This window comes from Drosophila subobscura, chromosome J, assembly GCF_008121235.1.
Source record: "Drosophila subobscura isolate 14011-0131.10 chromosome J, UCBerk_Dsub_1.0, whole genome shotgun sequence".
In the NCBI taxonomy this organism is placed as follows: domain Eukaryota; kingdom Metazoa; phylum Arthropoda; class Insecta; order Diptera; family Drosophilidae; genus Drosophila; species Drosophila subobscura.
The window spans coordinates 2,177,872-2,236,208 of record NC_048532.1 but is presented as its reverse complement, the minus strand read 5'-3'; the positions used below and the strand labels follow the sequence as shown (position 1 = coordinate 2,236,208).

The window sequence follows — 58,337 nt, the reverse complement described above, 5'->3', positions numbered from 1 at the left end:
GAAGACAATTCAGAAATTTCATAACTGCCAGCAGAAACCGCTTCACTTAAAATTCAATTATTACTCGCTTGCGCAGGGGCTCCGCAGAGGATAGACATCAGTACATATACACATGTGTGTACATATTCGTACATACGAATCTGTCCTTTACTCCTTGTTATTCTATGTACCCTATCCAATCTGAGAATCTGGAGTCGAATCGAGCGGTCTTGGGAGGAAATAATTATAATTTTTGTTATTTGAATCAACCGAAATTATGGGTGGACAGATTCTACAGATTTTGATTCCGATCAGTTGCTGTATTAATTATTTGCTTCTTGATTTAACGAGGTATCGATGGCATCGATTTCATGTGGACTTTATTGAGGGTTTTCATTTTGTTTTATTGGAACAGCTAATTTTTTCTAGCTCAATTGGCTCGACATTCGGTCTCTTGGGCTTCCTGAATGGGGAAAACACAGAGCCACATTAACAATATAATGAACCCCCATGAAGTGGCTTGCTACTTGATTGTGCCTGTGGTTTGCCTCATGTCTTGCTCTGATTGGATACAGTTAATGTTTTATCTCTTGTTCCAAGTTGCAGCTTTAACGATTTCGCATTAGAACGCGCTCTGCCACTACCACTGCCACAGGTACAAGGCTGAGACTGTTGCATTATTGCATGAACAAAAGCAAACCCCATTTACATAGAATAGCTTGAGGTTATCGGAACCATCTCCTTCCTCTAGCCTCAAAAGAGCGCCTGCAGCGCTTTTAATATGCAAAGCTGGAAACATCCGGATGGAACATCGCCCACCCACTCCCCCTCACAACCGAGTATGTACTGCCAACTTTGATTTTAGGATAAACAGGGCTAGACGAGAGAAAACCCCAACGCTTTTGCTCATTCACTTGGGGCCTGCCTGCAGCTCGGCATCCATGCTGCACCTCCTCTAACTCCTCCAGTTAACTTGAATGTTGACTCGGCCAACTTTGGCCTAGGGGCGGCTTACAAAACAGATCATAAAAGGTCAGGCGACAAAGTTAAAGCTGATTATGCGAGTATATTTAAGTTACACCATCAAATGCAAGTGTTGGATAAGCAATGGGCTTGGCTGACAAAGCTGGGATGAAACTAGTGTCCAAGAGACTGCAAAACAGTTTTGCCTCTATGCACTTTAACCTGCTTAAAAATATATTTTTCCAAAGCACCACAGGTCGTGCCTCTAAGCCTTCGTAAATCGCTGAGAAATACATAAACTTACTTGTCCTATCGGACCAAAGCTGCAGGTAAGCGACATCTCCATCCGCATCGCCATTAGCAGATGCGACAAGTGCATTTGGAATGCAATTCAATTTCCTTTTTGCCCCCTTCACGTCCTTGGCTGTGGGTTGGGTGCTCTCACTTCTGTTATTTTTGGATTGTTGGCCTTAATTTACCAAAAACGTTTTTCCAGCAATTTACTGCAGGTCGCTGCGACATTTCACTTGGCATGGCTTAATTTCCAATTGACACTGGGATATTGGCGGTGGATTAGTTTCGCAAATCGATTCCCGTCGAACAGCTGGATGTGGAACAACCTAGAGCTGCCACAGCCAGGCCATTAGCAAACATATTAAAATCGGTTTGCTCTGAGCTTTAGTAAAATTACGATTACAGGGGTAGTTGTTTGAGTAGTTTGGCCACGGAAAACTGAAATGCGAACGGGAACAATAATTGCTTCTAAAAGGTATGCTAAGGTAAGAAAAGTCCCTTAAATTAATTAAAATAAGAAGCTATTTAATAGATGAGAACTGTTGATCAGAACATATATCAGAACATTCACGAGAACATATGCATACATATGTACATAGATGCATGCACTCAACTATCAACATGATTTGCCAGAGAGAGAATCATGTCCTTTCAAAAACTGAATGTTAAAAGTTTCACAGGAGAAAGGACAAACCACGTGTCAGGGGCTTTAATGAAAATTGTTTGTTTGCTTGGCCTTTTCGGGCAGGTGAAAAGTAATTGAACTTTTTGCCAAACTTTGTCCATCGGCCGACCTACAGCTGTTGTCTCAAATAATCTGCCTGCCACATTGGCTGTCTTGGCTGTCGGCACACGCTACGTTTGCGCTTTGATGGATGATATGATTTGTTTTATTGCCTCGTCTTTCCTAACGTCCACCACTCCAGCGTCGCCGCAGACCACCAGTCTAGTTTTCAACATTTTTGAGAAAACTTTTTAGGATCAAGTTTTCGTTTTTGTCGACTCTAAGTATCCTGTCTTCCTTCCTACTGGCATTATATTTTGAGTAGCTGGTGGTTTGGTCTGTTTGTCCAGTTGGCCTCAAATTATTTGAACTCGACTTCCCGCTCCACTGGAATTCCCGTCGATTAATCTCTGAGACCTGTGTGTCTGTATGCAAGTTTGTGTTTGGGAGTTATCTTTGTGTTGGGCTGCTCTGTTTGTTTGCAGTTCGAAAATAAGTGAGTGTACATACATACATGCATGTGTATGTATCTGCGAGCACCTTACAAGCTTTTATAGTTTGCTTTGATAATGTGTCGGGAAACTATTTTGTTGGTCATGCTGTTGGCTTGCTTTTCGATTTTGATTTTCGCCTCTGGCTATGTTTTATGCGTGAGGGCGTGGCAGGTCTGTGTTTTGCAGGAGCTTAGTAAACTTGGGATTGACTGACCTTTCAAAGCGGTGTGGAGTCGAGAGAAAGGGTTGGGGGGGTGGAACATTTGAATAAACTGTAGCCGCCAGAAACACTTAAGCTCGCAAATGTATGTCATTGCCCAATTCTGGCAATTTAGTGAATTCCAATGCCACACAAGCACCTCCTTCTGTGACTTTGCTTGCTTATCACGCAGAAAGTAAGGAGTAAGTGATTAGGGCTTTCATCGCCTGTGGCCAGACGTTCGCAGCTCGGACTTCACTTTAAATTGCCATTCTTTACTTGGAAACCTTTCATATCGATGTGTTTCTTTGCAGATGTGCCAAGTTTAAGGGCCCAAAGCGCGGTTGCGTTGTGGGGTTGCGTATTTTAATCAAAATTCGCCCAAATAGAGAACTTGCCTTGCCTGGCTAGCCGTCCTGGTCCTTACCAAACATGCTGCTGGCAGGCAAGCGTGTAACTGCAATTTCCGTTTGGTGCAACCGGAATTTCGTGAAGGCCGTGTGGGATCGGAACGACTAACTGAATGGTTCACTACCAGAAAGGTGGGGTGGACTCAAGGACTGACTGGCAGAGCGAGCAGAGAGCCCACAGATGCCTTAATCTAGCGAGCAAATTCTCTTTAATAAGTATATATGTATCTATGCACGTTTACTTTAAACGAGATCTAGACTTTTTCGATATTTGTGACAGCTGCAATTTGATTTGTTTCTTGTTTTTTAAACATTTCAATTGGTAGGATATGAAAGAAACCACTTTTTAATCGAAATAGAATACAATTTATTCAACATCACATAAAATATGAAGTCTGCTTTTAATCTTTGGTGTGATTTTCATAAGAAAGAGCTCAATTAAACTAGTGAGTGATTTATCTGATGTTCCCCTGACAGCTATCTATGTACATACATACATACATGCATATCTTGAACTCGTAATTACCCCTTAGCTCTTGGCAAGTGCAGCGTTATTGCAGCGCTCGGACCCCACCCATTCGATATCCATTTCACTTTATTGCTTTCAGTATATTGATGCTTCATATGGCTGCTGCCGCTGCCGTGTTCATTATATTGGAATATTTATACCCGGTACTCGAAGAGTAAATAGGGTATATTATATTTGTGCGAGTAACGGTTGTATGTAAAGCACAGAAGGAAACGTTTCCGACCCCATAAAGTATATACATATATTCTTGATCAGCATCAATAGCCGAGTCGATAGAGACATCTCTGTCTGTCCGTCTGTCCGTCCGTCCGCCCGTCTTGTTTGTCGGCTAGTTCTCAGAGACTACAACAGCTAGAGCCACCAAATTTTGCATCCAGACTGCTGTATGCTCACACTGAAACAAGTGTATTTCAAAAATTAGCCCCGCCCCCTTTCGCCCCCGCAAAAGGGAGAAAACATCCCAAACCTACAATTTTAAAGATATAATAAAACGCCATTCCGTAGGTAATGAGCATATCTATCTGATCACCAAATTGGGATACGATTGGATCATTATTATGGCCACAATGAAGAAATTAATTTGCAGTGGCTAAACCCACCCCGTCCCTCAGCTTATATTTGTTTTTTACACATTCTCTCATTCACACTCTGCTTCGCGCAGTTTGTGGCCTCTGCCTCTGCCGCGTCTCTGCCCTGACTCTGCAGTGTGTCGCTCCAGGGTAGGGTGGCGAGCTAAAGGAGCGTGTTGGCGTGAGTAGTGTTGTTGATGTAGATGACAGATGAAGAAAAATTACAAATACCCTTTTGTTTTAACAGAAACAGCTGATTTTCTTTTGAATCTGGTTTACGCGCGCAGAGGGTCCTACTCGTAATAGCCCAAATGGTGCGATATCAATTTATAACAATGTCCGACATCAAGTTAGCAAACTTCAATTGCATTAAGTTTGTCCCTAAATTGAGTAAATTCCAATATTTGCACATACGGACAAAAAGGATAAGCCCGCATATGCGGCAACACCTCCTCAAAGCCTATGCATTTCTCTCCCTCATCTTTGACCTTATGAGGCTTGCTTTGAGGCTTCAAATTTTTTGTTTCCTGTGCGGTTCCTTAAAGGTAATATTGTTGGGTATGCTTTAATCCAAGACCAGGACAGACCAAGCAGACTTTTTCATTAAATGAGTTCTCAAATACTCCACACAAAATGTGCTCGTGGGTTATTCTTTGGATGTCCCTAGATGGGGGAGAGCAAGCAATTATAAAAATATAAAAAGCCCAAGCCACTTAAACAAGAGTAATTTTTCTAGCAATTAACGTTGGGGAAAGAAGCATCTGGTGGTGGCAACCACTTTAAAACTCAAATTTAGAGGTAGATCGGAAGAAAACTGCTCACATAGAGATGAGCAGGTTAGCGAGTCACGCACGCAGAGCAATTCCTTAAAATCAGACTTGACTTGCATCAATAGCCGATTGCACCTACGCATTTATGTGTTAAAGCTGTCCTTAATGAGTCATCTGCTCATCCCTATCACACTCCAACACATGTATGTACAATGAACACCTTTTGTTGTTCACATTGCTTTCGCTTGAAATGTCGTCGCGACATCGTTTGAAACTTGAGCGGCGATAAGCAGAGCAAAGGTTAGGGGGCAGGACAAGTTAAAAGCAAACAGAAGAAAACAGAACAAAGCCCACAAGAACGGCGTTAACAACAGGACCAGCTGGGGAGAAGTAAAAAGCTATGTATGAGACACACATTCAATGTATTGCAAAGGCACAGCACTTGTGCACAATAAAAAGTAGAGAGCAAGTCATACGAGTCCTCGGCATCGCTACATGGCCATGTCCTCGCGCTCCCTCACACCCTTTACCTATTTTACGTACCAACCCTGGAAGCCCTGGAGGGTTGCCTGACAATGGCGAATGGCGGACCACGGCTAATGCTTCCGTTTCCTGTGTGCCAGCGGCAGCATCAGAAGATGAAGCCATCGTCTGCTAGTGTCCCTTTATTGCCAGCTTCCTGCAGTTTGCCATTCACATCCGCTTGTTCGGTCCAATTGCAATCACATTACAAGCCACATTTAATTTAATTTCTTGCGGAAATATAAAAGAAATAAAAATCAAAAGCAAATACGCTAGTGTGACCATCATAGTCTGCTGACCCCCGCATGTCCAGAACGTTAGGCCAGCTTTCTGGGTACATTTTGGTTTGTTAATAGGGCGAAAGTAGAAAGAAGTCGTAAGATTTTTTGACTCCAGGATAGCAGTGCAAAGGCGATTTTTACTCACTCATTGATGGAAGCCTTATCTGGGCTCGGAGTGATTCTTACTGGCGCATGCGTTTACTTTGACTCTAAGTCGCCCACACCAAATATGTTTGAGGTTTAACTTCATCGAAAATAAGGTAAACCTGTTGCACGCTACGCTATTTTCATCAAATCTAAGATTTATCTAAAATTTAAACAGATGGATTTTACTATTGAAAACATGCAACAAGTTTGTGATTCTCTTTAAAGAACTGGCTCCTAATTGTTCCATTCGGCCTTCGTTCCTGGACAGCTGGAAAAGATTTTATTTGATCAGCTCCTTCTTGCCAAGGGCCATAAACTGTACCAAGCGGACATTTTATTCTTTGCATCTTTCCATCGCTGCTTTTCTATGGATATTTTTTTTCACAAGTAGCAGACCGCTTCAGGCACTCTGAACTTGTTGCTTTGATCAGCTTTCTGGTTACTCGTAAGGAGGATTTTTTCGCATTGCGCTTTACGTATTTCCCCTTTTTACTTCTTAGTGTTTACAACAACACAGTGCCAGTCCCTGCGGTTTCAGCCTCTTGTTTGATTAATTCAATAATTCAATGCAGCAAATTACATGCGGAATATCATAAAATCCAAAAAATTCCAAAATGATGTTGGGCAATTGTTCACTATTTAGTGGGGTTTCTGAATGGTTTCTGATTAATTATTTTCTAGCCATGCCCGTCTGCCCATCTTTCAGGTGTTTAGATATAGTGAACATAAATATATCTACGAATATAGAAATATACAGTTGAAATATACATACCTACTTTTGTTTGCCCTGACATTTATAAATTTTGTTATTTTCTCTGGAAGAATTTGTTCATGCCTGTTTGGCATAATTGCTGTTATGAATCTGCACGCTCACCAGATTAAAAATGGCCAACGGCAAACACAACCGCCTCTCCTCTTACAACATTCTCTGTTGTCTGTTGCTGTTTTTATAATGAAGTGGAAAACTGGCAGCCATGGTAAGAAGGACAATGGAAACGTTTAATTTGTGTTGCATTAACATGCGGAGCCCTCTCAATGACATTCGCGGAGTGGTTCTGTTCACCCATAGGTTCAATTATGTTTGCAGTCTGCCTGCACGTGCTCGCGGCCGGCCATTACCGTGGGATTGGTGGATTAAAGTGGGATTGCTTGGTTAAAGGACGCTGGCCCCATCTGACCGGATCCGAGTGCAATCTGAATTGCATCTTATTTCAGTGTTACAGTTATGCACATAACAACGGCGGACAATGTTAATTAATTCTTGATTATTTCATGCAGCAAAAAGTGCTTGAACGGTTGTTAATTTTTTAACTATACCCTACAATTACATTCATATGTACATATCTACACACATATATTACTGAATATAATACTGATATGCATTCCGAAATTGAAAGAACTTAAATATAGGGAAAACTACATAGAGCTGGATTAATATATGGAGGTTAAAAGTTGTTGAAGCCAAATATTCATTTTTACATTAAGGTGATTCATACAATAGCAAGTAGCAACATTTTAAAAAGCTACTAAACTACCATCAGACAACCTTAGAAGCGCATTCCACCATTCGAATGCATTCGTTGAAATTTGTACAGGTTTGATTAATCAGCCATGACGCAGGACAATGACAACGTGCACTCCAGGTGTTTCCTTCCTTTTCGCTTCGTTGTCCGCATGAGACGCTGTTTAACTTTTGTCCGACGCCTGGCAGAGTCACTGGGAATTGAAACGAGGACCCAGATGGCCATCAGAATTTCTTTCTTTTGTCCTTCCCCCTGCATTTTTCTTTGTTTCCATTGATGGCACTCTACGACTCGGTATTTGCTGCCATTTGTTGTTGCTGATGTTGTTTGTCACATGCGTGGTGCACACATACATAAGCCACGTAAACAAAAACGCACACACCTCAGATAATGGTGCTGTCAGAACCGCATTGAAGAACATCAATCATACGCACTGTTGAGCGATACTACATCTGGTCTCATCTTGGCAGTGACGTGACTTGAAACGGTCCTTCAACTTCAGTCCTCTTGCTACGGGCACCTTTGACATCTACCCACTGGAAGGGAGGGTGTATACATATGTGAGTGAAAGCCTGGAACTAAAATTAATTAGATATTTTCATGGAGACCGTATGATCTCTGGATGTAATTAGGTCAATATTAGGGAGAATAATTGATATATTCTTCAAGCCTTTTCCGGGGTCTCCAGTCTGCAGTCACATTCAAACTGTTTACCCAGCAGGTGCAGGAGCTACCCACTTTTATCACAATTCATCAAATTAATAAGTAGACGTAAGCTGATAGCCATAACCTCTAAAGCGTGGGTGCCTGGTTTGGGCTGGGCTGCGCCCGTCCAGAGCTGTCTGTCTACATGTCTGCTCCATGTCATGTTTGAGCGAATTGAGTCGACATTTCTAATAATAACTGTGCGCACTTTCTAATTGCTTGCTGAAATGGCAGCCGGCGACAAGGCAAATATCCACATTATCGCAATTCGGACACGCAAACAATTTTTCTGGCTCGGTGTGACCCGTGGTCAAAGGGAGAGCCCGCAGCTGCAGTGGCACAGCCACAAGGCAAACAAATTAGCTAGGTAATTATCAACATAACCAAGACCATAAGGGTATGAGTGAAGAAAGCAATGGGTTAAGTAGTGGTCTATTTAATATGAATATGAATTTACTTCACAAACTGTTTTTTTGGCGTTCGTCATTTAAGGAGCTTAAAAACGGTCTCCATATATGTAACTAAACCCATTTCACGATGCTTCACAATGATAAGTTCTCACATATGTACATATGTATGTACATACTTATAAATGTATGTAGATACAAAATTGTTCAACAAATGTATAATACCTATAAGTGTAAAGAAGAGTGCAACAACACTACTCACGCCAACACGCTCCTTTAGCTCGCCACCCTCCCCTAGAGCAACACTCTGCAGAGTCAGGGCAGAGACGCGGCAGAGGCAGAGGCAGAGACGTGTCAGAGGCAGCGACACGGCACTGCGCGAAGCAGAGTGTGAATGAGAGAATGTGCAAAAAACAAATATAAGCTGCGGGACGGGGTGGGTTTAGCCACTGCAAATAAATTTCTTCATTGTGGCTATAATAATGCTCCAATCGGATCCCAATTTGGTGATCTGATAGATATGGTCATTCCCTACGGAATGGCGTTTTTAGTTTTCTTTTATCAAAATTGTACATTTGGGAGGTTTTCGCCGTTTTGCGGGGGCGGAAGGGGGCATGGCTCATTTTTGAAATACACTTATAACAGTGTGAGCTTACAGAAGTCTGGATGCAAAATTTGGTGGCTCTAGCTTTTATAGTCTCCGAGATCCAGGCGCTCAACAAGACGGACGGACAGGCGGACAGACGGACGGACGAAAAGACGGACAGACAGACATGGCTCTATCGACTCGGCTATTGATGCTGATTAAGAATATATATACTTTATGGGGTCGGAAACGTTTCCTTCTGTGCTTTTATTCGCACAAATACCCTATTTACTCTTCGAGTACATTTAAAATGTAAAATTAGAAGAAAAAAACATAAGGTTACATACATATGAATGTACATATGTACATGTGTATCTCACTAAGGTTACATACATTCATTTGTACATACCTATATACATATGAATGTAAATACATATGTACATACATGCATATAGTGAATGAGTGCCGGGTATAAGGGTTTTGACCCGTGCGAAGCGTTTCACGTCCCTACTCGTTTCTTTATTTTTGCTCGCACACTCTGCCTCGAAAAGTGTGTAGAAAAAATCATAAGGTTACATATGTATGTGCATACATACATCTGTATGTATGTGTCAACATACATAAATACAAATATACTGAGTGAGTAACGGGTATAAAAGTTGTGAGGCGCACGAGCGTCTCACGTTTTTCCTCGTTATTTTTAGTCTTGCTCTTTGTCTTGCTTTTACAGATTCCCTTTCACTCTCTTAGCTTATCCTCCAACTGTAATTAGAAATCTCAGGATTCCCAGTCTGTAAATCTGACTCCTCTGATTTATCGGTTCATGTGCCAATAGTAGGGAACGCGCTTGACAGACGCGTATAATATCCCGTCATTTGATTACTCAATACGAGCGGAGGAATCTGGTCGCATCGGCGAGGAATAGAGCAGTAAAAGGGAAGATAAGGGGTGTCACCACTTCCGGCTGTCTTGTTACGCATCCTCGTTCGCCTCGCATCTGGACTACTAATTGTGTAATTTATGCGTGTCTGTCGCTACGCTTCCGCCACCCAAATGAAGGGAATGGAAAGCCCTTGCATCTTAGAATTAGGGCCAGTGTTGTGTCCTACCCCCCTTCTCAGAAAGACCATTTAAGCCTGGCGGCGCGTATCTCTGCAGAAAGCCAACGAAATTTTCGCCAGTCAGCTGGATCTTATAAAAACAGAGTATGTGCTCTGGCTCAGCCCCAGCCCCAGTCCCTTGCCCTTGACAACCAACTCTCTCGGTTTGTGTCGCAGCAAATTCCTCAAACGTGACGAGAAATGCAAATGGATTTCACGGCGTCTACCTTGATTGAAAAAAAGGCAAAAAGAAGAGGCTCGGCAAGTGCAGGAGGAGTAAAGGAAGAGTTAGCGGCCTGCTAAATTAATTTGACATTTCTTGTGGCGGGTTTCCGGTGACGCCATCCACACTTGCCCGCCAGCTATCTGGCCCTGCCCCGTGCTGGATTTCCAGCCGTGATTTATGCTAAAAGAGTTCAGGCCCAGCATATCTGGTACCTGATGCCGTGTTACGGCTAATTCACACTCCTTAAGGGATGATTAGCCCGGGAACTCAAACCAAGCCATGGGTTTCGTATTATATTCCTTTTCCTCACTTAAAACCAGCCTTACTCGCAATTTAATTTTTTCATTTTCATTTCGCGCTTGAATTAATCGAAAAAACTTCATGTGACCTACTATAATATACATATATGTATTTACATTCATACATATGTATAAAAAGTTGAATTCGAGTATATTTATTTTTCTCATTTTGATAGCATAATTTAATAGCCGGCTTATTACATTGCAATGAAGTGATTAAGGCCATCGCTTTTTTCCGTAATTGCTTATGATACAGGTATATACATACATATGTTGTTTGTTATAAAACCCATGTATTATTTATAAATATTTGGTGTCTTGATATGGTTAAATATTGAAATAAAGGACATCAAAAACCTTTCAATTGAACGACCAAATAAATAATATCTAACATTTATGAATCTAGTAATCTCGGAAGTTTAATTATTTCAACCTCTCGTCCAGTCCAATATGGCAGTTTCCTCTCGGGGGTATGTTGAGGTATTTTTATACCCGGTACTCGAAGAATAAATAGGGTATATTGTATTTGTGGGGAATAACGGATGTTTGTAACGCACAGAAGGAAACGTTTCCGACCCCATAAAGTATATATATTCTTGATCAGCATCAATAGCCGAGCTGATTGAGTCATGTCTGCCTGTCCGTCCGCCTGTCCGTCCGTCCGTCCGTCTGTCCTTATGAGACCCTAGTACTCACAGACCATAAGAGATAGGGCAACCAAGTTATGCATCCAGACTTATGTATGCTCACGCTGTTACAAGTGTATTTAAAAAAATAAATATGTACAAAATATATGAAAATATGTAAAATTCGAAGAAAAAAAAAACCGCTACGGTACAGATGTAGTTCTGAGTGCCGGGTATAAAAGTTGTGACGCGTAAGAAGCGTCTCACACGTGTCTTCTCGTTTGTTTTCGGACCCGTTTATTATTTCCATATTCGGGGGAAAAGGATAACCGAACCACGGCAAAGGAAGTCCGTCAACAAAGACAATGACTAGCTACGCTTTGGATATGTTGGTGGCCCCAGTCGAGCTTTCCGCCTAGTTATGCATTCAAGGGTCGACCCCAACAAATGACAGGAGGAAATGCCAGGGACTTGTTTTTTTTGCTTTATGGTCCGTAACGAAAAAGCCAATTCAACTGTACTGAGCCATTATTCTGCTTTCAAAAGAAAATGTTATTATTCAATTGCTCTTTCGTTCGTCGTAAAACTTAAATTCTAGCCAACGAGCAAGAGGGAGATGCAGATTTTCTTTCCTCTCAATAAATTGGCCAATTTTTGCATTGGTAAAAATGTCGGTAATGTCCAGTCCTGTTCTTATTATTTCAATGCATCAGCTTTTGTTTCCTAGTTTCCCTTTTTAGCCTAACTTTTTGCTTCACTTTCGTTGAATGTTTTATAAAGTTGTCGACCAATTTTTATTGAAAGTTTTACCATCAGGGCTGGGTCGAAAAGTTTTCCAGTTGCTTATGGATACATTTGAAGGTTTTTTGCTGGAGAATCGGACGAGATCCTGGGCAGAAATATAAACCGATTTTTAATTCTCCATCCGCCTAAATATCGGTGTGACGAGAACCTTTAATCATTATCTTTTAAATGGTGTTTGAGCACCCCACCTCGGCCCTTTGGAATTAATTTAAATAAAAACCAGAAGAGCCTCTTAGCTGCTTTTAGTACGTGCTTTACTTCTCGAGCTTGCCGGCAAGAACTATCGATATGAAAAATACTATTTTACAATGGGATTTTATAACTACTTAACAATAAATGAATATATGTATGTGAATTAAATGTCGTTATTTTAGAAGTAATTTCAAGAAGTATCAAGGCCATTATTATACTGGTCAAAAGCTTGTAACTCAAGGAAAGAAGCATCTCAAATCTGACTCATTAAAGAATACACACATATATGTATATTAATGTATATGCGCGCTTATGTTTATTGTTTATAAGTAAAGGTCGTAAGTAATAAAATAAAGTTTGAATGGTATAAGAATTTGAATCGCACACAACCTTTTACGTCGGAGGCTTCCCCCTCTCCGGTCAGCTCTTCGCTTCGTCTATATTCACTCTCCTTCGTTTTCTATTTGCGTTCTGCTCTCTTGTTTGGAATTTCCCGCTTAGGTGTTTTGTCTAGGGATCGCACTTGACGAAACCCAGCCCACATATGTAAATGTACATACATATGTATCTTTGGATATCGAATGAAATGTATTTAGCGTATGTATTTTTTGGTCGAATAAAAATTCAATGGAACGTAAGGTTCACCGAAATAAGGGTTGGTATTTTCTTTCTTAAAAATTATGTAACTTTTTTCTCTGTGGCATGCTAATGTCACTCTGCAGTTTTTGGTTTTTTTGCTGGCATCCAAGGACGCGGCTTATTTGCTGTGGTTTTTTATTAAAGTGGGCGTGGCAACTTGGAAATTAAGGGATTTTCAATACCAGTTATTTGTTAGGCAGATCCTGCCTCAGGCCAGGACAAATGGCAGACACGAATGACGGGTTTTATTCGCTGTTTTTCGTCCCTTTGTTTTTTCCTTTATGTTAGTTGTTGTTGGTGGTGTAAGTGATATGTCTGCTTTGTTGTTCATTGGGAAGTAACTCTTTAGTCTCCTGGGGGACCCGTGCTGACAAATTGCTTTCATCAGGTGATGTGCTCATCTTCTTCTCCTGTGACCTGGTGAGGGCTACCCACTTGGCTAATGAATGTTTCGTGTGCGAGGTTTGGTTTCTAATTAAGGTGACAGGATGTGTGGGCTGCTGGCCCATATCCATTGCGGTTAAATTTCACGCTTGTCCGATGAACAATGATAAATGGAATCGACTAGTTGACGCGGGGGCAGGGGTGAACACTAATCTAAACTATTGCCTCATGTATATCTGATTGAAAATGTTGCCTTACAGAAAATGGGGTAGAAAACCGGAATAGGGGCGCAGTTGCATATTGCTCATGAAATGGCAAGACTTTTCAGTAGCAAGCAATTGCTTTTTGAGTTTTTCATTACACATTTACCAAGCCAAATGGGGTTTCGATTTCGGTAGAGATGGAATTCCAAATATAAATAAATCAAACTGATTTGAAAATTGTGAACTGCGATTACAAGCCTCATTCTATTTCGAATTTCTCCATTTTGGAAATGATGGAAAGCAATTTCGAGAATCATGCATCAAACTGCAATCAATCATTCGAAATGGAAATATGCACGCACACACAGAACACTTAATCAACTGGCAGTGCCAATGTATTGAGGGAAAATTGTTGGCCATTTCCTCGCTAAGGTTGGAGAAATGGGTTTTTACGCTTGCTGATCGACAGGTGGCAGGCAGCTGGCAGTAACATTGACGGGTGTACGAGTATAATGAACAAATGAGAGCTGGAATCTCGGTTGATGGGGTGTTACCGATTTAAATACGTTTTAAGAGACTTGTCCAAACTCGAACCGATCGATTTCTTTCCCAGCTATGACCCCTCACTTACACGGCTTACAAGCCTCATGAGTGCAGGCCCCGATTGATTTTGAAGCCATAAATCCAAAACACATGCCAAGACCGTGGCCAGGAGTCAAGGACCAGAAAAGAGGAAGAGAAAATCTGAAAGGCAACTACTTTATACAGCTTGACACGACCAACAGACTTGCAGAAGTATACAATAGTTCATTTCCAAAAAGCGGAAAAAGTTTAAGAACGCTGACCAGCAAAGTAAATGAAAAAGCGACAATTGATTTTGATTTCACTGATTTTAAAACTGCTCATTAGGTATTCATCCCTCATTCGAGTCGTGGCTTTGTTCCGCTTCGATTTCCTTCCATGTTCCGGGCACTCTTTCAAGCTTCCTCTTCATCTTAAGTACAGCTGTCCTTATTGACTCTCTTTAGGAACTGGTTGAGACTCCGAAGCCACCTGACGTGCTTCGAGACAATCAATTCGAAATTTATCTGTTGACCTTATTGAGCTCCTTATTTATGCCAGAGCACACAACATGTGTATGCGTGAGCATACGAGTATTTAATGCAACCGTGCCAGAGCCATGAAACTCTCATTTATAACCAGGACAAAGACGAAGACAATGGCCCTGGATACCCGCCGTCCCAGCCCAGCCACAGCCTGCACTCCACCCCCAGACCCAGCCGCAGCTATTTTTTCAATCTCCTCTAATTTATGTCAATTTGGATATTTATGTTCCGCACTGCGCAGTGTCCTGGCCGAAACTCCATTAGCCTCGACTCCGGAGTGGGCTCTGCGCTCTCTGAGTTGCGCCACATGCGGCGTAATTACAATTTGTTATCGCTTTAATTCAATATTGACGCATGTCCCATATACGACCCAGAGTTCGAGTATGGGCTACGCACAGCCTGGCGTGGATCTCTACGCCCAGCCACGACTTTGGCCCAATCGCTCGATGGCCTCTTGTGGCTGTGGTTGTTCTGCAGTGACTTTTTGCTGCGATGAGATTGGGGGAATGAGTTGCCAACATTTTGCTTATTATAATGAGTACAACAAAAGATTCAGATGTAAAAATATTTACACGAGTATATAAGAATATACAAATAATATGGTATGGTTTTATTGAACTATTTCAATGTGACTTTCATTTAGCCAAAACTATAAAGCATAACCTCCATGCATTTATTTGACTTACTTAACAGAAAATTCAACTTTTTTACTCCTGTGCAACGCTTTGGGTCAACGAAGTATCGTATCATTGGGTGCAGGACAAAAGAAAATGTCTGAGGCTTGCTTAATTCCATTCATATCATTGCTTCTGCTAAATTTGAATATTTAATCTCGAAGGGAAGGTTCCCCAAAGAAATACATTGCTTGGCTTCTGTCTGTTACTAGGAATTTTGAGATAGAAAATTCCCTTTAGTTAGGGGGAACAACGAGGCTCCGAATATTTAATAATCTTCGCTTTAGTTTTGTGTAGACTTAGTTGCTGGCAGTTTGTTGGGATTTTGAATTTCAGGTGAGAGTATGGACTCTGAATATGCATAGTTAATGCCCGTAGGATTAGATGCCAATTAGAGAAACGTGTTCAGAATGCCAAATGGCAAATCGACATACTCCACTAATTGTCTGGCTGCAGTCGCAAAGACGCAGTCAGATCTTAATGTAATGTGCATTGGCTTAATAACGTTTCGATGTCTACGGCGATATTGAAATTTCGTGCTCTTGTTCGCTTGGCAATTAAGTGCAAGCTGCTATCCAGAGCATGACTCCTTGACATTTTCCAGTAGACACATACAACATAAGTACATATGTGGCCACAGACACACACTCCATATGAGAATACCACATATTGACTGCTGAGCCGCAGCCAACGGCACTGCAATATTAGCGGTGATATGACAAACAGCGCGGGCTAAGCCAGCACAACACAAAGAGACACGTTACGCTGTGTGTGGCTCCGCCTGTAGTGTTCCGGTGCGGCCCACCACACACAGCAAACCGAAGACGGCGTATGCAAGAATGTTGAGAGTACACTGTACGAAATAACTCTTGCAAAACCAAATATAATTGTATAATAATAGGAGCTTGTTATACAAATAAAGTACTTATTATAAATATAAATCTCTAATGATTATTCAATGTTGTTTAGCTTCATATGCAATTTTTTTCATATTTTCATTGTTGTGTGCCAGTGTAACTACGAGTATGGGCCTGTGTGGCCTCGAGCGTTATGTGCTTTTGTTAGTCTTTAAGTTTAATTACTCTACGTGTAATGCCTGAAAGCCAAGGAAGTGTTAGACCTCGAGGGGCACGGCTTAGGAGGCGGCGCAATTGAGTTCCCCATTCGGTTTTGCGGTTCAGACAGCAAGTGATTATGATTGTACATTCTGAAGCTTCAGATGACAAGCAATGGGATAATGGGCAATGTAATGCTTTATATGGTTGGTGAGTCGATAGAACTGTCTCCGCGGAATTCCTCTATGTGGGGAAGCATCTAGTTACATATGTTCGGAGGGACTGTAAGCCCAGGGAAGGGTTAGGAATTAACTTAAGAGTAGTTCATCTTTGTGTCAAACTTCTGCTCTTCAGCAATGACAAAGAGTAGAGAAATTGAACGACAACATAAAGTATGTGAAATAAAGAAGAAAGCCATTATCCGAAAGCTCTCTTAGTATAATTTTTGATTTAAATAAGCCAATTTGAGAAAGAAAATAGAAGGAGCAGGAACTAAATTCATTAAAGCACTGTATGTACTATGTACATATGTATGTATGTATTGAACAATCTGATTCCCATAACTGAGAAAGACAACTATCGCAGTTTCCTTTTCAACTCCCATAACTCAAATTCTTATCTCAATTATTGGTGGCAGACTCCAGCATCTTCAAGTTTAATTAATAATATCATTTAACTGAAGTTGAACCCAAAGCGGAAGTCGACATTGCCTATTGCCAAACGGGAGCGTGCTCCAGGCTTGTGGCTCTGCAAGTGCACTGGCAATATTCCTCCACTTGAGGATTTCATGCGAAAATACGCTTATGACATTTTCCTTGGCGTTCATGGCATTGATTGCACCAATGCAACTAGAGTCAACGCGAGTCGCTCGACGCTGAGGCGGCAGATGCCTAGCCGTGTTGATGTCATACAGTAAATCCATTTAGATATGTATTCATCGCTTCTGTTTTTTCCGGCTCCCGGCAGCCGCATGACAAAGCTGCACTTAAGGACGTTGGCAGAGTTGAAGGAAAAAGCAGCGTTGGCGTTTTAATGGCCAAATGTGCAATCTGGATGTGTGCTACGTGTTTGTTGTCAAGCGGCAGGGCTTTGCGCCAAAATGGTCTCGGAGCCTTCAGCTTTCGGCTTCTGCATCCGCTTGAGATTGGAATGCAGGTGGCATTGTGTGTCATTAGTGGCAAGCAACATGTCGTGTTGCATCCCATTCTCCCTGTCTATCCTGTCGCTCACGTTATCGCCTTATGCGCCCATAAATTTGACTACACATATATTTTTCAATTCTCCATTCGCCGGTGGAACGCTCAGAAACGTTTATATGTATATATTTTTGGCAGAGATGGACAAGCGACAAATAACTAATATTAAAATATTAATTAATTCAATGTTTTATGATTCTTAGCTGACTACATTTTCCAGAAACACACTAATATTTTTAGTGATGGTAATATTAAGTAAAATCACACATGCTCCTAGGGGAGCGTCATTGGTCAGCATATATCTTTGATGGACACAAAATTTGATACACTTAGATACATTTAGTCCAGGGCTCGGCACCCTTACAATGAACGCGCTGCGTTTGTGTATGAAGACGCTCGCAAAACGGAACAGTAAATACTGTAATAAGCGTGTACCGGGCCGGGCCGAGCACTGATTTAGTAAGATCATTGAGTAGAGTTAAGCTCGTGGAATTAGTAAGCGTCCTATGTCGGTTTAACTTATTATCATTAATATAATCTTTATATACATATGCATATGCATATCTTTTTGTATATGCCACGTTTATATGAATATCTATTTGAGCACTTAATTCCTGAAATGCGACTGCCTTTGATAAATCTGAGAATTTATAGTCAACTCCCAGAAACAAACTATTTAATATTTTTAATTAAAAATGGTGTCAGAACTTTTTAATGAAACCTTTCTGCAAAATGTAAAGTTTTTTTTTACCCTTTATGAGCTGTCTGTTTCAATTGCTTAACTGTGTACAGCTTTTACCCTGGTCTGCTGTTCCTTTCTTCAATTTCAGCTGCACTTTCAATTTCGACATATTACGCCAACATTCTGTTCATTTATAATCCCCTTGCCGGGTCGTTAATAAAATTGTTTCAGTAATTAATGAGACTGGATTCGCTTCGGCCTTGATCTAGTTTTAAATAGTAATCGTTTTGATTTACTTTTCCATTTGGCCAAAAAGCCCAAACTGAGCGGAACAAACACGGACCGAAACTTAAAATGAAACTCAGCCGGAAATTCTGCTAAGTATTGAACAATGTCGGTACCAAAAGTTGAAGCGAATCAACAAATTTTTGAACAGGGTACAGCTACAACAAAAAAGTTGTCCATTGACGAGCCTTAAGTGTTTACATTTTGTAGGGTACGTAGTACCTCTTCGGGCACTTCATTCAAATAATCTTTTGAAGGTAAACAAGAAATATTTAAGAGTTGGATTTAAACAAAGTTGTAATTCATAAGAAAATAAATACAGACTAAGAAATTAAACTCCTTTCCATTAGGTTGATACTGATCAAGAATATATATGCTTTATTGGGTCGGAAACGTTTCCTTCTGCCTGTTACATTATTCTCCTACAAATACAATATACCCTTCAAGAACCGGGTATAAAAGGAGTTCTCCCAACATCGAAATGCACTTATACGCATGAAAGTAGGCAGAATTTATTTAAGCGTAAGACCACCTGTAGATTGGACCAACACCAAAATGATTATGTCCACCGATATTGTAAATTTTAAATGGCAGATGTATTGACAGGAGATTTTTCATGGATAGCTTTTGACCTGCTTTTATTTGAATAAAGTTTTCAGTCTCTCTAAAGTCTACCAGAAATTTAAGCCAAAAATCGATGCAGAAAATTATTGAATCCTGAGAATTGCAACTAAAATTTCCCAAAAGCTTCTTTCTAACCTCAGGAACGATTATATTATACATTTGCACAGATTCCTAGACCAACGAGATAGTCATAAGAGCTCGTAATTGGCCGGAATTAGTCATTAGTCCAGCCAGGCAACTATTCCATTTCGGCACTTAAGTTAGTAACCTGTGAATATACAGACTTACTCTAATTCGTTTGACTCTTTCCGGACTCTGATCTCCTTTAACTTAAATTATTGAAGAGTACGAGAGCATAAGCTAACATTTTCGCTAATCTCTGTGAAAATATATTTTCCTGCTTCAACAGTAAAATTCGATCATTGTCGTTTGTGAAATTGAATTTATAAATTATTCATTTTTTGACACAATATTTTTTCTAATTGTGGACCAAAAGTAGCAAGGGGTACGAACGATCAATGGAACATTTGTGGATGAAATGAATATTTTGTTTGCAGTATTCAACACAATGTTCAACAAGTTTTACATAGTTTAATTATATGTCAATTGAATGCTAATTATATATATGCTCTATTCTTTCAGAATAAATCACAACGGTATTTGACCAGGTTTTGAAGTTTGGTTTTTTCATTTAGTTTGGTATCACAAAGTCCATATCCTTTGGCGATAGTTTCGGGCTTGCCACAATAGCAGCAGGGAGGCAGGCCTCCGCCAGTCAACAACAATGTCAGAGGCAGAGAAATGCGAAGGTTGCACCCCGCCCCAGAACCAATAACCACGCTGAAACCACCAGCCACACCAACACCAGAATACTTCGCACAAGTATAAATATTTGTTTATGCCACATACACAGGACGGGGCGAAACCCGTCAACGGAAACCCGAACACAAACATAAACAGAAGGCCGAACAGGAGCAGGCTTATAAATATTCCAATGGGGAATGGAGACAGACACTCATATTGGAAATACCTTCGTCTAGTAACGCTTTTCGTATAGACAGAAATCGTAAATAAATATTTTGATTTATTGTCTGTCCTGAAGTTTCCGCACAATTTACAGCCCCACAATGTCGGCGGAAGATAATTAATATGTTTACTTGGGTATGCGTAATATTTCGCTCAAGCTCTTTGTCCTCGATACATTTGCATGGCACTGCGCATCAGCCAAATATTCATATTAGGATGGTGAAGGAAGACTTGCAGTTGAACAATTTTGCGTCATTTCGAGCTTAAATATTCTGTTAAATTCATTGGTCTCCGAGTGCCAGTGAAAAAGTGTCAAACATCTCAATCATCTTGAGGCACGCAGTCTGACAGTTTTTCGCCTCAGGTGAAAAATGCAATCAGTATCAGGAGCTGCCACAACCCATTGGCCACGGCCATCACCAGCGTCGCAACTGTCCCTGTTCATTAGTATTAGAACGGGAACCAAAGAAATATAAGGCTATCTTGGTGACCGAAAAATGTCAATAATTATTATATTTTACTCGGAAATGGGGTTCAATTGAAGCATTTCCGCTGTTGGAAATGATATTTGATATATATTCTGCAATATTATTGGATTCAAGCCTTCAAATGATAATTTCTAGATTAAATGTCGCGTCGAGAATTGGCAACTCTTGTTTATACACCTCGGCCAAGAACTGACGTGACATGAGCCACTTTGAATTGGAAGTGAAGCAGTCAATACCAATCAGGCGTACCCGACATCGATATAGACAGCTCGGCTGACTGAGCAAAGTAAGATTAGAGCATCATCGTGCCCAGAGGAATCGGATAACGCAGCTTCCAGCCATCAACAGGTCAGGCAATAGAGTTCATAAAGCTGTAAGATTAGCCCAGATGTCTCCTTGCTGTTTGCTTAAACCAAAAATGCACAACAGAAACCTCAGAGACGGCAAATATGCATGTACATATTGTAGATGGATGGACACCATCCGTGAGACACATGAAGACGAAACACGGGGAGAAGTGTTGTGGCTCCGACTGTGTGGTACAGCGTTCTCCCTGACAGTTGTTTCGCCTTTTCCGCTTTTTCCGGTAACCACATTATCTGCTCCCTGCACGTCTCTCTTCTCTTTATCAAATCTGTTTTTTTTTTTGTGGGTGCTGTCTTTTTGTTGGGACATTCGTCGCACCCAAAAATGTTGTGCACTTGATGAAGGGTTTCATTTGATTTGCTTGTTCTGCCATTTCTCTGGTTTCACTTGTTGTTGCCTGATGTTGGGCGCATCGCGTTTCGACGCGTTTCGTCTCGTGTAGCCACAACCTCAACCCCATCCCTTTACATGTCATTTAATTTCCCTGGCAATGGGTGAATGAAAAATCAACATTTAACATATGTTCGTGTTAAGCAAATCGCTTAAATATCCATATGGCAATGAGCTGGCTCTTTGCATTGCCAAAATACTTCCCAAGTCCGCTCTGATGCTGAGAACTGTTCTTAACAATTCAGATCACTGAATTGGGATTAGACTGGAACATTATTATAGCCAGAATAAACGAGAAGGGACGTGTGAGACGCTTCTTACGCGTCACAACTTTTATACACGGCACTCAGTACTATGTACATACATCTGTACTTTAGCGATTATTTGTCAACTGGTTAATTTTTTCTTCATCTGTCATTTACATCTACAACACTTCTCACGCCAACACGCTCCGTTAGCTCGCCTCCCTTCCCTAGACCCACACAGTGCAGACTGACGGAAGAGGCAGAGGCAGAGGCAGCGGCCGCGAACTGCGCGAAGCAGAGTGTGAATGAGAGAATGTGCAAAAAAACAAATATAAGCTGCGGGACGGGGTGGGTTTAGCCACTGGAAATTAAATTCTTCATTGTGGCTATAATAATGATCCAATCGGATCCCAATTTGGTGATCTGATAAGTAGATATGGTCATTTCCTACGGAATGGCGTTTTCTTTTATCTTCAAAATTGTAGGTTTGGGAAGTTTTCGCCCTTTTGCGGGGGCGGAAGGGGGCGGGGCTCATTTTTGAAATACACTTGTAACAGTGTGAGCATACAGAAGTATGGATGCAAAATTTGGTGGCTCTAGCTCTTATAGTCTCTGAGTACTAGGCGCTCATCAGGACGGACAGACGGACAGACCGACGGGCAGACAGACATAGCTCAATCGACTCGGCTATTGATGCTGATCAAGAATATATATACTTTATGGGGCCGGAGATGTTTCCTTCTGTGCGTTACATACATTCACTTTGTGCACAAATACAATATACCCTATTTATTCTTCGAGTACCGGATATAAAACAAAAATATTTTTCAGTGGCTACCCCCACCCCGTGCAGCAGCTTTGCTTGTGCTTGTTTTTTGTTGCTCATTTCTACTCTCTCGCGCCCTTTGCCTCATGCAGTGTGCTTCACTGGGGCGGGTGACGAACTTAAAGTGTTTGTTGGCGGGTGATGTATAAGTTATATAGATGTAGATGAAATTCACATGTATAAAACATTAAAAATGTAAAATTCAAAAAACAAACTCTAGGAACAGATATACTGACTGAGTACCGGGTATACATACAAGTTGTTACGCGTATAAAGCGTCTCACTAACGTTCCTTCTCGTTCAGGCTACCATTGCTAACCAGTGGTTGGGTCAGCGAGAAAGAGTTAAATGAAACGGAAGAGTTTTACAGAGTAGATATGCAAGTACCTACATATGCGACAATCTCGCATTCTCTCTGTCTCTCTTTCTACCCATGGCTGAGTGCGGGTGTTTGGCAATGTGCTTTTTCAACGAACGGCAAATCAGCCTCCAATCGCAAATAGAGTTGGAAGCTTCTATTCGGTTTTCCCACCCGTTTTGGCGACCGTCACTGCATTGCACTTACATACATAAGTGCTACAATGTGCCGTTCCCTGGGCAGATGCAGAGAAAGCGGCAGCAACAGAGGCTGACTCCAGCTAAAAGTCATTAGTGGATGTTAACACAACGCTGGACAGCAAACTCATAAGAGTATAAAGAAATAGAGAGAGAAAGAGGCTGAAAAGTGGGTTGAGGTAGCGACATTATGTGACATCCCATGTCTCGTGGTTTGGCGCTTTGAATGAACGCTCTACTTGATTTCAAAGTTTCTTATAAAGTTCATTTAAATACAATTCTTAATGACATTAAACTTGCATTTTTCAGAAATTCATTCTTTTTATACACGGTACTCAAGAATAAATAGGGTATACTGTTTTTGTGGTCAGTGCAATGTGCGTAACTCACAGAAGGAAACGTTTCCGGCCCTATAATTATATATATTCTTGATCAGGATCAATAGCCAAGTCGATAAAGCCATGTCTGTCCGTCCTGATGAGCGCCTATGACTCAGAGACCATAAGAGATATGGCAGACAGACTTCTATATGCTCACAGTGTTACAAGTGTATTTCAAAGTGTATTTTCAGCTAGTTTTAGGCCCACAGAGCTCAACCACTCTTGCATGGTGGCCACCACTTATTTACAGCGGGCCTCCGCGTCGCCGAGGTGCTGGGCTACCACCACCAATGCCACGTCGTCTGCAAACCCTACTATTCTCGTGTCTCTTGATAGTTGGAGCTTGAGGATAACGATCCATCACGCTTTTGTAGGGTTGGTACCAGAAAAGAGCCTAGGGGGCTCCGCATGTCACTCGGTACTTCACGATGCCACTGCTGGCGTTGTAAAGCAAAAAAATAAAACGTAAAGGTACTTGTGAGACGCTTCTTACGCGTCACAAGTTTTATACCCGGTACTCTGTAATACATCTGTACCTTAGTGGTTTTTTTTATTGTTTTTTAAATTGTTTCTACATCTGTCATCTACATCTACATCTACATCTACATCACTTCTCCTTTAGCTCGCCTAGAGAGAATGTGCAAAAAATAAAAAAGCTGGACGGGGTGGGGGTAGCTCCTGCAAATTAATTTCTTCATTCTGGCTATAATACTGATCCAATCTCTTCCAAATTTGATGATCTGATAGATTTGCTCCTTCCCTACGGTACTCGAAGAGTAAATAGGGTATATTGTATTTGTGCATAAGGTGGATGGATGTTACGCACAGAAGGAAACGTTTCCGACCCCATAAAGTGTATATGTATATATTCTTGATCAGCTTCAATAGCCGAGTCTATGTCTACCGGATTGTCCGTCCGTCCGTCTGCCTCTCTTCTCAGAGACTATGGTAGCTAGAGTCACCAAATTTTGCCTACAGACTGATGTATGCTTACACTGAAACCAGTGTATGTAAACCGCCCTACAAAGGGCGGAAATCTCCCACAGCCACAATTTTGCAGATAAAACGAGAAGGGACGTGTGAGACGCTTCTTACGCGTCACAACTTTTATACCCGGCACTCAGTACTACATCTGCAACTTAGCGGTTATTTGTCAAATTTTAAATTTTTTCTTCATCTGTCATCTACATCAACAACACTACTCACGCCAACACGCTCCTTTACCTCGCCACCCTCCCCTAGAAACACACACTGCAGAGTCGGGGCAGAGTAGCTGCAGAGGCAGCGGCAGAGGAAGCGGCAGAGGAAGCGGCAGAGGCAGCGGCAGAGACGTGTCAGGGGCAGAGGCCATAAACTGCGCGAAGCAGAGTGTGCTGCTATAAGCTGCGGGACGGGGTGGGTTTGGCCACTGAAAAAGATATGGTCATTCCCTACGGAATGGCGTTTTTATACCCGGTACTCGAAGAGTAAATATGCTATATTGTATTTGTGCACAAAGAGAATGTATGTAACGCACAGAAGGAAACGTCTCCGACCCCATAAAGTATATATATTCTTGATCAGCATCAATAGCCGAGTCGATTAAGCCATGTCTGTCTGTCCGTCCGTCCATCCGTCCGGCCGTCCGTCTGTCCGTCTTGTTTGTCGGCTAGTTCTCAGAGACTATAAGAGCTAGAGCCACCAAATTTTGGCACCAGACTGCTGTATGCTTACACAGAAACCAGTGTATTTCAAATCTACAATTTTGAAGATAACAGAAAACTAAAACGCCATTCCGTAGGAAATGACCATATCTATCTGATCACCAAATTGGGCCATTATGAAGAAATTAATTTGCAGTGGCTAAACCCACCCCGTCCCGCAGCTTATATTTGTTTTTTACACATTCTCTCATTCACACTCTGCTTCGCGCAGTTTGTGGCCTCTGCCTCTGCCGCGTCTCTGCCCCTGCCTCTGCCACGACTCTGCCCTGACTCTGCAGTGTGTGTTGCTAGGGGAGGGTGGCGAGCTAAAGGAGCGTGTTGGCGTGAGTAGTGTTGTTGAAGTAGATGACAAATGAAGAAAAAATGTTAAATTTGACAAATAACCGCTAAGGTGCAGATGTAGTACTGAGTGCCGGGTATAAAAGTTGTGACGCGTAAGAAGCGTCTCACACATCCCTTCTTAGTTTTCTGTTTTCTTCAAAATTGTAGATTTGGGAGATTTTCGGCCATTTGCGGGGCGGAAGGGGGCGGGGCTCATTTTTTAAATACACTGGTTTCAGTGTGAGCATACAGCAGTCAGGTGCCAAAATTTGGTGCCTCTAGCTCTTATAGTCTCTGAGAACTAGCCGACAAACAAGACGGACAGACGGACAGACGGACGGACGGACAGACAGACATGGCTCAATCGACTCGGCTATTGATGCTGATCAAGAATATATATACTCTATGGGGTCGGAAACGTTTCCTTCTGTGCGTTACATACAACCGTTATTCGCACAAATACAATATACCCTATTTACTCTTCGAGTACCGGGTATAAAAAACTAAAAAAAACTGTTCCGTAGGGAATAACTATATCTATCAGATCATTTAATTTGGAAGAGATTGGATCAGTATTATAACCAGAATGAAGAAATTAATTTCCAGTGGCTAAACCCTCCCCTTCCACACATTCTCTCATTCACACTCTGCTTCGCGCAGTGTGCGGCTCTAAGGGAGGGGGGCGAGCTAAAAGAGCGTGTTGGCGTGAAAAGTGATGTAGATGACAGATAAAGAAGAAATTTAAATTTCTCCAACCTTAAACTGTAAGTCACTTGGAATAGATTTGTTTGAAAACTGGTATATTAAAAATAAAAATTCAAGACTAATTATTAATCAAAAAACCAAAACGCATTAAATTTAATTGAGGTTGAAATCTGCGTGGTACTTACCAACGTGGGTTACACTTGACATCTCCTTTGTACTGTCAGTCTTGGCAGTCCATGGACCGTTGTCAGCTTCAGTAAGTTTAACTAGTTTTGAAGTAATTTGAAATTGCCAGAACCAAAACTTTTGTCGGGCACAAAAATCTCGAAGGGAATTGAAACAGAAGTAGCCATTTAACCAGGGAGCTGCTGCGAAAAAGTCAAGAAGCTTGACTGGCATGGCTCGTCGTGCACTTGTCAGCCATTTACTTCTGTTCTGCTTTTTCCCAGCTCGAATTTTTAGAAACATGGATAACAGCAACCTGCAGTTGCCATGAGTGAAAGCTGTTCTTGAAACTTAATTTGCCATTTGTTCACAAAGTGTTTTCGAAGCCATACGACGGACAGTTTCATTACTTTCGTTCTTGGACGAGTGTGGGAAGGTAATTTCATATCCACAAAGTGCTGCTACTCTCAGAGGTCCATATAAGAGAATCGGTTAAAAAAAGAAAGTTCATTATTTGACCCATCGACTTTGCAGTCTGTCCCTAATATAACCATAACTAACTCGGGTTTCAATAAATTAATTTTGCTTTTCCCATTTACCTTGAAGCTCGCAGCTCCACTTACCACAAGGTCTGTTATTTTCCTCTGCTGTTTTGGAGTGACACTTTTCAAGCAAAAACTTTTTCTCACACCCACATATCCAAGCACGAACGTGCAAAGGAAATTTTCATGCGTTCTTTTTGTTGTTTCTATACCCGGTACTGAGTAAATAGGGTATATTGTATTTGTGGTCGGAGCAATGTGCGTAACCCACAGAAAGAAACGTTTCTGATCAGAATCAATAGCCTATATCTATATCTGTCTGTCTGTCTGTCCGTCCTTTTACTCAGAGACCATAAGGGATAGGGCAACCAAAAAATACATTCAGATTTCTGTATGCTCTCACTGTTTCAAATGCATTTCACAATTTCGCCCCGCTCCATTCGGCCGCCGCAAAGGGCGAAATCTCCTACATATGTATGTATATCCACAATTGTAACGATAAAAGAAAAGTAAAACGATATTTCGTAGATAATGACCATATCTATCAGATTCCCGATTTAAGATCGGCTCAGATCAATATTACAGCCACAATGAAGATATTAATTTGAAGTGGCTTCCCCGCACCCCTTCCAGCAGCTTTGGTTATTATTTGCGCATTCTTTCCATTCTTCCATTGCATTCTTCTTCGTGCAGTGTGCGGCTCTAGGGCAGCCGCATATATATATATATGTATATATGTATAATTATAAAATGTAAAACTCGAAAAAATCATAATGTATGTAAGATATGTACATATGTAGATATGTATGTGCATTTTTATCACACTAGGAATACATACATACATATGTATACACTGACTGAGAACCGGGTTTAAAAGTTGTGACGCCAACTAAGCGTCTCACAAACGTCGCTACTCGTTTGAGGCTGGAATATGTCGGTAAAGTGGTTTTTTCGCACTTTGCTCCACTTCTTCTAGCACTCGTAGGGAGTGAAGTGTGGTGGCTGCTCGCCTGCTTACATGTGTCACATTGTCGTTTAGTTCTAATTAAATTTACTCGCGTTCAACTATGTATGCTTTATCGAAATATTCCACCTGTTTCTACTTGCCTTTTATATCAGAACTTTCTTTACAACCAGCCCTTTATTGGACTTTATTACGGTTTTGTAATTTGAAACTCAACTGGCTGGCTAAATTTATTCTCCCATAAAACTAAAATGCAGAATTCTCTTTCACATTGTCTTAATCTTTGTCTCATCTTTGTTATTCAGGTCACACGAATTTCAGAAAAACCATGACAAGGAAATCCACAAACATATAACTTTTGCTTTCCAATGGTCAGTGGCCGGAACCACAGCTAGTTGCTAGGATACCGTCAAGTTGCTGCCACATGAAGCTCCACAAAGCTCTAGTGAATGGAAAATATGTTTAAAGTTTGACATCATTTTGTGTTTCTAAACGACAGCTTATGTTTCTGAAATCGCTACAAAGACGAGGAAAACATTGTGTACAATTTAGTTTCAAATATTTTCAGCTTCATCTGTGACTAAAACAACTATGAATAGAGCTAATTTCTGCCTGGTAACAATTATACAACTACCTTAAGCTATACATAGCTAGTATACATACATATATGTGCGATGTATTGGTGTGTTCCCTATGTACCATCTGCTAGATAAGTGTCTCAATTGAATATGGAAAGAAAGTCAGACTAGAGGACCTGACCTTTGTTCTGCAGTTACGAGAGGCTACAAACAGATCGTTATACGGCCTCTTGAGTTCCGAAACAGATTCGCGAAGTATGTCCTGACGGTTCCTTCGGGATTGATGAAGTTATCTGATTTTATTTTATTCATTTTTAATTGTGTCCATTTCGGCAAACCTAATTTTCAATGGAAACTGGAGATATTTTTCTGCGAAATATAAGAAGTAGTTAAAGCAGTAATAAAGTAGACATCGCAAAAGGCATTGTCTGTTTTTTTCTGTGAATGGTTCGAATGAATTCTGCCTTATCTACATATACTGGTAAAAAATAATATAATATTTAAGAATTGGCGAAGAAATTAAAGCAAAGTCAATTAAATTATTATTTCGAAAACAACAATTGGCCTAAATAACAGTATCAATCATGAGGTCCACCTCATCTGCGTCATCGACGACCAGCCGACCAGAAATAATTGCAAAATTGTCATCATTGGGCCTGTGGTTGGCCAATTCCTAAAAGTATAAATTCCATGCAGTAATCAATATAATTAAAGAGGGATTCAGTCAATAATTGCTAACATTTGAGACAAAAAAAAAATCAAATATAGAACATAAAACTAAAAAATTCAATTTGATTTACATATAATTTTAAAAAATTCGTTGTTGGTCAAGATTGTTTTTTATTTAATCAGAAACCGGAGAAAAAAGCGTTCAACTATTTTAAAATAACGTAAATAATTCAATTAGATTCAATTATAACACTACTCGACAAAATTGCACTTTTTTATAAGCCAAGTTTTCAGTGCCATATATTTCGCTATGTGCCCAGTATGAGTAATGTGGGCAAAGTGCAGGCTCTTAGGGTACACTGTCTTGTGTTTTTTTACAAAATGAGTGTGTTATTTTTGCGTAGATATGGAGCCTGGAACACAAACATGCCAAAGCACCGCTTTATTGGATAAGTCCGTTCCGGCGGGCTCTTCGTGTACAGGGTATTAAAAGTCGGTTTGGCTCGAAGCGGAAAAATGGTGTCGAGTAGTGTTATAATTATGTTTTAATTAGTTCGAATAATTGGTCTTTGTCCCTCAAAATGTCAAAGAGCTAACTCATATTTCCGACTCGTGTATTTTAAATGCATTAAACCAACTACATTAAATTGGTAGTTTATTCCATGTTATTCCATTTTATGTATGCCACGAGCTGTCCTGTTTAAGACGAGCGACACACCTGAAGCCCGTTGATGTTGCTGCAATTGCCATGGCTGTTATGTCGATGTTGTGTCACTCACACACAACTACTTACGATATGAATAAAAATTACCGAGTGACAAATCGCTTGTCTACACATTTGCCCTTATTTGCCAGTTGGTTATTTATTTGATCAAAGTATGTCACGCCATGATTCAGCACCTCCTTCTTACTGAACGAACATATTGAGACGTTCCAGTGACATTTGGACTGGAATTCAATGCAAAGATAATTGCTTATTTTAAGGCATTGCCATAGAAACCCCAAAAAAACGAGCTCTCATTTTTTTAAATATCCATTATTTATTTATTTTCTCATTAGTTCTGGTTTTAAAAACAGTTTCACTACATTAATTTTAGTTTGGTTTTTAAATATTCAATTTAATACTCAGTTGCGATGGCATCTGTCTTTCATTCGTGATTTTAATTGTACTCCCTGTTTTCTATTCATATTTAAACACACATTAGTTCTTTCGCTTTTCTTGAAATTAATGGATTTTGTCCAACAATTTTAAACATGTAAGTATTTTTTTGAATAATATTTTATCTGTCTTGGCATATTGTAGCAAACATAGAAAGACCGCTGGTACAACCCTTAACAAGTTGGTAAATACTCTGGAATATGTAGATACATACAGAAGTTCGCCAAATTTGTTCGTGTATTATAATTTTTTTTAACTATGCTTAGATCTAAAAATTATGTTTTAAATACATTTGTCTTAGTAATACTTCTTTGTTTTAACTGTGTGGTAGGTGCATCCTTCATGCTATTTCGAATAATTCTCTCTTTTGTTCATATAATTTCTATGATTCGTTACAATACAGAGTAACGAGTACAACAGCCAACTTTTAATCTTAGCTTAAATTATATACATACATACTTTTTTATAATAATATTCATATTGCACACTTGACTCCTACTTTAAATGAGACTTTACCACATTTAAGTGCATTTTTCGATTTACTTTCAATTCTATGAGTATTCTAATCCTTCTCCTTAGCCAACTAGTTTCTATCGACTTTGTTAATAGCTAATATTACGTATACATAGAAAAAAAACCAAAAGTACAGCATAGGCGGTGACATATTTTGAAAGCTTGTTTTACGATGCTGGCAAGTACGGGGAGGGTGTGTGGGCGTTGTGGTTATGCTGCCCGACATCGCCAGAAATGTACTTCCAAAATCGGGGCTCATAGTCAGCACAATTTCGCGTACTTTTGGTTTTTCCTTTTTTATGGCTCCAGTTTCCATATACTCGCTCATATACATCTATGTATATAGAATGTTGTACATGATATATTGTTAATATACAAATAATTTATTTAATGCTTATCCTGGACTCAGAAACACTTTACAAGCACTTCGAGCTGAAATTTCCTTACACCTAAACATTTTATTACCTATGAAATATTAATGTGTCATATAACAGTTTAACTTTTATGCGGTAGACTGCCTGCAGTCCAAGTTAATTATTTCAACACACACATTCACGTATCCAACTATTGACCACATCTGTTTCGTGGTTTTGCTATGAATGACAGGCCTAGGGAGAACAAAAGCATCCAGGGGTACTTTAGATAGGTTGAATACTTTGAAAACGAAAACAGGCATCAATAATTAAGGATGCACTAAACACTTCAGAGGAAAAATTCCTTTAGGAATATAAAAGACTGGCCTAAGTCCAAGGCCGGATGTGGAATTAATAAAATCGACTTCATATGCAGAAACGATTTTAGTACAATTTCAATTCAATGCCTAAATACCTACCAGCCATCATCAATACGAGTTTACTCCCCGACTTGGCGCTGTTGGCCCGCCCAAATCCCATCAAAGTCAGCTTACACATGTTTGCTTTTGACTCTATTGCTGTGCTCCATCAGCCGTGGAAATGTTTCGCTTTTCAGAAGTCGAGCATGTTATTTTCGTTATTGGCTTTACAGCTACCATTGTTGTGGCTGCGACTCCATCAAAAGCGGGTTAGAAGAGGTAGGGTTTTGAGTTGACGTATTTCCACACAATTGAGCCAAAAACCGGCACATTGGCACAAGACATTTAATTCCGTGCGTCTTTCGAATTCCAAGACACAGCGACAAATGTTCGACAACTGTTAGGTACAAATTGAATTCGACAAAGGCAAACATTCGGGGAAATTGTGGAAGGATGAAAGTCACCCTTCCTTCAAGGCGTTCTACGGTATGCTACGAGTATATGCGAATCGGGCCGACAGTTCCCGCGATTTAAAGGCCAAAAAAAGACAGAAAAATCGGAACAAAGAAGGAGCATTGCGACTAGGACCAGTCACACCCGCACATCTACACTCACTAATATATGTAAAGCCGTAACCACGCGTACACACACTCCCATTAACATATACATATTTTATATCATCGACTTGGGTAGCTGTTACAGCCAATTGCTAGACAATCCGCCTCTGCCGCCTTCTGGCATCGTTGTCACTTGATTTGGCATTTATCAGCATTCCTTTCCACAATTTTTCTCTTGTTTTCCTATTATGTGAGTTTAACGAACAATAGGACTCTCCACCAGTTAGCTGACATTCTCCTGCATATTGCGACCGCTATTCAATGATATCCTTCTGTGAATATGCCTAGAAATGCGTTTCGAAAATCTGTAAGACACAAAGAAGAAGAGTTCAAAATAAGATTAGCGATTAAAATATTGTTGGGCGGACACATGAGCAGCTACAATTTGTTCGAAATATTCAGGAGAACCATCTTCAGGATTTTTTGATTTCTCATGCTCCAGGCTTAAAAATAAAAGAAAAGGGCAGGGTCCCTGGCTACATTAGGTAAAAGAGTCTATGGCTACAATTGAATTTTTATGGTATATATGTATACCCACGCATTTTTACAACATTCATATACAAGTACATCTTTCTATTCATCCACATCAGAGATTCGTATGGTTCTGTAAAACCTGTTGTCATGAAATGGGCTTATGTCAATTTGTCTGCACTCTTACCAAGTAGCAAATCGCTTTTGAATAGCCTGGAAACATAAATTTGTAGCTCAGAGCAAATACACATGCAAAATATTTAAACATTGCTGTGTTCCCAATTCAAAATCTTCATTGCACTGTGGGTCGTTCGGGCATTCCTGCTTTCAGAAGTCAAAACTTCTCATCGATTCCAAAGAAGGCTAAGAAACCTTTTTTATCTACTTTATAGGGTCGGGAACATTTCCTTCTGTGCGTTATGAACATTGTATAAGAGAAAACAATATTCAACATGAAAACTGGAATGAATGTATGCTTGATATCATGATATTTTGGGACCACTGTGCGTCGTCTCCATTGTTAGACCCCAGACAGGATCCGCAGTCTTTACAATTACGGTTATAGGGGCAGACATCGGATTGTAATATGACCAGGCTAACAAAAAAAAACTGTGCCACGCCCCTGCTTTGTCAGAGTTCTACTGGCCTTGGGGACATTTTAAAATCGACATGGTCCTCTACTGTCGTGTCCTTGCTGGCCCCCTGATTGGCCTTAATTAGCATGAGCTTGGTGTCAAGAGCTTGGACCGTCCATTATATTTCCATAAAACTGCATTACGTATACCGTGCGGAGCGTTGGTAGACAGTGGCTAGCATGTCATGCAATTTTAATCATTATTTAATTTATTCCATTATCACTTTGATGGCGAGAGGAATAAAACTCGTGTTAATTAATCCTTGGCTTTGGGTAACAGCAAACATTTAGTTGTGAAGGTGTGTAATAAATTCGAATCAAATTAAAAGGAGATTTTAAAGGTGGTAACTGCAGCTTCGCTGACGGTTCAATTTTCCATTCTGCACAATTTTCCTCTATCCCCACAATCGCTATGACAATTAAAATCTCAGCAATTTGCTTATAATATGCGTTTGTGTGAAATGTATTTTTAATAATGTTCCTTTTCAATTTTCTTGTAAATAATTGATGTTCCCTCCTCCTTTTGGTATTTGGAAATTTTAATTAAAATTACTCGTCTAATAAGAGTAAAGCTGCCCTCAAAACTATCCGCCGAAGTGCGGTTGTCTATCTGGAATTCTGTGGGCGTGTGTAGGAATCTGTGGGCGTGGACGCGAACGTGGGCGTATCGATTTTCTATTGCGATGATGCTATCAATTTGCATTTCGGGGTTCGATGGCAATTGATGAGTGCTTTCCTCTAAGAATCTAATGTCAAAAGAAAGAGGAACATCGCATCTTCAAATATTCATTTTAAATCTGAAAGATCTCGAAGAAAGTATCTCAAAACAGCTTGTATCTGTTCTCTTCATAGAACTGATTCATACAAATTTGAGTATTAAATAAAGTGAATAAATTTACGCATCTCTACTTTGGGATCTAGTTTAAAAATTTATTTTCTCTATACAAACATACATATGTCCGTTCTTAATCCTCTACTTATCTTAAGGAAACTATTGGTCATTCTTTTGTTTCATCCATTTATAGTTTCCTTGAGTTTCCTTTTATTTTCAGCATAAGCTGGCTTAAGAGTAACAGCAACGACGAAAGCTGAGGAAAAGCAGCTTAAAAAACATATTTTAAGAATATCGAATCCATTTTTACTGGTCATATAACTGCAAAAAGAAAGTTTTTCTGCACTTTTATGATTTAAAAAGATTTATTCAATAGGTGCTCCTTTTTATGTTTGTACTCATAGTCTGGCTACATCTGGCTTGCGAAGCTTTAGTGACAGAACGCTGCCGACAAATTAAATCAACTTAAATGCTAAATGCCTGCCGTTAGTAATTTAAGTGAAATTTCCTAACCTGCACCGCAGCAAAGGCGAAGAAAAACTAGAGAAAAGTGCGGAAAGTCTCAGTCAAACAAAGGTAAACTTGTCCCGAAGCCATCGCCTTCGCCATGGTCTTTGGTCTTTGGTCTTTTTGTCGCTTTTGTTTGTCGCCCCCGGAGTCGAGCAACTTGAATACCGCGTTATTAAGTATTCATTATCATAAACTTTGCTTGTATGTGGGTTCTCTTTCTCCCATTCCCATAAATGGGCCGTGCAAATATACGCTGGGTGCGCGTAAGGATATTCTTCATGTACGCATTGTGTTGCGGTCTGCCAATGGCGGGACTTGACAGGAGCCAAGCGGAAATTGTAGAACCATCTGTGGCCTGAGGGTTGCCTCAACGAGGCTGTGAGTACATTGATTGCCATTGGCACAATAATGTTTATGTAATTAATTTTAATGATTTTACTTTTCGCTTTGTTTCCGCTCCATTCTCCAAAAGTGTCCCCAAACTCACAAAAGTTTCCTTTTATGGTGTGGCTATTGTCTTCAGGCGACGATTGTTCCTTTGCATTATATTCTATATTGTCCAGTTGGCAAAACTTTTTCCAACAAAATCAATAAGGAGGAGCGGAAATAAAATATTTAGGAAACAAACCAATAAATAAATTAAGGGAGGTGGTGACTCTCTAGCTCTGGGTGAACGATGTTGAGTCGAGAAAAGTGTTTGCTAATTGATATGACTGAGACAAATTGCCGACGACAATAAACACTAAAATAAGCTCCAGAACGGGCCTCCATCCAACTTCTTCCTAAAGAATCCCTGTCCCACGCGGCCCAGCAGGACAGCAGGACTTCACACGGATGCAAAACACATACAAATTGTTACCTGGGAATGCGCATTCCTGTCAAAAGCAACCACATTCAGTTTTACATTGGGGCTGCTCGAGACTTGAGTGGATTTTAAGTTGGCCGCAATTATATGGCGGCACAAACAAGCTCTGTGGCATGGGGTTGGAGAGAGGCTCAACAGGGAGGCAACTACGACGACAACTCAAGAGGGAATGTTCTTTTTAATGAGTGGAAATGTCGACTAAATTTTAGCGCACAGTCAGACAAACACAAGGACAGGCGGCTGATTAGGGTGTCAGGGTATTTAATGAATTTTGCATGGAGAGTAATTAAGTAACGACAGAATGTGGCAGAATGAGAGGGAAGAACGCGGCACTCGAAGTAGGATCAGATGACAGTTCAATGGACCCAACACGTGTTGGTCCTTATGTAAATGAAGGCCCCCCCCAATAAATCCCCAGACCCATCCGGGTTGACATCATCATTTAATGGAAAGTTATCAAGTCAGCGCCGAATCCCCCAAACCCCAGCTGTTCAATGCTTTTATTTGATGCTTATATTATACCCATAGCCGTGGAGAGCTGTTTAAAAAAAAGAAAACAAAAAAATTGAACTCAATATATGCAGGACATGAAAACATTTAACGCAATGAAATTTAATGAGCCCAAAATGGCGCAGTTACAAGTACAACGAGTAGGAACGTGAGACGCTTCGTACGCGTCGCAACTTTTACACATCTCTGCCAGTCCACATGTATATATGTATGTGTGTACATATGCATATATATATGTAACCATAGTGTAATACACATGTATGGATGTACACACATATGTATGTATGTAACCTTGTGTTTTTTTCAAAATTTACATTTTTTCTACAACTGTCATCGACACCACTTCTCACACCAACGCCTCCTTTTAGCTCGGCTCCGTCCTGCATTAGGCAGAGTTTTGCGAGCGAGAAAGAACAACAATGAGCAAGCATAAGCAAAGCTGTTGGAAGGGGTGGAGGGAAGCGACTGCAAGTGAATTTCTTCATTCTGTCTATAATAATGATCTGAGCCGATCTTAATTCAGGGATCTGATAGATTCTACGAAATTGCGTTTTTAGTTTTCTCTTATCTTCAAAATTGTGGATATGAGAGATTTTCGACCTTTTTGGGCCGGAATAGGGCGGGGCGAAATTTAGAAAATTTGATCATTGTGATATCTCAGCAGGATGCAAATTTGTGTGGCTTTTTGTGTTTATAGTCTCTGAGTTCTAAAAGTACAAACGAGACAGACGGACAGACATAGACTAGGCTATTAATGCTTTTCAAGAATGTATATACTTTATCGGGTCGGAAATGTTTCCTTTTGTGCGTTACATAAGTACATCCACTTTCGAGCACAAACATAATGTACTCTTTTTAATCTTCAAGTACAGGGTATAATAATGCCCGAGTTCAGGGCCACGAAGTTTGCTGTGGAGCGGCTCGGACCATCAAAGTCGCCTCGAAAGTAAACTGATGTATTTTTAATTGCTGCATACATTAAAATAGATTTACATGACAAGAGGCAAGAGGCAGGCCAAAAAACAGAGTAACGTTCCCACAGAAAGGCAGGACAGACTCGCATACTCGCATCCCTTCACCTTCACTGCTCCCAAATAAAGGATTGCTCGAGTCGGTGCTTAGGGTCGGGTCTGCGTTTAACCTGGACAACTCACATGCAAATATTTTATATCGCGGGCGAGGGAAGCAGAAAGGAGAAAAAACTTCCGACATAGGCTGACTTGACAGAGTTCAGCATTTGATGAACCTATGCAAATCTGGCTGGAATGCTCTTATTATTGAGCTTACTCCTCGTCACGGACATTAACCCTTAGAACGACCCTGTGGATTAGGTGAGGTCTTAGAACTTAGAAGCTTTGTGATTTTGCGAATTTAAGAATCATCATGACAAATGAATATTGTACACATTTTTTTTGTATTCCACAAAAATGTTTATTGAGGCCTAGCTCAAGCGTGGTTCTGGAACTGAGAGTGAGGACTCTCAGGGAGGCGTGCTGTTCAGATCATGATGCGAACAACTTTGATGTATTTTCAATCCACATATACATATACTGAGGACATTTAGATGATTTTCATAGAGACAGATTGACACATCCATTAACTCGGCGATTCATGTGAGTCTTTCTTTTCTTTCGTTACAAGCTGCTGACCAATTTTACTTTATGTGAGGTATAGGGTAAGTATACAAGGAATGACAAGGAACTAAGTTACTCTAATATTATGGCGGCCATATGTCTGAAAAGTGCTTTCGATCACGGATACAATGTCTTCGGCAGCGTTACACAAAAGGTCGTACGAGAATATGTAAACGGAGTCCCGAAAGTGTTTCATTTTGCGTAACCTTCGACTTAACAGTCTGGTGAGAGGTTCCCTTAGGATGATATTGTCTGCCTCCTTGCTCAGGACCATGTTAATTTTACTCTCGAAGATCAGCTCGTTGTCTTGCTTCTGGCTGGCGTTGTGGTTCTGCAGTCGCTGCTGTGTGGCCTTGAGAAGTTGCTTCTCTAACTGCCAGACCTTCTCCTGCCACTCATCCACGCGACTTGCGATGACCCCGCGCACATAAATTTGCTTCGTGTTACTCAGCTCCTGCGGTTTACACATGGGATAGCCATTTCCGCGTACTCGCGACAAGATTTTTGTGAGTTCTCCGAAAAGGAGGAGGCGCTTTTGAGGGTCCTCGTGGTCACACACCAGATCGATGAGCATGCGTACACTGTAGTCCCACCTCGGGTAGCATCGTAAGGGCATGTTCACCCTGAAGAACTCCTTGAGCTGCTGGGCGTCAGAGATGGTGGAGCAGTGGAATATTTTGTTTCGTCGGTTGAAGGCTTCGCGGTCCTCGAGCTGGCGATCGTAGGGACACACGAGATGGTACGGTTCTTGGTCCAGAGGAAGAGCCAGATGCAGAAGAAACGAAGCAGAGCTTCGCTTTGAGATAACTATCTGGTTCTCCAGCAGATCCAGGTACTCCTTGGAAGGCGAACAGCGTCCGTGCAGATTCAAGGTTAGGGCACAAGGACGGAAAAAGAAGAAGCGAGGACACATGGCCAGCAGCCATCGCTGCTTTACAATAGCCACCATTCGGGGCTTGAACATAACAGATACATCGTGTATCTCTCCGGGCTTGAGCAGGAAGGCACTGTCGTCGAAGATGAACTCGTTGTCCTTCGCATCGAAGAGCGTGTCATTGTAGGCGAATGAACTTACGCGCATCCAGGTGAACCTGATGACCTCTGTGCCGCTGTTCTCGATTCGCATGACTGTGCGAAGGTGGTGCTTGTAGGGATAGCAGCAGAAAGTGCGTTCCAGGATGGGCGAGAACTCCGGAACGTGAGGCTTATAGTGCATCCCATTGATGAGGATACACACTCCTGTGCAGCCATGCTGGCATTTGCACCCTGTATTTAGTTTAGTCAAAACAGTAGTCTCGGCCAGATTGAGGTCCGACTTGAAGATCACTGAGGAGTCGGTTATGGCGCCCAGGGACTCATGGTCAACCGGACTAGAGCCCAAGCGCCGCTTGCGGACAATTTCCAAGTTCTTGATGCTCGGATAGAACTCCAGCACTCGCTGTATGTTGGGAAACTCCTCTTCTATGCGATCAGCCAGAAGTTGCGAACTCATCCAGTTGCTTCTGGGGAAGTTCTTTGAGTCGTCTGCGCCCAGCAGCTCGGAAGCTATTTGTCCCGGAATACCTATTATCTCCACAAAGTCTCTCTGGGGCGCCAGAAGAGCCGCGTAGGGATGGAGCGCTGCCAATGGGGGCGTGGCCTTATTCTGTGTGGGATCCCTTGACCGGGCCTGGTCTAGTATCCGCTTAATCGTCTCCCTATCTCGATGGTCAATGCAAGTGGGATGATTCGAGAGCATCTGCTCTGGCTCCTTGCCGGTTGCCCGCCGAAGCCTCTTCTGGAGCATTCGCCTCTGTCGAAGCGTGTGCTTCCAGTACTCCAGGCGCTGGTCAACGGTGCTCTTTGTAGATGACGCACTTTTTTGGGAGACACCGACGAACTCAGAAGCTGAGTCTGAGTCTTGAAAGTTTCCCAGATGCAGATGTTGATTGAATATATCGTCAAGGATGCCACTGGCGAGGCGTCCATAACCCGATGGCGATGATCCACCCTCGATCAGCAGATTCTGGCAAGAGTCTGTGCAGTTTATTGGGAATGTGCTCATTGCTCTGATGATTTATGTTTGAGTTAAGATTCTGAGCTGACTGACAGGGTCAAAGGCAAACCCTTGCAAAGCTGAAATTTTTTACAAAAAAAAAGTTCTACGAGCTATATAGTCAAAGTTTCAACTTTTGGTTAACAAAGCTGTCAGACCAAGCAGCTTGACAGTGATTTTCGCCACTTGTTTTCGGGTTCCTTCACACCCTTCAGCACACATTAACGGCCGCGAAGGCGCGTCCTACGGCTGCGAGATGTTTGGGGCAATTTTTCACGCCACGACTTGGGCTTGGATGGTTCCGCTGCTGTCGCTGATGTATCTGCTGTCATAAATATCCAGGGGCCGGCGACTCACTTAGTCGCCTAAATTATGAGGTATTATTCAAGTTACTAACTTGAACTTAGACAGACCATATACAGACCGCATACGAACCAGTATTTCGAGAACAATAAGCGAGCTCTGCCATTTCTCACCGGGTGGGGAAACTGTCAACGAGCATTGCGTTGTTTTCTTAGAGCGCTTAGGCATTTTAGTCGAAATTAAATTTTTGAAATATTATTTTTCTTGCACAAAAGTTTCTCTGGGGAATTATGTGCCCGACTTGACTGCGGTTGTAAGAAGGAAAGTTTATAAAATGAATTTTCCTGTGGCTGAGTCCGGAGAGCAGAGAAACGCCAACAAAAATGTACCTTTAATTCAATTACAGAATTTTAATAATGTATAAGCTATGCTTGTCGCAAATTGTCAAAGGGCAATCACTGTTTGGCTTACAAAAATATTTTATTGGGTAGAGAACTTTTAACACAGAGGGATTGCGGTCAGGAGGCATCAGAAGATCAAAATAGAAAGCCGGGCAAGCACAAGGCTTTTGAATCCATAAAATAAATGAGAAAACTCCCAGGGGGGACTCTGAAACAATTTAAAGTGGGATTACTCGGGAATTAGGGCAACCATTTTTAAAAGTTTAGCAAGTATCCAAATATTTATGGCAAATATTCCTCCCCTTCAAAACTGTACGTAATTTAACCTGGGAAAGTAGCAAGTATTAAACAATCGATCACGTAAACATCAATCCATCTATCTGGCTTCCTCGTATTGATTTGAAAATCAACTTAAATTTGCCTATGCCAAAACTGTCAGGACAAGACTTGACATGGATCCAGTCAACCAAATATTACAGCCCACTCAGCTCAATTTCCACTGATGAGAAAGACCATGGTGAGTGAATGGTTATATTTTTGCTGTCACTTGCGAAAGATATGAGTTTACTTTTATTTACGTACATAGCAAAAGCTATGGCCAAGAATATCCCCTTCTCTTTGGCTTAATAAGCTGCAGGTCGTACACACCTTTTCAGAAACATGGAAAGAAAAGAATCTTGTAATATTTACTCATTGGGGTCGGGAGTGAGTGCGGGACTTTGTCTGCAACATCTGTCTGAATTGCAGCTACCTGTTTTAACCCAGATTAAAATAACGTGAACACGTGTTTTTATACCCGGTACTCGAACAGTAAATAGGGTACATGGTAATTGTGCGCGAAGTGGATGTAACGCACCAAGGAAATGTTTTCGACCCCATAAAGTATTTATATTCTTGATCTGCTTCAATAGCCGAGTCGATATAGCTATGTCTGTCTGTCCGTCTGTCCGTCCGTCCGTCCGTCTGGCCGTCTTATTTGTCGGCTAGTTTTTAGAGACTATAAGAGTTAGAGCCAGCGAATTTTGTCTCCAGACTGTAGTTATTTCACACTGATACAAGTGTATTTCAAAAATTTGACCCGACCCCTTCCGCCACCACAAAGACCGAAAATCGGCTGTATCCACAATTTTAACGATAAGAAAAATCTAAAAACGCGATTTCGTATAGATTGACTATATCTATAAGATCACTGAATTAAGATTAGATTGGATCATTATTATGAGTACCGGGTAAGAAATTGTGACGCGTAAGAAGCGTCTCACACGTTCCTACTCGTTTTTTTGTTGTTCCTCATTTGTTCTCGCTCGCAAACTCTCCCTCATGCCTCTAACCATACAGTACTGTACAGTACTGTATACTGTACAGTACTGTATGGTTAGTGCTCATGCTGTATGCGTCCCTGGGGATGGGTGGCGAGCTAAAAGGGCGTGTTGGCAGCTCTCCATAAGCCGTTGAAAAAATGTAAAATGTAAAATGCAAAATTCGAAAAAAACCACAAGTTACAGATGTACTGACTGAGTACCGGGTATAAAAGTTTTGACGCGTACGACGCGTCTTACACGTCCCTCCTCGTTTTTCATTTCACCTCTGAAATTCATTCATCTTCTGTCACTGCTAACTTGTTCTCGCTATAGTACGCACTTTCGTTGGTTTAATGTGATTGATTTATTTTGTACTTCAAATATATTTTTCCCTGTAAATGCCACGACTGAGGTAACTGAGCTGGTGCTATTCTCTCTGGCCATAGGATAATAAAAGAGACGTCCAAGAGAGCGGAGAAAATATTTTAAGGTACATTTGGCTTAGGACAAGGGTTTTTGGAACTTCTTCTGCTTTGTGGCGTAATTCTGTAACAAATTTTTTGTTCACCCTCGTGTGTGCTTGGGTGCCATAAATTATGAGCCAGTCATTTGTCAGAATATTTATCCACCGAAAGGTGGTTTGGTAAGAGGGTATAAAGGTCTCGAGAAAGAACAGGAAAAGCATCCAAATGCCGTCCAGCTACATTGATGATATTTCAGAGACAGCACTTGCCAAGATTTTCGTTTCTTTTAACATTTTAATGCTGGATTCTCTTGCGCACACGAAACTTTTTCATGACGCTCACCACTGTTCCCCAAAGAGATGTTCCGAGTTATTTTTATACCCGGTACTCGAAGAGTAAATAGGGTATATTGTATTTGTGCACAAAGTGAATGTATGTAACGCACAGAAGGAAACGTTTCCGACCCCATAAAGTATATATATTCTTGATCAGCATCAATAGCCGAGTCGATTGAGCCATGTCTGTCTGTCCGTCCGTCCGTCTGTCCGTCTTGTTTGTCGGCTAGTTCTCAGAGACTATAAGAGCTAGAGCCACCAAATTTTGGCTCCAGACTGCAGTATGCTCACACTGAAACCAGTGTATTTCAAAAATGAGCCACGCCCCTTTCCGCCTCCGCAAAGGGCGAAAACCTCCCAAATCTACAATTTTGAAGATAACAGAAAACTAAAAACGCCATTCCGTAGGGATGGCCATATCTATCAGATCACCAAATTGGGATACGATTGGATCATTATTATAGCCACAATGGAGAAATTAATTTTCAGTGGCCAAACCCACCCCGTCCCGCAGCATTCACACTCTGCTTCGCGCTGTTTATGGCCTCTGCCCCTGACACATCTCTGCCGCTGCCTCTGCCGCTGCCTCTGCCGCTGCCTCTGCCGCTGCCTCTGCAGCGACTCTGCAGTGTGTGTCTATAGGGGAGGGTGGAGAGCTAAAGGAGCGTGTTGGCGTGAGCAGTGTTGTTGATGTAGATGACAGATGAAGAAAAACTGTAAAATTTGACAAATAACCGCTAAGTTGCAGATGTAGTACTGAGTGCCGGGTATAAAAGTTGTGACGCGTAAGAAGCGTCTCACACGTCCCTTCTCGTTTCCTCTGTGCTGATGTAACATTAAAGTGGAAAGTCTTAAAGCATAAAACACACTCACAGCGCCAGAGGCCCGGCAACGTTATGGGCAGCATTGTTTGTTCTCCACCATTCAGATTTTGCTTGCACTCGCACATAAATTAAGAACTGGCTGTACAAATTCTGTTGGCCGATGACGACGATGAAGGCCCCAACCCCTACGCCAGCGAAGCAGACTTTTTCTTGACTCCCTTTAAGTCCCTGGCAACGCCACCTGCTGTCAGGGGAGGTGGAGTCCTCGTAGAGACTATTCCATAAGAGTCCTCGACTCCAACGCCTGGCTGTTCTCAGCTCTACTTGTTTTTATCCTTATTTTTTCATTGGACTTTCATGGAACTGTAGGCTTGTCATTCGAGGCTCTTTGCTGCATAATTATGTATCTTAGTGGTGTCACAAATACTCCTACCCTTCATTCAAATTCCAAAAACAGAACTATGAAAAAATTATCAAATTAAAGTGTAATTATATTTTTATTTAAAGTAATTGATGGAAATTTAAAAAGTAGTGGCCTCATCGTCATAGAAGACATTGCCAGCTCCAAACTCATCTATTCCCGAAACCAGCTCGTGCAGATACTGTTCTCGTTTCATTGAGCGTCTAATTGTTAGATGCGATGCCTAGGCAACCCGAACGAGGGAAGACTCTGCCACACTGACAGACATTTGCAGGCCTCTCTTTTGCAAACTTCAATAAATTCCTGGCCGCAAGCATTTTTAATATTAGCTCTAGTCTCCATTCCCTGAGTTCTGAGTTCCGGGGGCGCTTGACTTGTGTCTCGCCAATCATTAAACACAAAATTTAATTAGCTCTTAATAAAGCATTTAATTAAGACAGCTCCAGAGGCAACGCGTCCTCCTCTTCCCAGGCGGGTGCGCCACTGTCAAGTTAATATTGCCTTTGGCTAATATTAAGTGGCGATAAGCTCTGCTGTCAACACAGAGGGAGTGCTCCCTGCCATGTCGCATTTTCTCCATGTGATTTCCTGTCTCTTATGTGAGTTAGTGCGTGTGTGCTTTTGTGATGTTTGAGCTACCCTGGTCAGGGATCAACAAGAAAACTTTAAGCATAAATTATATTGGTACGAGTTTATACTCGTACATTTTGTTGGCGCAGACCGACCTAACCAATGACTGCCACGTTCCACACATTCTCGTATAAGTTGAGGCAAACGCCTTTAATGGCATTTAATTGGGCATAAAGTGGTCTCATTTTTATAGACAATTTTCATCAATAACAAACGGAAAAATTCAGACCGACATTAAGCCATCCCAAATATAAAATCACTCACTTCCTTTCGGAAAGAAATATTAACGAGTGCACTGTAATTAATCTCGATACTCGAATTGGAAAGAAGGCAACCAACTTTAAGACCAATTCTAAACCACCTTTCTTCTAAAAAAACGAATTTATTTTCCTTTCACTTATTTCCTGATATTTGTGGCTGCCAAATTGAAATATGAATATTGGAAATCTTTTAATTTGATCAGTGCCGCTTGAGCCAGGGTAAATTGAAAGGCTGCCCGGTCAGACAGAAATTCCAGTTGCTGCTTCGGCTCAGTACATGCCTTCATACATACATATGTATGTATGTACGTGCCTGGCATGGGCAAGCACCTCCAGCTCCACCAAGCAGTCGTAATTGTCATGGGGCACTTTGGATGAGTGAGTTCAACGCCTGAAATGATGTTGGACCTAGCCTAGTCCAGCATGTCTAGGTTCTACTGGGCGTCTCGTAATCGGTGCCACATAAAAAGTGCCTTCAACTCCCAAAATGACTGGACAAATGGACTCGTATCCAGCGTACATATTTTACTAAGCAGCAACTGAAACATACCGAATACAATTCATTAAAATGTATGAACATCACTGTCAATGTATCGAAAGTTTTCTTTCCTTTCTTCTTTCCTTCTGTATACAGCCGCCCGCAGCTCGGGCGGGAGTCTCTGTCGGGAGATAGCAGGAAACGGAAACTACGGTCATAAATTTCATGCAGGGTTGTTGGGGCTCCTTCCCACCTAATCTGAGCCATTTTAAACAAGCATGAGCTGGCACACAGTCCCCGATCGGAATGCCCCAACAAGTCTCACACTTCATTTATTCCCGTTCTCTTGTCTTTTTCGCTTTCCTTTTTAATTGTTTGCTCAACACCTTGTCCAGTTCCCAGCGTAGGTATGTAGGTCTCCATTGTTGGTCCCGGTCTAGCTTACACAACATAATAAAAGCTTGTTAGCTTAATTGCTTAATTGGCCAAGACTAGGGCCATTCCAACTCTCTTTCTCCGCCAACGCCTCCTTCTCTGTTTGCTGCCAGCTGTGGCCCGATGACCATGTGGGGTTCAGCACTTAGGCTCGTACGAACACGGCCAGTATCCGTACCCTCCCATCTTTCTGGTCCCACGTTTTAAATTGACTGCGAAGATGGAGCCATAATTACCTGTGTTCGGCTTTATCTGATTAAGTTTATGAAGGCTATATACATACATTCTAAGAAAACATATATACTCTTTCACACTCATCCTTTATTAAAATGGACAGCAACTGCCATCTGAAAACCCAGTACAATTAAGGCTCTGGGTATTTAAATGATTTATACATCCATTCAAAAAAGGAAAAAGTATTCTTTAAGAGCTCACCAGGTGCATACTTATGACAATTAAAGGAATTTTCTACGTGATGTTCAGCTTCCATTCTTAGATTGATTTTTTCAGAGAGAAAAGACCTGTTAGACCTTTTCTTTGCATTTCCCCAAGCTAATCAGACAAAAGGAAATCTGTTGGAAATCTGGGAGGCAGCTGCCACACTATCGATTACCACATCAACTGGCAGAGGTTGACGGCTACGAGGGGAGGGGAACGCATTCGGGCATCAATTAGAGGCTTCCTAGTATGCCATTTGGCTAGAAGGAACTTCACAGCCACACTCTGCAAATATCTGACTGTCATTCAAGTTGGCTTATTCAGCAGCCGCCGACAGCATAAATACGATTTGATAGACCTACATATCTATAAGTACCTACTCCAGCATAATATACTCACTCTTCGTTTGACAGGGGCTTGAAGGGAGGGGGTCCAAAGACTCAACTAAGATACACGAAGTGGCTCCTCTTTGGTCACTGTCAGACTAAGCTTTTGCGAGTTTGATGCTCGATTAAGTAAATGGTAAATGTCAGTTCTCTTTTACACCCCCTTTTTCCACCATCGCCAAAGGGAACACATGTTTCATAGCACTCGAAATCCACCGAATCGAGGACGACGAACATTGCATGCCAAGCAATAATTTTTTATAGCCAGCCAATGCCAAAAACATTTCGCATCGAGTGTAAGTACATATTGAAATAATGGTATTCCCATTCGTGTACCAGTATCTGTGTGCTTCAACGTACATACATACATATGTACGTCTCTCTGATAAGCAGCTAAAGTCCTTGTTATTGTAGCCGTTAGGCTACACTCGCACTCGCATGCATACTAAGACTCGAACTGGAATCCCCACATAAATATGTGGGCGTGGCATATTTGCAGCGTTCACGATATTTATGCCCTTCGCTTTAGTGTCGGCTTAATCGTACTCTTTGATTGCAGAGGAAGAAATACTTCACTTCTCGAACCCATCACTTTCAATGTCAAATGAGTACGAACGTGTGAGACGCTTCTTACGCGTCACAACTTTTATAACCGGGACTCAGTCAGTATATCTGTTCGCAGTGGTTGTTTTTCGAATTTTACATTTACATTTTAAATTGGTTTTACATGTGAATTTCATCTACATCACTTCTCATGCCAACACGCTCTTTAACTCGGCCCCCGCCCCTAGAGCCGCAGGAAGAAATCTTATTAGAAGTGGCAGTTTATTAGCAGTTGTATTAGTTGATGTTGATCAAAAAACCAAACCTGAATTAGATTGATCACAGGTTGAATTACATTACACAATTACGATACATCAACTCAAAGATTGATTCTTAAAAAGAAATATCCCAAATACTCCCTGACTTCGCAATTATAAACCCCTGACATGTATTTCAATTACAAACGGGTGAATACTCCTTACTCCTGTTAATGGAATTCATTTCCGCTCTCTTGTGTTTGCCCTTGCAGTTCGACAATCAATAAAAGTGTATTTTCGGTAAACTAGTATATAGGTGAAGCCCGGGATATGTTCATGCATGCTACCGCTTTCCTAAGCCACTCTGGGATTTTAAAAAGAAGATTGCCAGCTGTGTTTATATGCCAACTGCATTACCCGGTACTCTAAGAGTAAATAGGGTATATTGTATTTGTGCAAATAACGGTTGTATGTAACGCACAGAAGGAAACGTTTCCGACCCCATAAAGCATATATATTCTTGATCAGCATCAATAGCCGAGTCGATTGAGCCATGTCTGTCTGTCCGTCCATCTTGTTGAGCGCCTGGATCTCAGAGACTATAAAAGCTAGAGCCACCAAATCTGGCATCCAGACTTCTGTATGCTTACACTGTTACAAGTGTATTTCAAAAATGAGCCCCGCCCACTTCCGCCCCCGCAAAAGGGCGAAAACCTCCCAAAGCTAAAATGTTGAAGATAAAAGAAAACTAAAAACGCTATTCCGTAGGGAATGACCATATCATATCATCACTGAATTGGGATCAGATGGGATCAATATTATAGCCACAATGAAGAAATTCATTTTCAGTGGCTTAACCACAAAGTGCGGCCTCTGCCTCTGGCGCGTCTCTGCCTCTGCCATGACTCTGCAGTGTGCGGCTCTAGAGGAGAGGGAGAACTAAAGGAGCATGTTGGCGGAGAAGTGTTGTAGATGTAGATGACAGATGAAGAAAAAATGTAAAATTTGACAAAAAACCGCTAAGGTACAGATGTAGTACTGAGTACCGGGTATAAAAGTATAAAAGCGTCTCACACGTCCCTTCTCGTTTTGTCTGTTGACGCTCATATGTATGTGTATAATTTGAATACTTCGACCCTAAAGTTTAGTTTACTTCTTTCTTTGCGTTACAAACTTCTGCCCCCTGTAAGGGGATAAACAATTTATTTTTTATAAACAAAATTTGAGGAAAATCTGAAAAATTGTTGAATAAAATAAAATGCAGAATGTAAAAGAAAACCAGTAGAAACGTTTGTGAGACGCTTTGTACGCGTCACAACTTTTATACCCGGTGCTTAGTCAGGAAATTGTAGTGGTTTTTTTAGAACTAAATGGTTTACAGTTTTAACATTTTCTACATCTGTCATCTACATATGCAAACATAACTTCTTCTGCCAACACGCCCTTTTAGCACGCCACCTTCCCTCAGTGACGAACATTGCACGAGGCAGAGTGTGCGAGCGAAACAGTATGACAACAATAGGCAAAGCTGCTGGACGGTATTGGGATGGCCACTTAAAATTAATTTTATTTGTTATGGTTATACTAATGATCCAATCTAATCCCAATTCGGTGATCTGATAGACTTGGTCATTTTTTATCTTCTTATTCTTATCTTCAAAACTGTGGATACAGCAGATTTTCGCCCTCTGTGGGGGAGAAAGGGGGCGCAGCGAAATTTTAAAATACATTTGTAACAGTTCGATATCTCAACCATCTTGATGGTGGCTCTAGCTTTTATGGTCTCTGAGATCCAGGCGCTCATCAAGACAGACGGACGGACGGACAGACAGACATGACTATATCGCCTCGGCTATTGATACTGATCAAAAAGATATAGGCTTTTTGGGGTCGGAATCGTCTCCTTCTGTGCGTTACATAGTATGTATGTACATCCACTTACCACCACAAATCAAATGTACCCTATTTACTCTTTGAGTACCTGGTATAAAAAGTAGCATTCAATCGGATGCAGCTACGAGTATTGCTAGGATTCGGGCATAATCCACCTGGGGATCCAGCATCTCTTGCCATGAGATTTTGCATCCAGAATGTGTCTGTTACGTTTATCTGATTGGTGTGATATATGAAATAATGACCCAGACGAATACCCTCTCCAAATGGAGTAATAGTTCCAGTTCTTTATTTTTTGTGGAACCGGTAGAAGGCCCAATAGATAATAGAGCAACGGCCTGGGAAGGAGCATAGTCACGGCAACACTCTCACCTGCGTCCAGAAACATTCCTGAATGTGTTAAGCATCCTCCGAACTATTTTCTACCTATTTTCCTAGATTACATTCAAATGTCTCGTCTGCATAAGGGCTCCGAAGTTTTCTGCGGATTCTAAGAGTTTCTAAGAGAAGCAAAGCCGGCAAATGTATACAGCCTTGTTAAAGCATTAAGACTCCTTTATCTTGGTTTTTTAAGGTGCATAAGCGGATAGGAAAGGTACTTGGTCATGGTCGCACCACTCATTATTTAATATATATCACACCAATCAGATAAACGTAACAGACACATTCTGGATGCAAGAACGGTAAAATTGCTCTCAGATAAGCCTCTCTGCCTTGGGGTTGGCCTTGCGAAACATTATGCTCTCCCTTAACCATTAGACGCATCTGCGGCTTCCAATGGCATTTCAACTTGCAGCCGTGCGGCGACGGCAAGTGACGGCACTGTCACGCAACTTAGTGCGGTGAGTGTTTCAGATTGTTGCGAATTTGATCAGAACAAAAGAGGAAAAACTTTAGGCCCAACTCAGACTTATCAGTTGCAGTCGAGCTAACATTGTTCTGAATCGAAATCAAAAGGAAAGATACAATTTTGCAGCCGTTTGCCAATAGCTGAAAACAAGAAAAACATTATTCAGTTTTAAAACAAAACTTTCACGCCCATTTACAAACTCTGTCTGCGACTACTGCAGAGCACTGAACCTACCTCATGCATAATGAAGATTGGTTGGACATGCAGCATCTAGACAAGCTTCTCGGTCCGTTTACTGAGACAGATATGCATGGTATTCTTCATTCATTCATCCATTCACTCACTCTCTCATTCATCCGTGGCTCTCTTTCCAGCTTCACCACAGCCCAGGCCACAGTGCCTGCCATTTATTTACTGTCCAGCCTCTCAGGACTGGCAGGCTAATTAGGCACAGCCGTGTGGGACTGTGCTCCGCTAACGACCCGCCTGAATAATTCATTAGCTGGCAGTCCCAGTCCTCTCTCTTCCACAAGCCACTCATGCAAGTTTTCATCTCGTTTCGTTTCGCTCCATGTTTATAGCTACAAAACAACCGCAAACATAACCAAAATGTAAACAGGAACATGCTCCGACTAGTTTATTTTTTCCAGCGTATGTGGTTGTGTCCCAGATTACATATATCACTGGAAATATGAAAGTTCTGAAATTTTATGGATTAACTTACCGAATAATTATAATTCTGACTCCAGTGATTGTTTTCTAGAATATATATATATATATTCTTATATAGTTTCCACAATGTATACACTTTTCTAACATTTCCGATTAGCCCCATCAGCTCTTTGCTTTTAATCAAATAAATGTGTATTTATAAACTTTACGACTTCTGCCACATATTCAGACATATACTAGACATTTAAGACCATCTCCTCCATAAATAATATTAATAAAAGAGCGTTCAAAATAATGTACATTTTGTTTGGTATTTAAGTATACACATACATAAATGTTGGTCCTAGGGCAATGGAGGGCACGTTTTTCATATTTCTGTAATTCATTACCAAGACTTTCCCATCTGTCAAGTGGACGCAGTCCAGTCACGGGTCTAGGTCCAGGGCCCTGTGCTTGACTGTCAGGAGTCTCTAAGCCCGACAGAAGACTTCAACATTTATATCGCTGCCCATTTCAGGAACAAAATTTTAGCATATATGTACTACATATGTACATATGCAAGTACATATCTTAAGTTTCCCGACTATAACGAAGTTGTTATGCTCTTGGAAATAATTCTTAACTTTATATAACACGCAACGTAAATATATTTCTTTCAATGCAAAATAAGACTGAACATTTTTTACGACTCTTTTCTTCAACACAATTGCGTTAGAGTATCCTATCAAAGGTCAGAGGTATTCTAAGGCAATGTTTGTAAACTGCAAGGGAATTTTTATTACCAACTGGAACTAGGTAGCAGCAACTCCACCAGGCTCATGGCTCATGGTTGGGCGAGATTTGTGCTCTGACATGGCAAAAGTTTTGGCTGACTCATGGCAGTTGATTTAATGCTTTGTGGGGATCGGCAAATGTAGGTAAACTTTTTCCCCCACTTCCCCGCTGCTTGACAACTGAAAATATTCACGCAGATGCTAGTCTATGTGGCGAACAGCAAGGAAGCCGAAAGTTTGCTTGCATTTTCTTCATGTCATAAAAGACATGCAGGTTCGCTGTATTTCGACTAATGCGTTTTTCTTTGCCAGTGGAAAAAACACGATTCCTTCATCAGAATCCTAGTTGATTCGGTAAGCAATTCTTTTGGCTCTGCAACCGCAATCATACAATGAGCTGCCGCTCCAATTTTTGTCAAAAAAAAATGCGAGCTATGCGGGTAAAATTCTTTTGTGATACTACCAAGGTGATTTTTATTTCCGGTACTCGAAGAATAAATAGGGTACATTGTATTTGTGCACAAAAGAGGATGTACATATGTAACACACAGAAGGAAACGTTTCCGAAACCATAAAGTATATATATTTTTGATCAGTATCAATAGCCGAGTCGATATAGCTATGTCTGTCTGTCCGTCTCTCTGTCCGTCTGTCCGTCCGTCTGGTTGAGCGCCTGGATCTCAGAGACTATAAAAAGCAAGAGCCACCAAATTTATCATCCAGATGGCTCTATCCTCACACTGTTACAACTGTGTTTCAAAATTTCGCCCCGACCCCTTCCGACACCGCAAATCTCGAAAAATCTGGGGTATTCACAATTTTGAAGATACGAGAACACTAACGAGAAGGGACGTGTGAGACGCTTCTTACGCGTCACAACTTTTATACCAGGCACTCAGTACTACATCTGTACATTAGCGGTTATTTGTCAAATTTTAAATTTTTTCTTCATCTGTCATCTACATCTACAACACTTCTCACACCAACACGCTCCTTTAGCTCGTTCCCCTTCCCTAGACCCACACACTGCAGACTCACGGCAGAGGCATTTATTTTCATATTTATGACCTCTTGTTTTGGACGTATTTTAGTAGCTCTCGCCCATCATGGATATGAATTTAAAAGTTATAATATGACAAATATTTGCAGAAGTAATGGATGCGAACAGTAACAATACCAGATGGTTAGATTCAATTGAACATTTTATAGATATTTCGATTTCCATGAAAGTGTATTTTTCATCCATGTTCTTCACTACACTTACTTTAGCATCTCCTACTCACATCGTACTTACCCTATCTCAGTTATTTCGTGAACCAATAGCTCGTCCACCACCTCCTTCAGCCAACTCAACCATCACATCCGACTCCCGACAGTGGCTCGTGCTTGTCTCGAGCGTACTGATGCCCGTGGTATTTTCGGAGCTTACGAATGGTGTCTCGCTGAAGCGCACTTCCACCGTCTGCTCGTCGCCAGAGTCAAGGTAGTCCCCATCGTCGTCGGTGCGCCTGCGGACGCGCCTCATCAGCTCCACCTGCTGCGGCTGCTGGAAATGCTGCTGGTGGTGCTCCCCGCCATAGATGAGGGCGGCGTTGATGTTGCGTCCACTAAGAATGGGCGACACTGCTCCCGTGCCGTTGCCATATGTGGGCTCTCTGGGTATAATCAAGAGCTTCTCCTTGGGCAGGCAGGTCTCCTGGGTGATGCCGTTGTCGTCCTGATCCTCCGCGTCGCGACTGCCCCCGATCCCGATCCCGCCCTCGCCGTTGCCATGATGAAGACGGGGGCCGCAGGTGTTGCGGTCGCTCCGATTGTAGCCGCGGGTGATGTTGATGATATTGTTGTTAGAGGGATTGAAGCAGGGAAGAACGTGCTTAAACTCCTTGCGGAAGTTCTCGTTGAGCCAGGCATAGAGAAAGGGATTGTAGCAGGTCGAGCTCATGGCAATGGAGTGGGCCACGAAGAAGAACAGTATGTAGAACCTCCATTCGTTGGACTTGACGTCAAAGTCGTCGAATATGTTGACCAGATTGATGGGCAGCCAGCTGAGACCGAACACAGCCACCATACAGATGAGCATGCGGTTGGTGCGCTTCTTGCGATCCCGATCCGCCTCCTCCCTTCGCGAGGACTTGGAGCCCGGCTTGGCCCTGGCCCGCTGGTTCAACTTCACCGAGATCCACACGTAGCAGATGGAGATTATGAAGAACGGCAGCACGAACTGCAGCGTGGTGGTGATGGCTCCGAACACCTTGCGATACTCCTCCGAAGGCCAGTTCTCCTCGCAGACCATACGGGTGTAGGAAAGATCCGTGCTCACCCCCGAGGTCATCACCTGCATGTAGGCCTGGGCAGCGGAGGTGGCGTCGGGCGATTCAATGAAGGCTGTCAAATCGTAGCTCCCGTTGAAGATCATGGCCGCATCGACACTGCTGTTGTTCCCACTCATTTGGGTGGTGCCGTTGATCACCTCGTTGGTCATCTTCACGTACATGCCATAGGGCACAGTAGCCAGCAGGGCAATCACCCAGATGCTCACAATGATCCCAATGCAGGTGGATAGCTTCATGCGCGGATGGAATGGATAGATGATTACAAAGTACCGATCGATGGCTATGGATGTCAGAGTCAGCGTGGATATATAGATGCTGCAGCCCTGCGCGAAGGACACCAGGTGGCAGAGCGTGCGCCCGAAGGCCCAGCGGCCCATGAACGTGTACAGCGGCGTAAAGGGCACGCCCAGGACGCACAGTAGGATATCGGAAAGGGCCAGGTTCGTGATGAATATGTTCGTGACCGTTTGCATTGCCCGATTCCTTAGGACTACGTAGCACACGAGTACATTTCCAAACACTCCCAGAACGAACACGGTGGCGTACAGCATGTAGAAGAAAATCTGAACGAACTGATTGTGGATGACGCCCCCCGACTTGTCCACCTCAATTTGGGCTGCTTCTGCGGCAGCCTCTGCTGCTGCCTCTGCTGCGGCTGATGCTGCTGCCGATGCCGCCGCCACTGCTGCCGCTCCTGCGGATGCCGCTTTCGCCAGACTGCTGCTCGTCGCGGCCGTAGTCAGGCTCCAGTTGGTGGTCGTCAGCAGTGGCAGCTGCGTGGACGTAGCCAGCCAGCTGAGATTGGCCATCTTTGTTTGGTCAGGCTAAGCTAATGGGTTAGGTTATGGGTCAAGGTCACAGTAGCTTGACACACACAGCTAACCCACTCGGTGAGTGCTCGTCTTCCGGTTGGGAATGGGCTTCGCCGGATGTGTGCCACTTAAGCGGCCATTTCCGTCGTCGTCTATGTTGATCTCTATACGTCCTTATTCAGCAAATTTTATTCGCTAATTTACTCGTTACTAGTTGGCTAAATCTCCGGGTCCTGTAAATGGGAATTAATGGTAGAGAGAGAAGTTTTAGTTAAAATATTTTCGCTAATGGGAAGAGGGGGAGCAAGAGACTTTTTCAAATCATTATCCTATCATTCTATTAAAGCTTTTAGCTGTTTTTTCCCTCCAGCATATCTCATTATTATGACAGCTTAACCTTTGATACGCATACCTTGCAAACTTGCTGCCATCAGAGCCAAACTTTCCGTTGATATTGTACATCCCTTCATTAAAATTCATACAAAAGTTTTTAGTTAGGAATCGCTTGTCAGATGGACTTTAAAAATAAGTTCTCTCCCCTACACTGCAGACCGCTTCTGCCAACGAATTCACAGTCTCTACTTTGTCTTCTGGTTTCTGCTTTTTGGCCAAAAGGGATTAAGTTGTTTCTTTGACTGGCTTTTATTTTTAGTCCCTGTCAGACACGCTTCCAAGGAGGAGCTCCCTCTTAGTGGCGGAGTGAGCGGGATTATTAAAAACAATGCGAATGTGGCAGTAATGGTCTCTGTCAAACATGGAGACAAGTGCAGAAGGGCAAGGGCGGAAGACGGTCACACAAGACCATGATACATACAGTTGTTGGCTGAAGCTGCAGCAGTTGTTCTCCACACAATTCTCATCACGTCGTGCACTTGACGGGTGGAGCTTAAAATCCCGATTACCCCGACTGACCACTGCCAGCATAGAGTTTCCCAATTAGACTTTGCATTCAATCGTAAAAATCGATAATCGACTCGTTCCTGGTCCCTGCCGAGGCGAACAAAAATACAGACCAGAACAGACAAAATGCCTTCATTGCGCCACGCTTAGTCCTGAAGGGAGAGCAGATCGGCTTTAATTTTCATATTTACAATACCAAAGTACATCGGAGCTTCATTGCTGCCTCAAATGGTCCAAAGTTAAGCAATCACCCAGACGAAAATGCCGATGGTTGATGGCTTCTGATTTAGCGGTTTGTTACGCTAAAGCAATCGCTTAGCAAATGCAAAATTAATTGTATTCCCCCAGCACTGCACTCTATAGAAGTTTTGTCTAATGCTTAAGTTCACACATTCCACAACACCCAAAGGCCTAGGGAAAGACCCTGCTCCAGTCCCAGCCCTATGGCCAGACCGCCAAGAACAATGTTAGCTAGTTCAATTTTCCGTATGTACATATGTACATACATACATACGTATATCGGATGAGGGACGATGGCAAATAAATACATACGTATGCAGAAAATTTTAAAGTGTAACACCAAGTGAATCGATTTTTAAAGATAAACTTTTTTATATGTTTCAAATGTATTTACTTTATTAATGACATTCCCATTCCCTTGAATGGGTTCAATGAGTTCATCATTGAACTCTGTAAATTAATGCAGAATATTATTCAAATTATGAGCATAAATCAACTCTGTAGATAAAATATTGAATTATAAAATTGGTCAGATGTCCTGGAGCTAATTTTGCAGACATATACAGGCAGGAAAATAATCAACTAAATGATTCGTATGATTTAAATTGCATCTAAATTATGTGCATTTTAATAAACTCCCAATAAAAGCACAGCAGAACACCCAAAAAGGTGCCCAACAAATGGAGTAACAAACCGCTAAATTCTAAAGAAAGCATTCAAATTGATCGATTAAAATATTGAAAAATATGTTCTAAGATCCATATCCCTGAACTGCAACTTATGTACAATATAAAACGTTATAAATCAAAGGGAAATCCTCAAAAAATGTTACAAATTACACAAGATATTATGCAAAGCAGATTGACGGCACCCTGCGGCCATGACCTTTTACCGGAAGCCGGTCCACAGGGAGAATGTAAAAACAGCCCAGGCCAAAAAATTACTCATTTTGATAAATTTATAGACGGAAAGCATAGTGATAACTCTCTGGCTGAACCCTATGTGCCAGAATTAGAAGAACGACCAGGTTATTCGAAAACATCTGTATATCAAGGCATACGAAAACAACAACAGAAGGACAAGTTGCCAGTTAACAGTTTTCATGGCTGCTGGTGGACAGGGGCCTGAAAAGAAGATTATCAAAATCGTTATCAGCAGCCCGCATTGGCATCCCCCAAGTGTCATTATCGTCATTCTCATCCTCGCCATCACTGACGTTCCTGCTCACGCGCCTTACTCCCATTATCATTTCCAACAAGCAGCACAAAGCGGCTTGAGTGTGTCCTCCCGTTCTTTCCTGTCCCGTCCTGTACTGTCTTGTTTTGTCCTGTTTGTCGGCTGCTGGTGTCGTCCTGCTGTTCCAGACCTGCTGCTCCAACCGTATTGCCATACTTCGTAATTTTCATTTTGATGCATTTGTCACCATTTTTTGTTCGCTTTTATACTTACAATAACTTGTTCCTCTTCTTCTGCAACGATTTATCTTTGAGCCCGTGACATAATGAAACAAGGCGTTATGGCCGTGGCGAAAAAAAACGTTCACATTAATGGGATTTTATTCTGCTCTCCTGCCCCACCGACACTCACCCTCCTCCACTACCCAAACACACTTGTACAGCCACAACAGAACGTTAAGCTCCAGCTATAAGTGCCAGTATATTTATATGGCCTACTTATGGCAGAGAATTTTATGGCTACAAGGTGTATGCGTCTATCCAGAGAGTAAAAGCCATTATTGAATTTCGTATTACTGCCGGCTTAAAGATTCCATTCACACCATCGAAAGAGAGCAAAACAATGAGTGGACCAATACACAAAATCAAGAATAGGAGAGAAACTAACTCTTTCAACCTTTTGTTTGAGAATTACAGCCACCCGAGAATGGAATCATTTAAAGACAAACAGCCGGAGAGCTTTTAGATTATGGGCAGACAATAAGCAGATAACTGTGGGTTAAATTTAAATGGCGAAAACATTTCATGTAATAGTGAGATAACATTCCGATACCCGGAAAATAATCAAATAACAGTGGTTGGAAAAATGCCGTCCAGCAATCAATTAACTTCCAGATAACAGCTAAATATTTGTAGAATATTTTTCCTAAATATAGTAGTCCGAAATGTTAGTAATCTTTCAATGCTATCAGGTGAGGTAACAGTCTGCTAACACCAGCTAACTGCCAGCATACTACCAGATTGCTCTGCCAGAGGAAATATTTATATTCTCCAACCCCTTAGAAACCTTGACCACAACCGAGAAAAACTTTGGCTAAGCCCTGCCACACCCTGTCCCTGCCACAGTCGGCGGTATTAACTACTTTTTAACCAATTTGGGTCTGGCAGTCCTCCCAGAACTGCTGCTCCATGCTGAAGGAAACTATGGTTTTAGCCGGCACATAAATTCCATCGACTAATGATGTGGCCAGTGATCTATGCCGGCAGCTGGCGCTGAGGATGATGTAGAAGAGTTACCTAACCAGCTTTGCGCACTAATTAACATGGCCATTTTTATGATAATCAATTACAAAGTTCTAGCTGAAACTTTGAAGTTAGTTTTACTCAAAAAACGTTGGAAACGAAGAAAGTTTTATTCGCCATCAAAGAAATTACTCAACAGATTAGGGGCCACGACAGATGAATTGAGATGAGATAGGAACATGTGTTCACTGTCCATGTCAGTGTCATGGATCGATTGATGATGTGGAATTTAATTAAAA

General features: G+C 41.6%; 2 protein-coding genes across 2 annotated transcripts; both read right to left on the bottom strand.

The window, feature by feature from the left end:
- Positions 1 to 30,474: 30,474 nt before the first annotated feature.
- LOC117894338 (prolactin-releasing peptide receptor) lies at positions 30,475 to 54,710 on the bottom strand. Its single transcript, XM_034801323.1, has 2 exons — positions 52,631 to 54,710; positions 30,475 to 32,486 (listed from the first exon to the last, which is right to left on the bottom strand). Exon 1 carries the CDS (start codon positions 54,476 to 54,478, stop codon positions 52,637 to 52,639), a length of 1,842 nt encoding a protein of 613 aa, XP_034657214.1. The 5' UTR covers positions 54,479 to 54,710; the 3' UTR covers positions 30,475 to 32,486; positions 52,631 to 52,636.
- LOC117894337 lies at positions 37,690 to 39,736 on the bottom strand. The gene has a single exon (XM_034801322.1). It carries the CDS (start codon positions 39,679 to 39,681, stop codon positions 37,705 to 37,707), a length of 1,977 nt encoding a protein of 658 aa, XP_034657213.1. The 5' UTR covers positions 39,682 to 39,736; the 3' UTR covers positions 37,690 to 37,704.
- Positions 54,711 to 58,337: the final 3,627 nt, after the last annotated feature.

Coding starts and splice junctions, on each gene's coding strand:
- LOC117894337 (XM_034801322.1), bottom strand. CDS start 39,681: ATGAGCACATTCCCAATAAACTGCACAGACTCTTGCCAGAATCTGCTG.
- LOC117894338 (XM_034801323.1), bottom strand. CDS start 54,478: ATGGCCAATCTCAGCTGGCTGGCTACGTCCACGCAGCTGCCACTGCTG.